General features: G+C 38.0%; 1 protein-coding gene and 1 long non-coding RNA gene across 2 annotated transcripts; both read left to right on the top strand.

The window, feature by feature from the left end:
• Positions 1-27914: 27914 nt before the first annotated feature.
• On the top strand, positions 27915-29644 carry LOC134676949 (uncharacterized). Its single transcript, XR_010099971.1, has 3 exons — positions 27915-27978; positions 28332-28398; positions 29523-29644. It is a non-coding gene; the product is annotated as an uncharacterized LOC134676949 (long non-coding RNA).
• Positions 29645-30025: 381 nt separating this feature from the next.
• LOC134676754 (uncharacterized) lies at positions 30026-34599 on the top strand. The gene is made up of 4 exons (XM_063535139.1): positions 30026-30038; positions 30947-31271; positions 32487-32532; positions 34477-34599. The coding sequence occupies exons 1-4, from the start codon at positions 30026-30028 to the stop codon at positions 34597-34599; spliced, it is 507 nt and encodes a 168-aa protein (XP_063391209.1).
• Positions 34600-72089: the final 37490 nt, after the last annotated feature.

The raw sequence follows: 72089 nt of genomic DNA, 5'->3' as shown, positions 1-72089 counted from the left end.
AACTGTCAGGTTAAGGTGAGGCCGACCAAGACATAGGTCAACAGGCTTATTTTAGCTATTATTATCCGTTTGTTTCATTCTATTTTTCGTTGAGGTAAATTGTAGCTCTCACGTGGTACCACAAAATTGGTCGGACACAGCAACCTGCCAACAAAGGATTTGGCCGACCACTTTTTTTTTACTGTCCTCAAAGGCAGCTATCGTACCATACAAGTTTCATACGATTTTTCGATAAAAATTTTTTGATGATTTTTTTATAAATCTGGTCGGACTGCAAAAACTGCCAGGTTAAGGTGAGGCCGACCAAGACATACGTCGACAGGCTTATTTTAGCTATTATAATCCGTTTGTTTCATTCTATTTTTCGATGAGGTAAATTGTAGCTCTCACGTGACCCAATAAATCTGGTCGGACTGCAAAAACTGCCAGGCTAAGGTGAGGCCGACCACTTTTTTTTTACTGTCCTCAAGGTCAGGTATCCCCTCATACAAGTTTCATTCTATTTTTCGATGAGGTTTTTTTTGATGAATTTTTGTCCAACGTTTTTGCCATTTGTACAAAATCTGCCAGGTTAAGCCTAGGCCGACCAAGTGCGTTGGAATCTACTAAATGTCAGGTACCTCTACAGGGTAGGTATATTCTATTTTTTGATGAGGTTTGTTTCATGCAGCCGGCTCCCGGACGCTTATTGCTGCTTTTGACAATCTGCGGAGGAAAAATGACAAAGAGCATACACTATCGCATGGGCAATGTGCGCGGGCTCGGTTGCGGGCTGCATTCATTTGATTTATTTGTCATTTATGCGTCATTCATACATCATTGCGATTCTGTCAACGATCGGAAAAAAAGCGTCAAGTCCCGAGCTTTCCCGACGGAGATCCTTAATCTAGCCGTCGTGTGCACATGCTATAGCCGCTATAGGGTTATCACCACAGTTAAAAAGTTGAAAATTTGGTATTTTTATTTTTTACACAATTAACGATTCTTACCATTACCAATCTGCTCTGTATCACTTAAACGACCTAATACTTCCGGGAAGGACCTTCGTGTCCTTCCACGCTGTATATTGTTTATCGTTTAGGTATTTATTTGATTAAAATCTTGTGAAAATTTGAATTATGCGTCTCGAATGTCTCTATAGGCATCGAGTCATATACCACTAGGCCACCAAGACCCACATATTAAAACATGAAGTAGCGAAAGGCACAGACCAACTAATGCGGGGTTCTTACCACTAAGCTACCAAGGTTCACGTATTGAAACATGCAGTAACCAAACGCACATACTAGGCCGCGTAGCCCAGATCAAAGAATATAATACTCACTAGGAGAAGAACGATAACTCCATACAAAAAAATGTCCCCAAACGTTTATACGTTTATACTAGTAGCGCCGCGTTGTGTACCAAGAACTAAAGTTGACAACCGGTTTAGCCTGGCGGGTATTGGTAGGTAGTAATTCTGTTGATAAACATATTTGTTGTCTTCATATCACGAAATATATGAAAAATGCAAATATTACCCCTTGTTTTTGGTATTAATAATGAATTGCATGACTTTTCTAATGTTAATAATTAATCTGACATGTTATTTCTAATATTTTTTATGTTATAATTTTATGTTAGTGCGACTATACTTTAAATTTTGCATGCTACACCAAGCAGGGTATGGTTGAACTAATTAATATGTTATTGTACACCTTTGTAAACCCATATTCAGCAAATAAATAAATACAAATTAAATACAATACAAATTATCAATTGATTTAAATAAAAGGCATAATTATGTTTATAACATTGTATAATTTTATTTATTAAAAATATGTTTTACATATAGAAATATACACTGAAAATTAAACACTGACAACTTAATAAAAAAATTGACATTAATAAAGCGCATTCACAAAGTTTCCAGTGTAATACAAATAACATTAGGGATGCCTACCTATTACACTTTACACACAGATACACTACACTTTACACACGGCATTTTACACAGATTTCCAACTTGTATTCATACATTTCTTCACGGTTAATTAATACGCTTTCCAGATGCATTATGACTTGGTTCCTTCTGAACCCACTAAAACTGTGAATTTCACTCTGGCTGCTTCAACAGCCGTTGCTCCGCATTTAGCACATTTTCTATGTGCATTGCTGTAATCCATGTAGGTACAGACTTACAGTCTTAAGTGGTAGTACCGCTACGTTGTATTTATTATTTAAAGATTTAATAAATAAAATTTTCGTTATGAACTTTAACCACAGCAGTTGGACAGAGTCACATATATTTTTTTATTATGGTGGGTAGACGTACCTACCCTCCATATATTTTATGGACATTGATAAAGACAGTTGGAAGCAAATATTCAATTTTAAAACTGAATCGCGTATAATTAAGTTTTAAGCGTTTTAAGTCCCGTTTTATGATTAATAATGTATAAAATTCGTGATAATTTAAATCAGAGTTGGGAGCAATGTTGCTGTAGAAAAATGTTTTTATTTTTATTACTCGCAACTTTTTCTCGGAAGCCAACGCACACATAGAAGCTTCAGGCGCACACATGCGCAATTGTTTGGGGACATAACTTTCTTAGGAAGTGAACAGGCCTTGGCCCAGATGCCAATCGCTTACGCTCCGTAGCGATCGAAACGCAACTGTCACTGTCGCACTAATAAATATGGATAGAGAGACATAATGCTTTTCGTTGTCGAAGCGATAAAGATTGAAACTTTGGCTAGGCCGGCAGCTAATGCGGGGTTAGTCTACAACTGTTCTTACCACTAAGCTACCAAGTTTCGCGTATTAAAACATGCAGTAACAAAACGCACAGACACCTCGCCGGCTAATGCTGGTTTTTAATCTGCCGCGGGCCCATTGTTACGGTGCGGACAGACGGCAGATTCCCTCACACTAGATAGAGGATTTATATACAAATTAAAGGTGCATCCACACCGCAGTTAACTTTTGTGGAGTAATATTGTGCAATTGTAACTTACTGTAGATAATATCAATTTCAGCTATGTAGAACGCTAAAATTGCTTTTTTAATGGGCTTGATCTTTCTCACTAGGCTTGAAGAGAGTTTGAGGTCAATAAATCATTTTAGATAATTCATACTATACTCTAGATTACCTAGATAGGTACCTACCTACATTATGAATCAGGGGAAGATACCTTTTTGCATTTCAGTTCAAAAAGTTAACTGCGGTGTTGTATTGCGGTGCATACAATTAAAAAAAACCGGGCAAGTGCGAGTCCGACTCGCGCACGAAGGGTTCCGTACTATAATGTACCGGATGATGTGGTCTCTAAGGCCCAATTGCACCATCCCACTAACCTGAGGTTAAGCGGATAAACCGTTAACTTAGTGTCATATTGTATGGGTAACCATGGCAACTCCAGGCGTAACCGGCTAACCCCGGGTTAGTGGAATGGTGCAAGTGGGCCTAAATCGTTTAATAATGCTTTAATTTGGGTTAAAAAATATTTTGAAAGAAGACAGAAAGAATGCGTGATCCACTGGAGGGTTATCAACGAGACGGACGGACGGCCCTTTGTTATTGTATGTATATATAAAAACCGCTAGGGATCTTGGGAGCGTTGCGAAAAATGAGTCTAGGAATGCATTCTGGAAAAGTCTGAAAACACTCGTCAGTTTTGCAGTTGATTTGGCTTTAACGTTCAAAATATCCTGTACAAAAATGCTAAAAATAACATGTTTTAATAACAATAGTAATGGCCGACTTTCAACTGACACGAGTCATACCGGGTGTGGCATGTAACACGAGCAAAAATTAAACTGTAGGGTCTACTCCTCAAACTAACCAACATTTGTTCAATAACTTTTAAAATTTACTTGTTTGTTGATTTTTAGAACACTTTAAAGTTTATTAAGCATTGCGAATTTTGACGTGAAACGTAGGTAAACGTCTTTAAAAACCCGTAGAGGGGCTCGGATCAAAAACCGATGTAACGAAAAAGTGTTATAGCGCGGCGGCTTATATCTCCGAAACTATAATACCTATAAACATAGTTTTGATACAAATGTGTAGAAGAAAGTAGCCATTACTCGGAACAGCACGTGTCGCTGACATAGATGGCGCTGATTCTGCGCTAGACACGACGTATTCGGAGCAAAAATGACCCCTATTTTCAGTGTTCATTTAGTAATGACTCATCAGCCCATTAACCGATTTCGGTAAAATTCATGTCATTTGATAGATCTTACTTTATTTTAATGAAATATGAGTAAAATAAAGTACGTGGAATTATAATAAGCTGTTAAAAAATAAAAATGTGACAGTTTTTACAGAATTTTTATCACTGCTCTTGTTTGAGGCCACCGTGTGCGAAAAAAGGGCGCAAAACTGACAAAATATATCTGAAATAGTAAGATAAAGCAATAACGGTTCTTTTAATACCACATTCACCGTAGTAATACATGCTTATCTCCTCAAATAATGCATTAGAACCTATGGCGGCGCGGCGGCGCGAGTTACTTTGATAGAATACGTATAACGTATGAAGGCTGCTTGACAATCCCGAGTTCCTAATGCTAGTAAGTATATAGTAATCTTAGTTAGGTACTTTCTGATGTAATGGGTAAAACATAATTTAGAAAAGGTCACTTCTGTGGACAATTGGTACTATAAAAGGTAACGACTGTGGTTCATATATATCCCGTTTTTCTCATTTGAGTCTCAAGTATTGAATGAAATATTCTGCCTGTAAAGGTGCTGCGCAAAAAATTGCTTTTAGGTTCCCTTAAATGCGATGGCTACAGGAAAAACACGAACGAGTTTACTATAAAACGTGTATTACCCGTATAAAATATCTATTCTCGTAATTTTTGTGTGTTATTTACAAAAAAATTGTACCTAATCGTTACATTCATTACTCCAAAATGAAATGATCATTTAATTATTTAAATAGGTGTGACGCTGTAATTAATTATTTTAAAATTACCCATCAAATGCTGTATTCAAGTTCATCTAGATACAGTGAATCATTATGACCCCAAATAATCTTTACAGATAAAATTTAGGTATTACTCAAATATGTGCGACTTCGGTATTCAAACACAAAGCAATAGTACAAGAGTCTAACTAAATGCGAAGGTCGAAGGCTGCGCTCTCGAAGGCAAGAAGCGTCAAGGATGTCAGTGCTTTAACACAGAACAATATTTCAACTGTCTCCTTCGCATTTGGACACTTGTACTATTGTTTTGTGTTATAGTACTTAAACCCTGGACGCTTCGGGCCTTCGGCCCTACGCGGAGCTCGGCCTTCGGCCTTCGCATTTAGACACTTGTACTATTGTTCTGTGTTAAAGCACTAACATTCTGGACGCTTCGGGCCTTCGGCCCTACGCGGAGCTCGGCCTTCGGCCTTCGCATTTAGACACTTTTACTATTTTTCTGTGCTAAAGCACTGACATCTTGGACGCTTCGGGCCTTCGGCCCTACGCGGAGCTCGGCCTTCGGCCTTCGCATTTAGACACTTGTACTATTGTTCTGTGTTATAGCACTTAAATCCTGGACGCTTCGGGCCTTCGGCTCTACGCGGAGCTCGGCCTTCGGCCTTCACATTTAGACACTTGTACTATTGTTTTGTGTTAAAGCACTAACATTCTGGACGCTTCGGGCCTTCGGGCCTACGCGGAGCTCGGCCTTCGGCCTTCGCATTTAGACACTTGTAATATTGTTATGTGTTATAGCACTGACATCTTGGACGCTTCGGGCCTTCGGCCCTACGCGGAGCTCGGCCTTCGGCCTTCGCATTTAGACACTTGTACTATTGTTCTGTGTTAAAGCACTAACATTCTGGACGCTTCGGGCCTTCGGCCCTAAGCGGAGCTCGGCCTTCGGCCTTCGCATTTAGACACTTTTACTATTGTTCTGTGTTATAGCACTTAAATCCTGGACGCTTCGGGCCTTCGGCCCTACGCAGAGCTCGGCCTTCGGCCTTCGCATTTAGACACTTGTACTATTGTTCTGTATTAAAGCACTGACATCTTGGACGCTTCGGGCCTTCGGCCCTACGCGGAGTTCGGCCTTCGGCCTTCGCATTTAGACACTTTTTCTATTGTTCTGTGTTATAGCACTTAAATCCTGGACGCTTAGGGCCTTCGGCCCTACGCGGAGCTCGGCCTTCGGCCTTCGCATTTAGACACTTTTACTATTGTTCTGTGTTATAGCACTTAAATCCTGGACGCTTCGGACCTTCGGCCCTACGCGGAGCTCGGCCTTCGGCCTTTTAGACACTTGTAATATTGTTATGTGTTTAAGCACTGACATCTTGGACGCTTAAGGCCTTAGGCCCTACGCGGAGCTCGGCCTTCGGCCTTCGCATTTAGACACTTTTACTATTGTTCTGTGTTATAGCACTTAAATCCTGGACGTTTCGGGCCTTCGGCCCTACGCGGAGCTCGGCCTTCGGCCTTCGCATTTAGACACTTGTACTATTGTTCTGTGTTAAAGCACTAACATTCTGGACGCTTCGGGCCTTCGGCCCTACGCGGAGCTCGGCCTTCGGCCTTCGCATTTAGACACTTTTACTATTGTTCTGTGTTATAGCACTTATATCCTGGAAGCTTCGGGCCTTCGGCCCTACGCGGAGCTCGGCCTTCGGCCTTCGCATTTAGACACTTGTACTATTGTTCTGTGTTAAAGCACTAATATTCTGGACGCTTCGGGCCTTCGGCCCTACGCGGAGCTCGGCCTTCTGCCTTCGCATTTAGACTTGTAATATTGTTATGTGTTTAAGCACTGACATCTTGGACGCTTCGGGCCTTCGGCCCTACGTGGAGCTCGGCCTTCGGCCTTCGCATTTAGACACTTTTACTATTGTTCTATGTTATAGCACTTAAATCCTGGACGCTTCGGGCCTTCGGCCCTACGCGGAGCTCGGCCTTCGGCCTTCGCATTTAGACACTTTTACTATTGTTCTGTGTTATAGCACTTAAATCCTGGACGCTTCGGGCCTTCGGCCCTAAGCGGAGCTCGGCCTTCGGCCTTCGCATTTAGACACTTTTACTATTGTTCTGTGTTATAGCACTTAAATCCTGGACGCTTCGGGCCTTCGGCCCTACGCAGAGCTCGGCCTTCGGCCTTCGCATTTAGACACTTGTACTATTGTTCTGTATTAAAGCACTGACATCTTGGAGTTCGGCCTTCGGCCTTCGCATTTAGACACTTTTTCTATTGTTCTGTGTTATAGCACTTAAATCCTGGACGCTTAGGGCCTTCGGCCCTACGCGGAGCTCGGCCTTCGGCCTTCGCATTTAGACACTTTTACTATTGTTCTGTGTTATAGCACTTAAATCCTGGACGCTTCGGACCTTCGGCCCTACGCGGAGCTCGGCCTTCGGCCTTCGCATTTAGACACTTGTAATATTGTTATGTGTTTAAGTACTGACATCTTGGACGCTTCAGGCCTTAGGCCCTACGCGGAGCTCGGCCTTCGGCCTTCGCATTTAGACACTTTTACTATTGTTCTGTGTTATAGCACTTAAATCCTGGACGTTTCGGGCCTTCGGCCCTACGCGGAGCTCAGCCTTCGGCCTTCGCATTTAGACACTTGTACTATTGTTCTGTGTTAAAGCACTAACATTCTGGACGCTTCGGGCCTTCGGCCCTACGCGGAGCTCGGCCTTCGGCCTTCGCATTTAGACACTTTTACTATTGTTCTGTGTTATAGCACTTATATCCTGGAAGCTTCGGGCCTTCGGCCCTACGCGGAGCTCGGCCTTCGGCCTTCGCATTTAGACACTTGTACTATTGTTCTGTGTTAAAGCACTAACATTCTGGACGCTTCGGGCCTTCGGCCCTACGCGGAGCTCGGCCTTCTGCCTTCGCATTTAGACTTGTAATATTGTTATGTGTTTAAGCACTGACATCTTGGACGCTTCGGGCCTTCGGCCCTACGTGGAGCTCGGCCTTCGGCCTTCGCATTTAGACACTTTTACTATTGTTCTGTGTTATAGCACTTAAATCCTGGACGCTTCGGGCCTTCGGCCCTACGCGGAGCTCGGCCTTCGGCCTTCGCATTTAGACACTTTTACTATTGTTCTGTGTTATATAGCACTTAAATCCTGGACGCTTCGGGCCTTCGGCCCTACGCGGAGCTCGGCCTTCGGCCTTCGCATTTAGACACTTGTACTATTGTTCTATGTTAAAGCACTTAAATCCTGGACGCTTCGGGCCTTCGGCCCTACGCGGAGCTCGGCCTTCGGCCTTCGCATTGGCGGTCCATACCACGTTTCACGTCAGCCATAGCGGCTGTGTCCCTGATACAGCCTCTCTCATTTTTTTTATGTTTAAGGCATGACAAGCAACGTCAATCACAAATGATATGACATGGCGATGGCGTCCATTGAAGATAATATTTATTTTGTATGAATAATAGGAAGTCTAAATACTTCATAATTTTTAAAAGTTGTTGAACAAAAGTGTCACCGTTTGAGGAGTACAATCTATGTTTTAATTATTTCCTCGTGTTACAGGCCACACCCGGTATAAAAATGTAACAACATGAGTAGGTTCATGCAAAATTGTTGTTTATACAGGGTGGCCAAAAAATAAGTGCTTTCCCGTTGCCAGGAAGGTTTTGGGATTATACTGAGCAAATTTTACTATGGGACCAACACCGGAATCGCGAAAATAATTCGCTGTTGCATGCATTTTGGCTGATCCATTTTTTATGGGAGGGTACATTTCTTTTTCGCAATTTCAAGGCTGGTCCCATAGTAAAAGTTGCTCAGTATAATCCCAAAACCTCCCTGGCAACGGGAATGCAGTTATTTTTTGGCCACCCTGTATATAAATCACCACTAAATAGGCTAAAGCCTTTAAGAAAGCTATTTACTTGACAATTATTTGTCAGTTAATTACTAATTCGCGAAACGATACGGTCACAAACGTTGTCACAGATAATTCACCAATTTTGAACCTTAATACAACGGTTTAAGGTCTAACGATAATCAGTTGTGTTGCTGGTACCAAGAAAATGAATAAATTGAGTGCCCAGTAATTATGACACAGTGTAGCTTAAAACAGTACGGGCCTTTTGGAGACAAAAATTATCCAAAAAATTTTGCCAAAATTAAGACGAAACAGGAGCTGAGTTTTAAATATTTTAGGTAAATATACCCGTCTCGCTAACGGAAGCGGCTCCTAAAACTAGTGCGATATGAACAAGGTGAAAAATCCTGCGTAAAAATCTCAAAACTCGAGGTTTCGTACTCGACTGTTTCCTCCTCCAAAACTTAACCAATCGTAACCAAATTTGGAAATCTAAATGATTATGAAATTATCTGTGTCTGACCGTTTTGCTTTTTTGGCTAATTGATAAAAGTTTTGAATACTACGCCTCTCATTGCGGCATAGTAAATGAAGGCCATTTTGGCCATTTTTGAAGCGCTCTACCGCCTTAAAAAAAATATATCAAAAAAGCAAAACGGTCCAACACAGATATTGACAATATTAATCTATGTTGAAAAAAATCATTGCTCTAGCATTAAATTAAAACCTACGGAGGAAACAGTCGAGTACGTTTGTATGGAGAAATGACCACTCCTGTTGGCTCTTAAACACGATCACTCCGAATCAGGGTCCGAATATCGGTATATTTTTCATACAATATTAACCGGTATTCAATTTCGGTATCTCGGTTATTAATGTATATTTTTGCACTTACTTTAGCTAATCTGATCAGTAAATATCCTTAACTAATTGCATTAAAGCATTTTTTTTCTAAATAATTTTATTACAATCTAATTTAAATATGTAGGAGGGAGGTAGAAACAGGGAGAGGACCTCTGGTGCTCGCGCGGGTTCGTACCTGGTGCAAAGGCTGGCCATCGCTATTCAACGTGGTAACGCGGCAAGTATCATGGGCACCTTTGCACCCGGTACAGCCCGCGGAGGTCTTTTAGATGAAAATATTTTAATATTTAGATATATTTAAGTTACTTTTGTATGATTATTTATATACCATTAACCTTTCGTATAAATAAATATATTATATTTTGACCCATTTAAAAATAAATGTGAATCCGCTGTTTTTTGTGTTACCTAGCGTATTAGTAAACACTTTAGCAAAATAAAGCGCATATAACTCAAGGCCGCCACCTGCGCTGTATTTATGCACGTAGCCGCCCACCGAGCCCTAACGACGCTCGTAGGGTTAATTATTAAACGGTTTTTATGTGAAGATGGAGAGGGTTAAGTGTGGTTTAATATACATTTTTTTGTGTAATGATTAGAGCTGGCCGCGTAGCCAAGATGCCAATCGCTCACGCTCCGAAGCGATCGAAACGCAACTGTCACTGTCGCACTAATATGGAAGAGTGATAGAGAGACATAAAGCTTTTCGTTGTCGAAGCGATAGCGATTGTAACCTTGGCTAGGCCGGCTGTAACGATTTTGATAGCACACGCTGTGCAATTGGTAGAGAATGCCTTCTGGCATTAAGTTCGCCTTTTGTAAAATTTTTACTGTTCAATAAAGTTTGAATAAAATAATAATAAGTGTCATTTATGCGTCATAATTTCATAGAAGTTTTTAAAATAACATCTTGCACAATCGTTGCAGAATTATCTTGGTCTGGCTCTAACACATTGTACGTCCTAAAGGTGCCCACTGACTAAACAGTCCGCCGGACGGTATCGGCCTGTCAGTTGTTCGGTACTGTCAAAATTTGGTTCTAACTGACAGACCGATACTGTCCGGTGGACTGTTAATCAGTGGGCCCCTTTAGTTTACAGTATTACAAATCGATTTTGAATACTACTAGTTTATCAATAGTGTTTTATGCAACCGTTGTATTAGAAGGTTAAAAAAACCGGCCAAGTGCGAGTCGGACTCGCGCACGAAGGGTTCCTTAACATTAAGCAGATTGTTGTATGGGAGCCTAACTTAAATATTTATTTTATTCTGTTTTTAGTATTTGTTGTTATAGCGGCACCAGAAATACATCACATCACCTGTGAAATTTTCAACTAATATGTACGAAACATCATTTGATATTGTTTTTCGGTGAAGGAAAACACCGTGAGGAAACCGGACTAACCCCAATAAGGTCTAGTTTCCCGTCCGGTGCGGGCAGTCGCTTTCTTAAAAACTAGTGCCTATGTCAACTCTTGGGATTAGTTGTCAAGCGGACCCCAGGCTCCCATGAGCCGTGGCAAAATGCCGGGATAACACGAGGAAGAAAGGTTGAATGGTTTTAAGGTTAATTTTAGTTATGCTCATAACTGACATACTCGTACAGTCGCCATCAGATATATAGGAGCGGCCAAGGTGTTCACAATATCTGAACACGCGCTCTAACCCCTTGACAATAGAGGCGTGTTCAGATATTTGTGAGCACCTTGGCCGCTCCGATATATGTGATGGCGACTGTACTAATACCTACCTAACCTAAAAATGAATTCTATTCACCTATAAACAGAATTCATTTTAGTATAAGGTTTCAATAACTGGCCACCTTGTTCTAAAATGAATTTTATTTATAGGTAAATAGAATTAATTTTTCTAAACTAAAAAACCGGACAAGTGCGAGTCGGACTCGCCCACCGAGGGTTCCGTACTTTTTGGTATTTGTTGTTATAGCGGCAACAGAAATACATGATCTGTGAAAATTTTAACTGCCTAGCTAGTTATCACGGTTCGTGAGATACAGCCTGGTGACAGACGGACGGACGGACGGACAGCGGAGTCTTAGTAATAGGGTTTTACCCTTTGGGTACGGAACCCTAAAATTGAATTAATTCTATTTACCTATAAATAAAATTCATTTTTGAATAAGGCGGCCAGTTACTAAAAGTGGCCAGTTACTGGCGAATTACCCTAAATTAACTTTGTCCGCAGGGTGAAGACTATCCTGAATACTTGTCACCAGATCTGTCAAGCATACTAGATCCGATCAAGGTTAACGAGGGCTACAGCAGCCACAACTTAAGAGGTTAGTACTAGGCCCATATATTTCTTAAACGGTATTAGACTAATATTATTAGTTCACGAACTGTCAATTTATTTATTTATTTATTTATTTATTATTAATATCACAAGAACGGTTACAGTAATACTTATACCAATTACACTTGCTACTACTTATACAAGTTATACAATTATATCAATAGAATTTAAAAAAAACTTAACCACATTATAACATCATTAAAAATTAAGTATACAATTATAACAATAAAATCTCACATTACAAGTTTTCCATTCATCATCTATTCATTCACTCTCACAATAAGCGAGGCACCTGGACATTAGTTTAGGCCACTTATCTATGAAAATATCCACTTGTGGATTCGTGCGCAGGAGCCCGTTGAGTGAGTTGATCATGTCGCACAGCGGCGAGTTGCGACGCGCAGCGGTTGCGCGCGGTCCTGTACCGTCCCACAGCTGTAGGTATGGTCGCCGGCGAGAGTTATTCGGAGGCACGACTATGCAGTTGAGAACATTGTGTAACTCCATGCTGTTAATTTTAAATCGTAAGGGTTACCATGACAACACACTGGGGCCCATTTCTCGAAAGATATTAGACTAATATTATTAGTCCACAAACTGTCAAGTAGTATTGGTTGCCATGGCAACACACTAATAATATTAGACTAATATCGGTCGAGAAATGGGCCCCTGCATGCACCTATTCCTATCCGTGCCCGGCGCGGCGGAGACAAATGGAAATACACAGTCAAATGTGATCTTATATCCTCACGTTTAGACAAGGACATAATTATACCTACAGATGAAATGTAGTGCATATTTGTTTGCCATCGTATTTTCTCGGAAACGTTCGTATTTGTCATGCTACTTCAGTCAACCTCAGTACTTTTTGTACCGTGACTGATTGAAATAGCAAAAATACGTGAAAAAACGAAGGAAAATAATTATGCACTACATCTGTAATTGGGTGAATCAACTTTTTCTTGTCACTAGTTGCCATGGTTACGGTCTCCTGGATCACTCCTAAAATACTAGTTTTTTCGTATTTAAATGAACCAAACATGAATTTGTTGGTAGTTATAAGGCCTTATTATGGGACACCTACTAAGCACGTTTGTAGAACATGGTACAGCAGTTCTTCCAACAAACTAAGCTGCTATTGTCTCCTGGCTGATGGGACAGAATAACAACAAGAAATAGTTGATCGACCCAATTGCTAGATTGTTTGTTTTGTTACAGATTTTTATAGGAAACTGTTAAAGACCGACATACAGATCAAAAACCTAAAGAAAGGCTTCGCAAACACCAAGCGGGGCAACATCGACTCAAGTGACCCCAACGCACGATTGAAGAGGTCCCTTAGAATTTTCTCGGGCCCTAAGAAACACAGTGAGACACCTTTAAAAAAAGGAAATTTTAATAACTATCCACTGGGTGACGATTCGAAAACTGCGATAGATATTTTGAAGAATAAAGGAAACTCTGGCGGGTCTGATTTGGAGAAAGAAAAAGTAAGTTACAAATAACTAGATAGGGTGCATTGGGGTAAATGCGAAGGCGGGGTAATTTAGAAACTGGCAAATATCTACTAAACTAGAAACACTTCATACTTTAGCAACGCTTACGCCGCTGCAACGCTTACATGGCATCTTGCGTACTGTTGCTACAGTAGAAAGTGTTTCTAGTTTTAGTAGATATTTGCCTGTTTCGAAATTACCCCGCCTTCGCATTTACCCCAATGCAGCCTATACAATTATACAGGGTGCTTCAGTGGCGGATTTGCAGTCTTTGCCGCCCTAAGCCCCTGGCCTTGTAGCCCCCTTCTCAGCTTTTGGAGCGGCGTTAATAATAGCGTAAGCGCCAATCGCTATAAGGTACCTTTTTCCGTGGAACGTCACATATCTTTACTATTTCATATCTAACAAATCTCTGACAGCCGTATTCGAACAATGAGATACGTCAAATACTAGATATTGAAACGGTATGGATTAGATATGTCAGTGTCAAACAAGTGTCAAAAGTGACGTTTTTGTTTGTAGAAATGTAAATTTTGACACTTGTTTGACACTGACATATCTAATCCATATCGTTTCAATATCTAGTATTTGACGTATCTCATTGTTCGAATACGGCTGTCAGAGATTTGTTAGATATGAAATAGTAAAGATATGTGACGTTCCACGGAAAAAGGTACCTTATAGCAATTGGCGCTTACGCTATTGTGTGCTATATAAATGTAAAATTTAACAGTCTCACATTAAGGAAGAAAAACTACACCATGAACGTGAAGCCAATGATAAAGAACATAATAATGTTCCCTTTAAATTATACAAAACTGAAGATTTGAAGACAGGGAAGGATAAAATTAAACGCTACAACAAGTATACGCATTGGCTGGAGACGTTATTAAGCAGGTATAATTTTAACAGTTTTGAATGATTCACGCTTAGGGGGGCTTAAATTACGTCATTTCAAATTAGGGGGGAAGGGGTCTGGACACCGGATGATGGTAGCATGACGTAGGAGGAAACGGGGTCATTCGAAGCATGATTTTTGGATGATTTTAGGGACGGGGGTCAAAAATCGTCAAAATTCGATGACGTAATTTATGGACAGCCCCTTAGTTTCACTAGACTTACGCAGCGTACTACGTAGGCGAACAACACGCGAACGCGAACCGAAGCGATGCGGCGCAGGGTGAATCAATCCTTTGATACCTATAGAAGTGTCCTACGTGGGCGATCTCGTTGCGAACGCGAACGCCTTGGGCCCGCCGCGCCGCGCCGCGTCGCGTTCGCGAGTTCTTCGCTTACGTACAGTTCGTTTTTTTTTAGCATTGGGAATAAGGTAAACAATCTTGATGTGTCTTTTAATTGAAAAACACATTTTAAATATAAGTTACTGCAAATACGTAACAATTATATAATATATTATATATTAGTAACAATTATAATCATTTATATTCTTCTGCTTTCAAAAGTAACAATTACTGATTATTAAAAAGCATTTTTCAATTAAAAGACATGTCAAGATCGCTTATCCTCTTTCAAGTTCTTTCTATAGTTCGTTTTTTTTAGCATTAGAAAGAACTTCGCAGAAGTAAGCTTGTGGTTCCAAATCCGGCACTTTTAGCGGTAATAATTTGAAGTAAATTATATGTATTGACCGTGCTACAATTAGATAATTCAATAATTATTAACAATTAAAGAGCCTGATAAAAACTGTACGCTTACTTCTGTGGAGTTCTTTCTTATGCTAAAAAAAACGAACTATAATGCTAAAAAAACGAAATATAAGAGGCGGCGCTATATCGACCGGGATATGGGTCGTGATTACCTTTTGTATTGTTTTCGAGCTAGCAATTACCACCACTAATTTTGTAAATAGTCAAAACAAAAAGAATAGATAGTATAGAGGGGTCCTGTCATTGTCAGTTTTGTAGTCACGGTACATTTACTGCCATCTATCGACACACGATTAAAACTTAAAATAAAATTGAAAATGTATAAATTAATCAAAATATGTTTACGGATAAATGATTCTTAATTTTTATTGTTCCATTCTGACCCATGTTCTTTCACTGATATGTGTTAAAATTGTTAAATACCAAACGGTGTCGTTAACGCCATCTAGCCGGAAATAGGCCAAAGGTAATGGCGCCATCTATTCGAGAATGACTTTTTCTTGACCGTCCGAGGCACGTTTTTTTCATAGACTTTATTTATCTTATACGGAGTTATATATATCTCTGGTCAAAATCTTTTATTTCATGTATATTTCTTAGAGAATCGCCCGCCACGCGGCATCGTCGATTACTCCAACATGATGATGATGATGACTTCGACTCGGGCGCAACAGAAGATTATGAAGAGCAAACCAAAGAGGCTGGGGAAAGAGAGAAAAGGACAGCCAGCGTCAAAACATTGGTCAGTTAGAGTTTGTCAAAAGACTGTCTCATTTCAATCATAGGCAGAGAGAATTATACTATCTTTGTCTTACACTAGTACTAGCACCCAAAAGAAAAGGACGAGTATAGTTTTCCTGGCCACGTAGCTAAGATGCCAATCGCTTACGCTCCGTAGCGATCGAAACGCAACTGTCACTGTCGCACTAATATGGAAGAGTGATAGAGAGACGTAAAGCTTTTCGTTGTCGAAGTGATAGCGATCGTAACCTTGGCTAGGCCGGCTGGTTCTTACTGACTGACAAAATTGGTTTGACGATCAAACAAACAAACAACATAACAAACAACAAACATTCAACACAAACAACAACAAACAAACACACACAAACAAACACAACAAACAAACACACACAAACAAACACAACAAACAAAGATTCATTGTATTGTTGTGTTTGTAACAAAGATTCATTGTGTAAATTCATTCTTACGTGTCTTATCATGTAAACAAACGTGACGTCAAAATGTCATTCCAACAATATGATTCATAGACAATCTAGACATCGTAATGTCACATATTTTTTAGGTGATCCGTTCGTTCAGCTGCGTTTATTGATGAAAATCTTATAAGAAACTATATAGTTAGTGGTTATTTGGTTGATTTCAATAATACTTTGTAAGTTTCTTTAAGTACATAAAAGTATTCTAAGTGATGTTTATTGTATAACTCCAGAGAAAAGTGTCGTAATGTCTTCGAGAAGTATTTGTTTACATGATAGGACAAGTAAGGACGAATACATTTAAGATGAGTAAAAACTTAAAAATCGTGCTTTGAATTCGATAGCTGATGGAGATGATGCTGTACAGTCATCTGCAATATATAATTTGTTACACAATTAAGGGATGATCCATTAATTACGTCACACGAATTTTTAGGTTTTTTGACCCCTCCCCCCTCTTTGTCACACTTGGTCACATTTTGCAAATCCCTCCCCACCTGGTGTGACGTCACATTTTAGGCAATTTTATTTTCAACGAAATCGGCAATACTAACTCGGCGTTATTTTTTTTATAAAAACATATATTTGGCAAAAGAAATATTAACAATTTTATAACACAAAACCAATTAGGAACGAAAATTACCTACTTCCAAAACCTCATTATTTAAATGTACAGCGAATAAAAAAATGTAAATTAATTTTCGGTTACTGATGAAAGTGATGAATAGTGATGAAGTTAAAATGACGTCACAATGTTTGTGACTTCCCCCTCCCCCAGGTAACAACATGTCACATTTTCTTGACCTCCTCTCACCCCCTAAAGGTGTGACGTAATTAATGGATGACCCCTAAGGCTGCAAAAATATCTGACACGATCTTATTCGTAGAACCATAACAGTTGTCATTCATTTTTGCGGCCTACGAAAAGTGCCTAACATACTATTGCAGGTACAGTCGCCATCAGATATATCGGAGCGGCCAAGGTGCTCACAAATATCTGAACACGCCTTTATTGTCAAGGCGTTAGAGTGCGTGATGGCGACTGTACATACTCGTACATTATGCGGTACAGCTCCGTACATTATACGGTAACTTTGGTTGTCAAAAGTTCACGATTTAATAATTCAGTGCCCATAACAGATATGGCGCAGTTTTCGATATTAAACTTTCGTGAGACATATTTTAAATTGTTTGTACGACAACGGTTTCACTCACTTGAATTTTTAGTCGCTATTGGCGACATGTTGACTCGAGCCTGAGGAAGGACCCCCGACGGGCCCGAAACATGTCGCCAATAGCGACTAAAAATTCTTGAAACTGTTGTCGTATAAACTATGGCGCAGTTTCTTTTCTTTCCTTAATTTTTCTTAAATTTGATATTTCTAATACAATTCATAATAACCCCTGATTAGTACCTGTATTTATGATTTATTTATTTTGTTATTTAATATCTTTTTTAATAAATATAGTGACCCCTGATTAGTACCCTAGAATCAAAATATTTTATTGGTAGGTAATAATAATGAACTAGTAATGAAATAAGATAGAAGATATAATATGCTCGAGGTTGAGATAACCGTGTCCCTGTGGACATTCAAAATTCGCCCAGCGATGCCATATTCACCAAAAAACTTAAAAATGCTCATTGAATTAGGGGAGACCGAGGTGAGTTGTGACAGAGGAGAGTTGTGACATTGTAGATTTTTTGGAATCTATTAACTAAAAACTAGGTCGCAATAGCGCGCGTTTGTTAGTTCAAGTTGCGAGCTAACAAACGCATACTGTTGCGAGCTCAATAGCAGTTATTAGATTCCAAAAAATCGACAATGTCACAACTCTCTTCTGTCACAACTCACCTCGGTCTCCCCTAGCATGCTAGCCATAGCATAAATATAGTATAGCATGATGCTATAGTATAAACGAGTTTCTTCAAAGGGATCGTTGCACTCACATATAAATTATCTACATACATATAATATGCCTACTCCATGTATAGTGTAAATAGTCATAAATTATATTGTATAAAATAGTTTTCTAGTTTTAAGATATTGACGTGTAAATTTTACTTTGTGTTTATAAATAAATCATCTAAATCTGAATCTGAAATAAAATAATAATAATACTGTGCAGGATTATTGTTTCCAGGAGATATACGTGGAATCATATACAAGTGTTGTTCCCGAAAGAAGAAAGACTAAATTAAAAACTTCGACAACTACTCCTTTGAAATCCACAACACCTAGCTATAGTGAAGAAATCAACTACTTAATTGACGCAGCTATCAAAATGAAATCAGGTAAGATAAATGACATGAAGCATAGAGAAAGTAAACCAATAAAAGAAGATATAGAAGAAGCCAATGGTAATTATAATGAATTAGTAGCAATGGCTCAAGCATACAGCGATTACGGTGTCCTGGATAGTAAGAAAGATATAATTGGAAACAATATTGCACCAGGGAATACAAATTCAATGCAGTCGGACAAATCACACAAAACAGTAGAATGGTTTGACAACGTTGGTGCGTATAATTTAAAAGAAGAATATATACTTGTGTAATTCTTTTGACAAGCTGTTTCTTTTTTTAAGATAATCAACATGGTCTATGGACAAAGTTAAAAAGTAACGGCGCTTCAAAAGCGAAAACAGATACATTATCAAAAAAGCTCGACCGCAACACGTTCTCGAAATTTTTTCACACAATAAAGAAGACAGAAACTACAAAATCGTCTAATTTAAACAAAATCATTAACTCAACAATTTCAACTATTACTTTTCGGTTGAAATCTAACCCGAAAACGAATCAACAGCACAAAGAACGTAATGTAATGTTTTCTGGCCACAGACGATCATTAAAATCTATAGAAACTGGTGAATCAAATGATGAACTCGCAATTTCTACCAGTGATATTGGACCAAATGTTAACAATTCAGATCAACTACCATATATTGAAAAGGATAACGTGAAATATATAAGTGATATCAGAGACAGCGAACATGAACCTAATAATGCGACCAATAAAGCTAATGAGACCATAGACTCTATTGCCCATGAACAAAAAGCTAAAAAAATTAACGAAGGTACTTACAAACATAACAACAGTACATCATGGGGACTGGGCGAGGTATTTGGTACGCTTGCAGACCTTTGCATGTTTTTGGCTGGTTTCGATGCAAATCGGGACGATAGTGGTTACAGGTAAAGTTAAAGACAAAATAATAGTTATTTGTTTTACAAGGGGGCAAAGTTGTTGTTTAACCGCTCGTGCTAATATTTATACCCGAGCAAGCGAAAGATTCCAAAATTGAACCACGAGCGTAGCGAGTGGTTCGAAAAATGGAATCTTGAGCGTAGCGAGGGTTTCAAAGCACGAGGGTTAAACAAAATTTGCCCCCGAGAGAAACACAAAATTTTTCACCACACCAACCTGAAGCAAATACATATTAAATGTACAATATTAAACAAAATCAAACCAAATCAAATCTAAATGAATGTTATTAAATATTTATCATCCAAAATCATCATTTTAAAGTCATTTCTACCAGCAAACATAAGAAACCAACTCAAAATTTGCATTTGATTACTTTGTCTCACATGTGAATAAAATGCAACTTTGCTATCAGTTTTTGAAGTGCAAAGTAAGCCTTTCCGAGCTGGTGTGGTGAAAAAGTAATTTGTAGTAAGGGGTCATCCATTAAGTACGTCACACGTTTAGGGGGTGGGAGGAGGTCATGAAAATGTGACATGTTGTTACATGGGGGAGGGGGAAGTCACAAACATTGTGACGTCATTTTAACTTCATCACTCAGTAACCGAAAATTAATTTATATTTTTTTATTCGCTGTACATTTAAATAATGAGGTTTTGGAAGTAGGTAATTTTCGTTCCTAATTGGTTTTGTGTTATAAAATTGTTAATATTTCTTTTACCAAATATATTTATTTTATAAAAAAAAATAACGCCGAGTTAGTATTGCCGATTTCGTTGAAAATAAAATTGCCTAAAATGTGACGTCACACCAGGTGGGGAGGGATTTGCAAAATGTCACCAAGTGTGACAAGGAGGCGGGAGGGGTCAAAAAACCTAGAAATTCGTGTGACGTAATTAATGGATGATCCCTAAGTAGTATTTATTACGACCGGTCTGGCCTAGTGGGTACTGTGGGTAGTGAGTGTAGTGACCCTGCCCTTTGAAGCCGACGGTCCCGGGTTCGAACAGTAAGGGCATTTATTTGTGTGATGAACACAAATATTTGTTCCTGAGTCATGGGTCTTTTCTATGTATACAGGGTGTTTGGTACATCGTTTGCCAAATTAAAACGGCAGATAGGTTAAGTCATTTGCTTTCTTCTCAGTCCTAGACATTTTTAATTTGGCGCACATTTTTTTTTCACTTCTATGCCAGTTTTTCGTAAATTTCTGATTTTTACTTGCGTAGTAGTAAAAGAAACCATGGCCAATTTTGTTTTTCTAGGCATGAGAAGATAGCAAATGACTCAAGCTATCTGTCGTTTTAATTTGGCAAACGATGTACCAAACAACCTGTATAAGTATGTATGCTGTCGCTTAGCAGCCATAGTACAAGCTTTTCTTAGTTTGGGCCTGGGTTGATTTGTGTAAGATGTCCCAGTTCTATATTTATTTATTATTTATTTAAAATCTGTAATGATTTTCTCTTCCGCACCAATTGTAAGTTTATGTTTGGCCCACCGGTTGACTGGTAGAGAATGCCTTATGACATTAAATCCGCCATTTGTACTTTCTTGTATTGTGCAATAAAGGATTAAATAAATAAAATGATAAAAGTAATCAATGCCTTACATATCTCTGCTAAAATGGTATTTTTGAGCCCCGTCTCAAACCTCCTTTAGTGTGTCTGTGGCACCGTAGAGCTCTTAAACGGCTGAACCAATTTGGATGCGGTTTTTTTATTGTATTTATTTAAAAGCAGTTTTTCTAGCGGTTGTTCTTAAACATACTCTATCCAAATCGGTTTATCCGTTTGTGTAATTGGATTTTTATAAATTTAATCTTATGTCCTTGTAGGTTTCTTTATGATTTTGTGACAATGCTGAATCCGAATTATTCGAGAAACAAGACTTTGCCAGAAAAAGGAATGAATGATACTAGATCTATTGAAAATTCCATTGATTCAAAGAGAGTGGAGAATATAGGCTACAGGTCTAGAGCTCTATTGTCTTTCGAAGAACCGGTAGAAAATGTCACATCCACGACTTATGCAAAAGATGTTAACGAATCGTACGTAGTAACAAGTAAGAAATATGGGGCATTATCTACGAAAAGGGACCTTATTGTCGATGGCACTTACGCCGCACAAAGTCGCGCGACATTGTATTTATATCGTAGCATCTTTGGAGACGCCATGTCTAAAATTTTCGGTACAAAATAGTCTGCTGTTTTTTGCGGGGGAGGGGCACATCAAATGTATAGTACGTCATGTCATATAAACGTCAGTCCATACATATGGTTGACATGTGGTTGACCATTGGCCGCCTATTTTCGACAGAGGGGAACGCCTGTTAATGGCGGCTCCATTGTTAATTACTCCGAGCGTAGCATCGATAATAATGGCGTAAGAGCCATCGACAATAAGGTCCCTTTTCATAGATAACGTCATATATTTAATGAGATGGTTTTATGAGATTTAATATAGTCGGGCAAATATATTTGTTAGTAAAGTCGGGATAGTTTCAAAAGCAGGGTAATTATTGAATTGCAAATGCCTATCTATAAAAAAACCGGGCGAGTGCGAGTTGGACTCGCGCACGAAGGGTTCCGTACCATAATGCAAAAAAAAAACGGGAAAAAAGCAAAAAAAAACGGTCACCCATCCAAGTACTGACCACGCCCGACGTTGCTTAACTTTGGTCAAAAATCACGTTTGTTGTATGGGAGTCCCATTTAAATCTTTATTTTATTCTGTTTTTAGTATTTTTTGTTATAGCGGCAACAGAAATACATCATCTGTGAAAATTTCAACTGTCTAGATATCACGGTTCGTGAGATACAGCCTGGTGACAGATGGACGGACGGACGGACGGACGGACAGCGAAGTCTTAGTAATAGGGTCCCGTTTTACCCTTTGGGTATGGAACCCTAAAAAACTACACTGAGAGAAAAATCATCACCAGGAATTAAAAAACAGTTCTGTACTGGGGGAAAAAATGAAGTTTTAGTAATAATTATGGACGTTTCACTATTTCTGTAAAGTTTATTTATTTCTACAAACAGCTCAGTAATCCCAAATATAATTTCAACAAACAGTTAATAGAAATTGCAAGAACTAATAGAAATTGCAAAAGTCAAATATTTTTATTTTTATTTATTACTTGATAGGACCTTTATACATTTGTACATATCGGCCCTATAAAGCCGCTTCTTATATCTTCAGAAATAAGTGTACATAAGTGGACATTTAAAATAAAAATAATTAGAATTTATTTGTTAAGGATAGCTTCAGCCAATCTATATACCAATTGTGCAGTGTCCGATATTGGGTCACTAAGAATGTGTATGAAGGCACCGATGTCATATGGCATTAGATTGGCCGAAGTTATGAGCGCCTCCCTAAGGGCGCGATTTCTACTACACTCTACAAGTATGTGATAGACATCTTCTACTGATCCACAGATATCGCAGTTAGGAGAGTCAATTTGTTCCTATTAGTTAGACTCTCCTTGTCCCCGAATTAAGTTTATTTTTGTAATTCTAAGTGTGTTTTTGTGGTACTTTTATGTATGTATTTTATGTATTTTATTCGATAATATTATTTATGTATTTTATGAGTTGACAATACGTTAGTTTACTTTTTCTAAATATTACTGTACATCCCGTAAGTTTGTCTATCTGACCTGACTGGAGTTTTCCTCTCATCTAATCGAAGGTTAGCTGGAAGAGATCCCTTATAGGGATAAGTTCGCCTTTGTACTTCCATTACTGTAATTTATTTTTGTAAACCTGTGTTGTGTACAATAAAGTGATTACTACTACTACTACTACTACTACTTTTCTCTCAGTGTAGACAAATACGAGTCGGACACGCCCACCGAGGGTTCCGCACTTTTTAGTATTGGAACCCTAAACAGCAATAAGTATTTGCCATTTACAAAATTACCCCGCTTCCGAAGTTATTATAATTTATTTGTATTGCTACTAACAGTTTCAGTGTTTATCTTATTGAATAAGATAGTAGTTTGTAGTTGTGGACTATGCTCACACTGCCCCACTACCCAAACCGAAAAAAAGCTATAGCCTCTAGCCGCCCATACGTCAAACCTTGCCAAACAAAATGAAATTTTATTTTGTCAACACAAAGTTCAAATTAGAATGGAACAGGAGACCTTTTATAGGTCTCTGGGCGGCTAGAGGATAGAAAAAGAAAACATTACGTATTTCACAGTTTTGTATAAGATTTTAATTAAAAACATAGAAACATCATCATCATCATCTCAGCCATAAGACATCCACTGCTGAACATAGGCCTCCCCCTTGCACCTCCATACGTGCCGGATGGGGGGTGAATCGCCACGCTTGGCAGGCGGGTTGGCGATCGCAGTCGAGTACACCGAATTTGAGGGACGCTGCTGCCCGTCCACCGGTGGTCTTGGACGTAGTTTAAGGACATACCCGGGTCCATACACTTAACATACACAAAACACAGAATATTACATTTAAAATAATATTTATTGGAACGAAACACTCGAAACTCATTACCCCCCCCCCCTTTACCGGGTTGGTAAGGGCATTTTCACTTAAAAGTGTACCATTTCCTTTCTTTCTAAAATTCATTAACTTTAGGGTAATTTCTACTCAAAATTACGAGGACTTTTGATTTAAAAAGAAAAAAGACGTGTCCCAAAAAAATCAGTTTTGTGACGCATTTTCACATACATTTTGTATGGACCGTCACAAAACTGACACCCAAAATTTTTATGAAAAACTGGGGACACTTTTTTTCTCATTCAATAGTACTCATATATGATTCCGAGTCCTAATCTAATTGAATAAGATAGTAGTTTGTAGTTGTGGACAATGTGGACTATGCTCACACTGCCCCACTACGCAAACCGAAAAAAGCTATAGAAAAAGAAAACATTACGTATTTCACAGATTTGTAGAAAATTTTAACTAAAAACATAGAATATTACATTTAAAATAATATTTATTGGAACGAAACACTCGAAACTCATTGTACCCCCCCTTTACCGAGTTGGTAAGGGCATTTTCACTTAAAAGTGTACCATTTCCATTCTTTCTAAAATTTATCAACTTTAGGGTTATTCCTACTCAAAATCACGAGGACTATTGATGTAAAAAGAAAAAAGATGTGTCCCAAAAAAATCAGTTTTGTGACGCATTTTCACATACATTTTGTATGGACCGTCACAAAACTGACACCCAAAATTTGTATGAAAAACTGGGGACACATTTTTTCTCATTCAATAGTACTCATGATTCCGAGTCCTAAATAACCCAACTAACATTAGGCGCTAAATTTAAGGGTTAGAAGAGATTTATATAAGCGCCTATTTACTCTTTAGGTGTTGTTAGTACTCTAAAAATAGGAGTTATAGCCGGCTATAACCCCGTTTTAACCCCGGATTGGGCACAAATTTTATCACCATAATATTTATAACAGTGCTACAGTAGGGTTAGCGGTTAAAAAAAGAGACATAAGAGCGGTATAGTGGAGCTACAATAGTTTTAATTAATTCTTTAGGAGCTAGATGGGTTGCATATAGGTGACTACAAACTGTTGTAGTAGAAGAGCGCTAAAGTAGTGTTGTAATAGCGTTGATTACGTACTTAGGATTTAAAAGGGTGCCAAATAAGCGAATACTAACTATTTGAGTAGTAGTGTAGGGCCATATAGATGATACTTTCAGCTTTAGATGGTATATTAGCATTTAAAGTCAATATTTGTAACACTCAAGAAGGTAATTGCACATATTTTCCTTAGCCCTATCTGCTTTGGTTGCAGATGTTTCCATTTTGTATTATTATTCGTAAGCTTGCTCTGTGACAGCTTGAAGTGAAATGTAATGGCGGATAATTAAAAGCAAATAATTATTTCAGTTCACTGATGCAGGAGTTATCTGCGGATTTATGATGGCGAAATTAATTACACTGTCAAAAACTATATGTATTACTAACAAAATTTTAATGGGCCTCTGATCCTTTGCATATTTATCTGAATATAATATTTTTTTATTTGTGGTCCACCGTATTTAATTATCGAAAAATTACTCAATATACGTGAAGTCCGGTTTTAAATATAACAATACTAACATTAAGTCAATATTGAGTAAAAGTATCGATTTTTATGAAGTATTTACGTTCTAATGAATAGTTTTTGTTTTGCTTATTGATTCATCGGTCATCTTAACATGGCGCTATAGGCTTAGGTTCTAAGTAAGACTCTAATAACAGTATAAGATGTACTAAGGTATTGAATAACGCTCGTCTGCGACTACATGATCGATAACGGTAACTCATAACTTCTCTTTTCGACTGTAAGTGATACAAGAGAGTTAAGTAGCGATTATGATACACGGAGCTATAAAAGACTTTTTATCGCCTGTTTAGAACCTTAAGTGAAAATTGCAGCTACTTATTACTCATATAGATATTAAGGTGGTAGAATTCACTTTGAGCTATAACACTAGCGGCTTAAGATGCATTGTAGCGGCCAAAACGGCTACTGTGGATCTTAAAGCTATACATGGACCTCTTAAAGACCCTGATGTCACCAGAGCCTGTAAGCTTAGAATATATAACTATTCTACAGCCGTTCTATGTCTTTAGGTGATAAAATAAGTGCTAAGTGTCGCTTAATTGTTTGTTGGGAACCCATTAGTTGATGGTTTAAAAAAATTCTAATTTGGGACCACAGGATATTGATATTTGTAGGTACAAAGTTTTTTCTTTCCAATAAATATTATTCTTATTCTAAAACCCCGTCAAAAGGAACATATTTAATTTAGTCTGTGACTAACCAATCCTCTATGCAATGTTATTATTTGCTATTATTTCATTTTAATGACTGGTTTTATCGATTTATTTATTTTAACACCATACTCAAGACCGTCAAGCTTAATCGATTTTGTTTGCTTAAACTCAGTGTTGCCAGAATATTACTGGAATTAATGAAAAACTCATATATATAACTATAGTTTGTCAAAAGACTGTCTCATTTCAAACAAAGACAGAGAGAATCATACTATCTTTGTCGTACACTAGTACTATCACCCAAAAGAAAAGGATGAGTATAGTTTTTATTGTTCTTATTTACGGACAATTTGGTTTGACCAACTTTATTGTATCGCAAACATGTTTTGTCAGTATCAGTAGAATAATACCTAGCTAGTTGTATGTTTGTTCGTCTCCAAGCGTATTTGTTGCGCCATTTAGAGCCACTTGCACCATCCTAATAACCCGGGGTTAACCGGTTAAACCTGGAGTTACCATGGTTACCAGTACAATTTGACACTGAGTTAACGGTTTAACCGGTTAACCCCAGGTTTTTGCGATGGTGCAAGTGGCGCTCAGGGTCCTAGCTAAATTGGTTGTTCAATAGGTACTTACACTATACACCGTGTTTTTATTGAATTCCGTTAATTTCGGGGTATGGTTAAGTACGTTTAAGAGAACTAAATGGCATAGTTAATTCTCAAAAAAAAAAAACATTTTTTTGCTTTTTTTGTAAAAAAATATAAGTTTAAAAAGTAATTAAATGTAGCATATAGCGTTGTTGTAACACGGGCATTACATTTAACTCAACCAAACAATTGAAATCTGTGACATCAATGTTATGTCGAACATCGATCGACCGAGATTTTACTTAAGTTTAGTAGCAAATGTATGAACTCATTCTAAACACCAATCAATATGTAAACCGACCCTAAGGCAAGTGTACACGCTTGTAGAGGCGTTATAGGCAAAAAATAGATTATTGATTATCTCCGAAATGGAGTTAATTAGAATATCGGTATCTTTGAGAAAGTTACTTGATTTAAGCCCAGGAATGCACCCTTGAAATTAACGGAAATCAAAAAAAAACACGGTGTAGAATTCCCAACTTGGTTGCCCGAGGGCCCCGCGAAGTGCGTGTTGTTGTTTTATTGTTGGTGCAGTTGTTTTTGTGTAGTACCTAGTTTGTTTTCCAAAGGCAAAAGAAATGAAGTTGTAATTTTGCTAGGACGAAAAGATCCGCATTCGAGCACTTCATTTTTCGCAGCTCGGCCTTCGGCCTCTCGTGCTTGGCAAATCGTATGGGACGCTCCGAGCCTTACCTGCCTGGGCCCTACGCGGAGCTCGGCCTTTGGCCTTCGCTGGGTGCGCGAAATTCAAATTTTCTATGAGATTACTTACTCTTCGCGCCCACGTTTCTTATTAAGGCCGCGGAAATGACTTTGGATTCGAAATCCGCAAAGGACTTTCATATTTTTCTTAAAAGTTACGGGTTTATTTCATTGGCAACCCACAAAATTCCACAAATACCTATATAAGCTAAATACGATGTTTGCTAGCCATAGTTTCCAAGTACCGATTTAGCTGAAAACAGTTGGTAAAAGATGAAATACCTGCAGGTTTTTATTTTGGTAAGATTGTTTTTATTTTTAGTACACTTTAAAGTTCATTCTAAGATACAATACATTTTTGATTGTAATTATTATATTTGAAGTTTCTATTATTACAGTCAGCAGCAGAAGCCGCTAAGCGCGCTAGGTGTTCAAAATGATCTTGACACGCTCTTATTCTCTTGACAATAACGTCGCTTCAAGTTCATTTGGAATACCTCGCCCGCTTAACATCCTATGCTGCTTATTTTGTATAACACTAAATAATAACACTAATTGCTTTTGTAAGTAAGTATTGCTTTTGTAGGTATACTTTTACATGAACTATAAAACTTGTATTGAAAAATAAATGAACTAAACTATACTTATTTCAGGGGCTCCTTTTAATTCTAAGCATTGACTATAGTGAGTGCCTTCTGCCTCCACCGAAGTATGACCCACGTAAGTTATTTTAACAATTTTTTTTATAATCAGAGAGCTATGGAGCGCAGCATATTAGGTGTAAAATTAAGGGATCGAGTCCGAAACACCACGCTGCGCTCTAAGACTCGAATAATGGACGTAGCTCGGAAAGCGGCCAAGTTAAAATGGGACTGGGCTGGTCATGTCTGCCGAATGCCGGACGACTTGTGGGCCAAGTTAACCACAGAGTGGGAGCCCCACGAGTCTAACCGGGGAGCCAACAGGTCTCGTCGGCGATGGCGGGATAACTTGGACTCCTTCTTGAGAGGCTGGCCAGATATTGCACTAAATAGAGACGAGTGGAGGAAGAGGGGGGAGGCCTTCGCCCAGCAGTGGGCTTTGAATAATAAATAATAGAATAATAAAACGCTGCTAGACGTTCTTTCGCAATTTCGGGGTTGGTCTCATAGTAAAAGCTGCTCAGTATAATCCCAAAACCTCCCCACCCACTGTTACAATTATTATTTTTGGGTAGCTTTTAAATTAAAAGATGGTAAGGGAAAAAAAACAACAATATAGTTACTACGTTTATTGTGACCAAAAGGAGAATAAATACCCGGTGCCTTAAGGGCCTTACGTACGTTATAATAAAAATAGGTAAAGCTAGCTCTTACAAAAGATTTTTAACTTAAGCTATTAGGTATCGGAGAGCAAATATGGGTTTAGCGGCTACCTACCCTTACGATTGAACACTTTGAGAATGCACTACGGGAATGCAGTTATTTATTTAGCCACACTTTCTCGGCGATCGTGGCCCACAAAAATGGACACGCCGGAAGATCAGCGCCGACGCTCGGGTCAGCATTATGCTGAAGCGAGCCCATTTCTTGGTAAACAATATGTAATTATGTCATCATCATCATCATCATCATCTCAGCCATAAGACGTCCACTGCTGAACATAGGCCTCCCCCTTATGGGGGGTGAATGCCATAACGCCACGCTTGGCAGGCGGGTTGGCGATCGCAGTCGAGTACACCGAATTTGAGGGACGCGAGGGGGATGTAATTATGTATGTCTATATAACCTTATTATGTTACTTTTGTACTTATGTTATACTAGTTTGTCACGAAAAATAAATGTTTTACGATTTATTATTTTCAGAGGACTTGGCGGGCTGTATACCAGGGTCCTACGTACAGAGCCGTCACTACCACATAGCCTGTCTGTGCGTGAGTCCCGGGGTTGCCGACGAGAATAAATGCATCGATACCTATTCAGTATAGTCTCCTAAGACCCAGAGTCATTTTTGCAGTCTTGAATTTAGAACCTTCTTGATTCCATTGTATAGTTCAAAATTCGATTTTAATATGTTCTTTTTAAAGAAACTCAGGACGTAGGAGGATAGGCTAAGAGAATTTGAAGTAGAGAGTTACTATCATGGTAGCTACAGGTAATTTACTGCCATCTTCCGACAGAAGATTAAAACTGGTTGAACGCCGTTTGACTTTGATCCTTATTCTTTCAGAGTCATTTTTGCAGTCTTGAATTTAGAACCTTCTTGATTCCATTGTATAGTTCAAAATTCGATTTTAATATGTTCTTTTTAAAGAAACTCAGGACGTAGGAGGATAGGCTAAGAGAATTTGAAGTAGAGAGTTACTATCATGGTAGCTACAGGTAATTTACTGCCATCTTCCGACAGAAGATTAAAACTGTTTGAACGCCGTTTGACTTTGATCCTTATTCTTTCACTGATTTGAGTTAACTTGTTAAATAATAATATTAACGCCATCTACTAAACTAAAGCATAGGCTGAAGGTTATGGCGCCATCGCTCGAAAACATTGCACCATACCTTTGGCGTATAGTCGAGTAGATGGCGTCAATATTAATATTTAATAAATAAACACATATCAGTGAAAGAAAGGATCAAAGTCAAATGGCGTTCTAACAGTTTTATGTTCTGTCGAAAGATGGCAGTAAATTTACAGTGTTTATAATTTTTTCTACAATTCTTGACCTTCATAAAGTGTCCTGTTAGAATCTAATTTGAATAAAAATATTGCCTTAATAAGTACGGCTACCTTTTGTTACAAATAACATTTTTATCCTGTATAATTTTTCATTTGGTAATAAATAATATTATGATTTCCTTTATTGAAAAATAAATGAGCTATATAATCATACTAATTTTTATTTCTTTTACTATTTAAGCCATTGGTATATATCTAAGGGCGTCACGGGCACTAAGAATGGTGCTACATAGTTCAGGGGAAACGCGACTAAAATAAATATAGTCGCACCAATAAAAAGTCTGCAGCGGATTTGATAGCCCACGCAGTGTAAGTGTTATTTATACGTCATAATTTCATAGAAGTTTGACCTTTAAAATGACACTTGCACTGCGTGGGCTATCAAAATCGCTGCAGACTTTTTACGGTCTAACTATAGGTTATCTTTTCTACCATTGCCTTTAATTTTAACAATTTCAACTTTAGTTAGTAAGACTTTGAGGTTGTACTTTCGCCATTTAAAAGTTTAATCTTCAATAAGTGTAGAAAAAAAATATTATTTATCATATTGCAGATAAACATGCAAACGCAACTGTAGAAAATAACAATATATCAAACACATCCAACATTGAAGGCAAAAACAAAGAATCCAACAGGACTGTTGTAAAAAGGAGTGCTGACGGCGGCAGTATATTTTGGAATGACATGTATGACGATGAGTATGATAACAAAGACCCTATGGAGGATGATATGACGGATAAATCCGCCATTAAACTTGATGATCTTATGGGTAAAGATCACTGGATAGGTTCCAAGGTCAAGATGCTAGCTAAACGTATAAAAGATAGAAGAAATCGTATGAAGGAAAAGAAAAAGTATCGGAATGTTAAAAATGCAAGGTATCAACAAATATCAGAGACTTTTTCACTTTTTGGGATTTAAGACGAAACAGGAGCAGAGTTTTAAATATTTTAGGTAAATATACCCGTCCCGCTAACGGAAGCTGCTCGTAAAACTAGTGCGATAAGGACAAGGCGAAAAATCCTGCGTAAAAATGTCAAAAATCGAGGTTTCGTACTCGACTGTTTCCTCCTCCAAAACTTAACCAATCGTAACCAAATTTGGAAATCTAAATGATTATGATTTTATCTGTGTCGGACCGTTTTGCTTTTTTGGCTAATTGATATCAGTTTTGAATACAACGCCTCTCATTGCGGTATAGTCAATGAGGCCATTTTGGCCATTTTTGAAGGGCTCTAGCGCCTTAAAAACAAAAATATCAAAAAAAGCAAAACGGTCCGACACAGACAATGATAATATTAATCTGTGTTGAAAAAATCATTGCTCTAGCATCAAAACACACAAAGAAAACAGTCGAGTTTGTATGGAGAAATGACCACTCCTGTTGGCTTAAAGGCCTTCTTAGTGCAGCTTCAAAATTTCCATTTTTATCGCCTATCACTATGCGCGTCCCTTTCGCACTTACATATTTGTTAGAACGTGACAGGCATGGTGACAAGCGATAAAAACGCGACCGTGCTACGGGGGCTGTACGGATATGATGGTCGTTCTTGTCTACGTGACAGCGTGATAAAACGGTGTCCGTCGCTTTCTATCCCACGGTGTTAAACAGTGACAGTTATTTTATCACGTGGATAAAGATGGATAAAGCTATCCATAATACGCTGGCTGGCTTGCGTTGTCTGTCAGTATAAGTTTTTTCTTTATATTTAGATGTTCTTAGAACTGTATATTATCTTTTATATTTCTGTCTTAAAATTTCAAGTAATTTTTTTTTTTACCAATTGAACATATTATATTTAATGAAAATAATATAATCTTAATTACCTTATAAAATAAAATAACTAAAACTAACAAAATAAATAAAAATCCCTAAAACCTACCTTTTAAGCCCAGGCCCCTCGGCAAGATGCCCATCGCGCAGGCAGCATTCCCGCGCTGTAATCCTGGATGGAAATCCTTATCCTTAGTATTTATATATACCCACAACACAAGCCGTATTAGCTTACTGTGGGACTAGGTTGATCTGTGTAAAAAAAATCCTATGAATATAACAATATTGTATAATACTAACAGATCTGTTGCAATTTCAGAAACAAAACTAACACTCATGTCAAGAGATCTGTTCCAGTACTTAAAGTGAGTAATTTATGTCAAAAGTGTGATTTCATTACTGTAGTTGCGGAAAACATTTTAGTTTTGCCGTCATCCTCCTCCTTGCATTTTTTCTCTTCATCACTGAGGGTCGTGGCCACTTCTAGGGAACAGTCGCAGAATCTAACTTTAAATTAGATTGTATTGGGTTATTCAGTCGGTTTTGGCGGAACCCCTGTCTAAAACTGCAAAATTCGTATACCATTTATACTTGGTCAAGCAGATCTTGTCAGTAGAAAAAGGCGGCAAATTTGAAAAATGTAGGCGCGAAGGGATATAGCGTCTCATTGAAAATTTGGATTTCGCGCCTTTTTCTACTGACAAGATTTGCTTGACCATCTATATTTGATAACTAGTAACACTTATTGAAACTCATGTAATGTAGAGGCCCAACGGAGCCGACATGTCTCATTTGATAAAGGTTCCTTTAAAATACGTAGATTAAAAATGTTTTATTGTAGTGTCTATTAATATTTTTTCTTCTATGGTTAATGTATTATCCTTCAATAAGTTGACGTCAAAAAATTACGCCTATATTGTGAAACCTCCCAACTACTTATAGTTCAGTACTGCAAATATGGTCCACAAATTCAATAAGTAATTAAGTATCTTGAGTTGAAACTCTAGGTCCATGGGGTCCCAGCGCGCATAAGTTGTATGCAGAAATCGCGAAACGTCTGGTTGACGTAACCGGTGACCGAAGAGCTGGCGGCTACCTCGCACAACGTATCAGCATTGCGATACAGCGGGGAAATGCCGCCAGTATCCTTGGTACAATGCCTCAGGGGCCTATTTTAGATTTAAGCTAGATATTAATTTCGTTTAGTAGTACCACTGTATATATATTGTATGTAAATAAATGATTTAACCTCTATTAAGTATCTATACTATATCGTAGGGTGACAAGCAAGTCACTAATACCACCACAAGTTCATAGCCATATTGAACCATATTAGTACTAAAAGGTTGATTTTTGTTTAATTTTTTTTTTAGTAATGAATGACTTTTGCTTGCCACCTGACGATATGTTCTTTTTTAATTTTTTTAGTACCTAATGAATGACTTTTGTTTGCCACCTAACGATATGTTCTTTGCTTAACTTCAAACTCGGGTTAATCCATCTGTCAGATTATGCGATTTTAGTATTAAGAAAACGTAATAGGGTAGATATTTGCTGAGAGGGTCCAATGGATTTACCCGAGTTTGAAGTTAAGCGACACATTTGTAAAACTATTTTGCCTAGGTACAACGTAAAAAAATCAAATAAATGTCACACCGACGGAGATATTAGAGTTTAATTTGGACCATAGTTGGGAGAATTTGGACTATACTCGTAGTTGGCAGGTTTTACAAGCAAAACTGAACTGTGTTAGTAAATCAACGGGTGACAAGCAAAAGTCACTAACTAATAACACCATTGAAATTATTGGACAATAAACCGTGTTACAAGTGTAATAAAGTGCATTGTTACTTTAATTTTTTGATAGTACTTAGTGACTTTTGCTTGTCGCCCGACGAAATAGTGATCAAAGTCTATGATATCATGATGGAGTGTGTTCGGAACGAAGACAAAAGTCACTAAGAAGAAGTGATCTTTTGCTCCAAGGCATTAATATTAAGGCCCCAGTACACAATGGGCCATCGCCGGCCACTGCAAGGGACGAATATCTGAACACGCTTCTATTGTCAAGGCGTTAGAGTGTGTGTTCAGATATTGTGAACACCTTGGCCGCTCCGATATATCTGATGGCTACTGTACAGTATGGTGATGGTGGGCATCCGAAGACGAAAAGAATGAACTGTTTAGCTTTTAATTGTTTTGTAAGAACATTTCTTGATGTGTATTATTGAGCGGCATCGTCTTTTAGACTAAGCTCGTTAAATAAAGATATAAAAAAGAACTTAAATTAATTAATATTCTAGAAGAAGGACCCCGGCAAGCGTATGTTTGAGGAACTGACGGCAAACATGAAGAGAGTGTGCAATGAAGCTGCGCAGGCCATACATGAAACTACCAATAGAGAAGGTGACTATCAACAGCATTCTATATAAATCATTTATACAATACAATACAATACAATACAATACTCTTTATTGCACACCTCACATACACGTAGTTTACAATAAATGAACAATAACATAAACAAAGACAATACAGGTAACAACATTTATCATTTATGTAATAAATAAATTATGTACCAATTTGTAATTGATTTGCGTTCTTAAAATTTATTGGTAATTTACAGCAAGTAGGTAGAAGTTAAATCTTTTAATTATTAAACTATTACAGACTTATCGATAATAGATGTATCGATGTTTCATTTTCTCAAACACTCGTTTATGACACAACAACTTTTATGTCTGATTTGTAATAGCTCCTCTACATGATGGGCCAACGCCGGCCACTTCAAGGGACGCATTTATGCGTTAGAGGGAGCAAGTGATATTGCTATCTCATTCTAGTGCATAGCCGACGTTGGCCCATCGTGTAGAGGAGCCATAATAGGTGGAGCGCTGGAGTGGGAGGGTAGATACACCAACACAGTACACAGGTTACATGGATGTAATATTTCCAAACTTGTACATGTACTCTGATAATCCTCCCAATACTTGATATTCTAACTTTACCTATATATGTACCTATAATTATTTTACATGACAAATCGCTTATCGTGTGGAGGCGCAAGATCTACATTAAATGTGCTGATCACTCAATATAATAAATAATAATAAATTCATTTATTCGCGACCAACTTGGATCAATAATGTTAGTAACAATTTTATCTTAAGGCTAATGTTAGTCTATAATATACACAATTATTTACTTACTAGTTAACTAACTACTACAATATCATTTATTTCTAATAAATAAATAAATAAATAAGTACAGGCAAAATATGTACAGGCGTGTCAATATATGAGGGTCTGCCTATCGTAGATTATGAAGTTTTTGTTTTTCAGTGAGAGCCGATAACAGCGAGCAGGCATCTTCACTGATGCAGCAGGTAGTCGGTCTCATGTCGGAGCTGGTAGACGTGCAGGTCCGAGAGAAGACCTGCATCCGTAAGTAGTTTTATCATAGAGAAATAAGTCAAATAAGTAAGCTTATAGACCGACCGCTTAAATGAGTCCTCGCCTGCGCGGTACGGGGGCGACGGGGTATGACGACTGAGGGTGGCGGGGAAGGTGCGGGCGGGTGTACGCCTGCCGCCCGCACCTTCCCCGCCGGCGTTATTGTTAGTAAGTGGTCGGACTATAATTTGTTTAGTAAACCATAGAGTAACTTATACATACTAGGCCTTAAACAGTTTTTTGACAAGTTTTCACTATGACATTGATGCACCAAGGCGGTTTGTTTACAGGTGGCCTACCGCGAAACGCGGAAATCGGGATTCCTTTATCTGCCTCTCTATCGATCGAATAAGCAAGAGTGATAGAAAGGCAGAAATAGAACTTTCCATTGTCGTGTTTCGCGGTAGGCCATGTGATTGACGTGACGTGTGATGTGTCATTGATGATGTCAATGAGGTTTGTTTACTGTATGTGGTAATGGTGCCACCTACGCAGAGCTTTGCCTAATATTCCCTATTAATGGATGACCCCTTAATTTGCTATATATTATAATATTTATAATATATCCTCACATGAACTCGTGTATCAGAGCTACCGGAGGACCTACGCAGCTTCCTAGTTTGGTTGACATCGCCAAGCAGTGAAGAACACAACTATGCGGGCTCCCCTGTCGATAATGACGATGCCGGTGAGTTTTATAACACTTTAACGCGGTGTGTTCCCACTTGTCCCCGTCCTCGCCACCTATTCCCATCTGTCAACGATATGGCCGGCCGGACCAAATGCTTTAGGGTCAAACAGAAAACTGTGTTACGTCTTTCCTGTAGACATACACAAGAGATAAGGGCTATAAAGGTTAATTTTCTTATTTAACCCTTATCCACGTGAAAAGGTCCTCCTTTTATTTAGAGAACTATGATATAATCATTACTTACATGCCCACAAGCTGTTAACTATTTGCCCACAGGAGAGAAAAATGTACAGTTCGCGCAAACACGCTAGTTTTCTCTCCTGTGGGCAATAGTTAACAGCGTGTAGGCATGTAAGTAATGATTTTATCATAGTTCTCTAAATAAAACGAGGACCTTTTCACGTGGATAAGGGTTAACCCTTTATAAGGCAGAGGCGATATATCGACCACATACGCTCAATCAGAAATTCAACCATACTGTTTTAATAATAGGGCTCAAAATCGTTTGCATTAATTGAATATTCAACTTGCTTTTAAAATAGATTTTTGAAATGTAGGCTTCTGATAGCTGCAACAAATTCTGCGATAGCACGTCCCTGTCAACGGGCCTTATAAAGGGTTAAATAAGAAAATCAACCTTTATAGCCCTTAACTCTTGTGTATGTCTACAGGAAAGACGTAACACAGTTACCTGTTTGACCCTTTCATACTTCGGCCACCTCCAACGTCGCTCTCTGGATAGTCTGGAAAGAGTAATAATGACGGGCAAAATTGTAGGCACGAGACCTCAGAGAGCCTACCGCGAACCACGTTTGACGTGTTGCCTCACTGTCACACTTACGTACGTATTTACAAGTGCGACAGAGAGGCAATACTTCGAACGTGGTTCGCGGTAGGCCCTCAGGGCCCTCCTCCTATAGGCGGTGTGCTCAAATCACTGCACCTATGCAATTAATTAATTATGGAGGAACCTAGTCTTGAACCGACTGAAGAAGAGAGATTCCCAGGGACAAATTATAATATTAATAAAGTCCAGCGAGTACAGTCGCCATCAGATATATCGGAGCGGCCAAGTCGCTCACAAATATCTGAGCACGCCTTTATTGTCAAGGCGTTAGAGTGCGTGTTCAGACTTTGTGAACACCTTGGCCGCTCCGATATATCTGATGGCGACTGTACTAGACTTAGCTCACGAGATTACCGCCATGTGGGATGTTGTTCATGTTGACTCGACGATCATTGTTCCGATAGTCGTGTCAGTGAATGGTCTCACCCGAAGAGTCTCGACCAATGCCTAGAGAGACTCTCGTTGAGTGGTTGGATCAAGGGTCAGATGCAGAAGGCGGTAATTTTGGACACGGCGCGTATAGTCGGTTCACTCTGCGGCCCTGACCACCGACAGCTTGGGCCCTGCGCCGCTGCCGGCGGCACACTAGGTTAGGTTTTTTATAATGTGTCTATAATTATATGTTTTTTGTAATGTTTTGTGTTTTTATATTGAATTTTATAATCACTGTGGCCGCATAAACATCTACACACGAGTGACGTTCCACTGTTGAGGTGAGAGCTGTGGCTTGTGAATGAAAGCAGATTCAGGGATGTAATGAACATTTATTTAGAAAACCGTCTTCCTTTTATACAAGTTTGCAGTCATGAGACGAACATAATAGGCACATAAGAAAGAAAGAGATAGAATGTTACTGCGCTGGAAAAGGGTAGTTTAAATTATCACTATTTAGGTTTACCTTACGCTAAAAATAACAAACAGCTACATGAGAGAGACAGAGACAAAATATTGGTATAACTAAATGGGTAGTTAGGAATTACGCAATTTAGGTTTACCCTATACTAAAATTATGATTATTGTAGAAAGAGACAAAACATAAATAAATGCAAAAATATATGAAAAGGGTATTTGGGAACAAGCAGATTTCAGTTTACCCAAAACTTAAAACGTCACTCGCGTGTAGATGTTTATGCGGCCACAATCACATTGTAAAATCGTAATCTAACAGTCAAGGTAAATAAAGGACAAATATTAATAATACACCATTAATACCATTATACAAAGACTATGTGTTACAAAAAAAACCGGGCAAGTGCGAGTCGGACTCGCGCACGAAGGGTTCCGTACCATAATGCAAAAAAAGGCAAAAAAAAACGGTCACCCATCCAAGTACTAACCCGCCCGACGTTGCTTAATTTCGGTCAAAAATCACGTTTGTTGTATGGGAGCCCCACTTAAATCTTTATTTTATTCTGTTTTTAGTATTTGTTGCTATAGCGGCAACAGAAATGCATCATCTGTGAAAATTTCAACTGTCTAGCAGTGGCGGCGCGTCCATAAAAGCCAATTCCCACCGGCTTGCCTGTTTTTGGACGTTTTAGCAGAGTTGTAAAAGAAATATGAAAGCCAAATTAGCCCCGGCTTGCCTATGGATATGTTTGACGCGCCGCCACTGCTGTCTAGCTATCATGGTTCGTGAGATACAGCCTGGTGACAGACGGACGGACGGACAGCAGAGTCTTAGTAATAGGGCCCCGTTTTACCCTTTGGGTACGGAACCCTAAACACTAATTTTGATTTAAGATATTACGTCGAATCTGCGCAACTTCGATGATAGGTTGTCTTCCGACGCAAGGAGCGAGTGTTTGGGCACTATACACGATGTGGAAGACCTCATAATGCAATATGATGAGATGAGTGAGGAAGATAAGGTGAGACTTTCATCCCCCCTCTGAAATGGGTAACTGTTGAAACAAATTGTATCATGATTACCATCTACAAATGTACACAGTACTGCAATAAATCTTATTCTTAGCATATTCCTCGGGTTATCCCGGCCTTTGCCACGGCTCATGGGAGCCTGGGTCCACTTGGCAACTATAGACCGACCGCTTAAATGAGTCCTCGCCTGCGCGGTGCGGGGGCGACGGGGTATGACGACTACGGGTGGCGGAGAACGAAGCGGTACGGCGCCCGCCCCTTCCCCGCCACCCTTAGGGCCCCCCCACATCTGGCGTCTTTCGAGCGTCGGCGTCTGCAGGCGTCGGTCCAGCGATATGGAAAATGACGTCGCTGCGCAGTTGCGTCGACGCTGCGTCGACGTTGCGTCGACGTCGGCCATAGAATTGTAGACGCCGACGCTCGAAAGACGCCAGATGTGGGGGGGGCCTTAGTCGTCCTTCCCCGTCGCCCCCGCACCGCGCAAACGAGGACTCATTTAAGCGGTCGGTCTATAATCCCGAGAATAGGCACTGGTTTTTACGAAAGCGACTGCCATCTTCTTCCAACCCAGAGGGTAAGCTAGACCTTATTGGGATTTGTCTGGTTTCCTCACGATGTTCTTCAACAAAAAGCGACTGGTATCAAATAATATTTCGTTCATAAGTTCCGAAAACCTCATTGGTACGAGCCGGGGTTTGAACCTTCTGGACTGAAAGTCGCACGCTCTTACCGCTAGGCCACCAGCTTCCCATACGTTCGACTGTGAAATGTGAATTGTTTATTTTTCAGAGCAAAATGAGCGGTGTGAGGGAGTATCTAGAGCATCAGTTACACTATCTACACATGCAGTTGTCTAACTTCAACGAATATGGGGTTTGTAGAAACAATTGGAGTTTTTCTTGTTCAGCATTTCCGAGAGAAAATATTAGTTGCTGACTAAAGGGGCCCACAGATCGCCAGTTCGCCGGACGATATCATCCTGTCAGTTGTTCGGAGCTGTCAGATTTTGCTTTCAACTGACAGGCCGATATCGTCCGCCGGAATGGTAATTAGTGGGCCCCTTAAGAGCGACCGTAGTTGACAATACTAAATTCAAATTATAAATTGTTTAGTACTTAACTTCTGTTTTGTCTGTGACTTTTTTGATGAAAACAATTTTCTTCCTCGGGCCTCCAACCGTCTGAATACCAAATTCCATATATAAATCGCTTCTGCGTTTTAATCTTAAAATGGTACAGATGTAGTGCGTGTTTTTTTCCATCGTATTTTCTCGGAAAGGTTCGTATTTGTCATCCTAGTTCAATAGCAGTACCTTTTGTACCGAGACTTGAAATAGCAATTAAGACACGGGGCTGTCCATAAATTACCTCATCGATTTTTGAAAATTTTTGACCTCACCCTCCCCCCCCCCCTAAAATCATCCAAAAATCATGCTTCTTGCAATTTTAAATGACGTAATTTATGAATAGCCCCCACGTTCATAAGCTTCCATGAGAATACGATGAAAAATAATTATAATTTGAACCTTAAATCGGAATGCTAAAGTTGAAATTCTATTGGCAGATATGTAGTCGATAAATCGTATTATGCCTGGAAAAGGGTTAAAGCAACACGCCTTACTAGTGACCTTGAAAATTCTAATCCAATATATATTATTATCTTTTTTAGTCTTCAGGTACATACCAAGAACAGATCCGTAAGCGTCGACAACCAAAACGACCGAACAGACAACGAAAACGAAAATCACACAAGTTTCTACACTACTACGGCAAGAAACAAACTAAACACACAATTTTTGATGACGTTACTGATGATTATAGAAATATAAAAGGAAAAGATGCAAGAATTGAAAAGAATAACATAAAACACCATAGAAACAAAGGTAATGGGCTTTTAAAGAACATTGAAACTAAAGATGATAAACTAAATGAAAACAGGAATCTAAGAAGGGATGTTGAGAGTGATATGAAGAATTTAAATGATTATTTAAGCTCTTTGGTAAATAATAATGGTAGTTTCGTCAAATATAGTAAAGTGTCGGGTCGTGGGTCTACTTAAGATGTGACTGTGTTTAATATTGAACAACAAATGTGTGCATTATTTTAACTAGTTGTTTTACGTATTAATAATAAATATACTGATTTATTATGGGCGTTTTATACATATAACTGATATAACATTTTTGTCATTTCTTCCTTATCTATTGTCAAGTAGCAGTACTGATTAACCGCTACTCGATGCTAGATGTTGACTGTGAAAATAATAATCGTTTACGGGTACCAAAACTGATGTAAATTTATTTTAGAGTGAGCACTCTATTCTTACTATATTTCTCTATGCCCCGACGCAAAAAGAGCGGTGTTATATGTTTGACACCAATGTCTATTTGTCGCATCGTAGCTCTCCAATGGACCGATTTCGATGAGGTTTATGTGAAAGCGAGGTTCCTTGCGGTGGTTCTTAGCTATAAGTCTAATAAATCCATTGAGCAGTGTGAAGAGTATCAGCCCTTTTCCATATTGATAAGGCATTTTTGGCATAAAATGGATATTTTTGATATATAGCGTCAGGGATTTTTTTTGTAAATATCAGATTTTATTAAATTTGTAATAATTATTTATTAACAAATTTAAAAAGTAATATTATAGAATTTTACAGACTAGGTCGATAGGTAACCGGGTGAATGTGCCTAGCACGCTGCTGGCGTTGCCTCTTTGAACAGCCACCGAAATAATTATGTCTTCTTCTTCCTCCTCGCGTTATCCCGGCATTCTGCCACGGCTCATGGGAGCCTGGGGTCCGCTTGACAACTAATCCCATGATTTGACGAAAGCGACTACCATCTGACCTTCCAACCCAGAGGGTAAACTAGGCCTTATTGGGATTAGTCCGGTTTCCTCACGATGTTTTCCTTCACCGAAAAGCGGCTGGTAAATATCAAATGATATTTCGTACATAAGTTCCGAAAAACTCATTGGTACTAGCCGGGGTTTGAACCCGCGACCTCCAGATTGCAAGTCGCACGCTCTTACCGCTAGGCCACCAGCGCTTTTTTCCAGGTTCCACTGTATGCTGGACTATATATGCGCCGCTGCTTTTTTTTCAGAGGCGTTGACCTAACTTTGTTATTATTTTTTTTGCGTCAGCGCGCCTAAGGCTGGTCTCATGGCTACTGGTACAAAGTTAAAGTCGGTCTTTTTTTTTTATTCAATAGTTTTTTTTTCTTTTTTTTTTCTTGTAAAAAAAGCGCTGGTGGCCTAGCGGTGAGAGCGTGCGACTTGCAATCTGGAGGTCGCGGGTTCAAACCCCGGCTCGTACCAATGAGTTTTTCGGAACTTATGTACGAAATATCATTTGATATTTACCAGTCGTTTTTCGGTGAAGGAAAACATCGTGAGGAAACCGGACTAATTCCAATAAGGCCTAGTTTACCCTCTGGGTTGGAAGGTCAGATGGCAGTCGCTTTCGTAAAAACTAGTGCCTACGTCAAATCATGGGATTAGTTGTCAAGCGGACCCCAGGCTCTCATGAGCCGTGGCGAAATGCCGGGATAACGCGAGGAAGAAGAAGAAGAGTTTTTTTTTCTTGTCTTCTCTTTAATTTTCTATCAAGTATAATATAAATGCTAATAGATGTTTACGTGTCGCAGCTCATTCTGCTAAACGGTTGTATTCGGATGCGGCGGACGTGCCCCTTAACACGGTGCACTGTAGGGTGGACACCCTTTCAATTATATAGGAGACAACTTGCATGTTTTTGAAGTGAAAACTTCTTTAGCGGCGCTGTGCACTTTTTGTGATGGGGAAAAAATGTAAGACGTAAGGACACGTGACCTGATCGAAAAACTGTTGAAATGTCATTGAGTTTTCACTTTTGCCGGTGCAACCGGTTGTTTTTTTTTCATGAGACAATGAAACTACTACTACTTTGAAGAAATACTCGTATCTCGTTTGCCAATAAAAAAATTTGGTATTTATGTATGGGATGGATACAGAGTTACTTACTGCCTTTCAACTCTTTGTGTAGCAGTGTGAGATATGTACCAGATTTTTCAAAGTAGTGCGGATATTTATGTTTTGTACAATAATGAGTTTATACCTACATACAAACAATTTTTCATTAGATTCATCCGTTAAGTTAATTAACAAAATATAATACAATCTAAAACTGCATGTTGATTATATTTACATTAAAAAACCGGGCAAGTGCGAGTCGGACTCGCGCACGAAGGGTTCCGTACCATAATGCAAAAAAAATACAAAAAAAGCAAAAAAAAAACGGTCACCCATCCAAGTACTGACCACTCCCGACGTTGCTTAACTTTGGTCAAAAATCACGTTTGTTGTATGGGAGCCCCATTTAAATCTTTATTTTATACAGCCTGGTGACAGACGGACGGACGGACGGACAGCGAAGTCTTAGTAATAGGGTCCCGTTTTACCCTTTGGGTACGGAACCCTAAAAAGGTACTTACCTAATGCAAGTTTACCCTGTTTTTACGATGATCAAATGATGATGATAGGATTATCTGCATCAAAAGAAAACAAAAGCCAAAAAATATAGTCAAAGGAGGAAAATTGGGTGTATCAACCAATTTAATTTTTATTAAAATAGAAAATATGAAGACAACAAACTGTTATGAGTAAAACGTTGTATGAAATATGTTTCATCGCCTACGAATTTAAATTTCCAAAATCCTAATTCCATAAAGTCAGTCAAAAATATTCTGGTATAACCAAAAACTGTCTAAATAAAGTTGGTTCACACATTTCTAGAGCGTGATCAAGGTAAATAGAGTTAAACTAAGAAAACTATATAACTTATAACTACGAGTATATAACTTTTATAAGTCATAATTTCATAGAAGTTTGACGTTTAAAATAACACTTGCACTGCGTGAGCTATCAAGATCGCTGCAGACTTTTCTTGGTCTAACTCTAGATATTATGTTCGGGACTATCCCACAATTTACCTACGAACATGGTCACCCTACCCTAAGTTTACTGTTTGTTGACACGCCATGCTATTGTCACGTGCTTACGGCTTTTAAAAGCTTTATTGCATATGAGAAGCTTTTTATTTCGGGCTGTCTCTTGAAATTTATTAGTATGGTTACCCTAATGTTTCAGATGATACTGTGGGTGTAAAATGCATAATGGTTGATCTTATTTGATACAATTTATTAGATTTTTATGCTCTTGAATTGAATATTCTGTATTTATCAAATGGTGGGTATTTGTTTTAGTATAAGTAGGTGTATCATCTCAAAACTCAAAGTCGCTCAACGAGCTATGGAGAGGGCTGTGGTCAAATCAGAAATGAAGAGATCCGTAGACGAACTAAAGTCACCGACATAGCCCACCGGATTAGCAAGCTGAAGTGGCAATGGGCAGGCCACATTGCACGCAGAGAAGATGGCCGATGGGGTCGAAAAGTGGAGACCACGGACTAGCAAGCGCAGCGTAGGACGTCCACCCACAAGAGGGACAGACGACCTTGTTAAGGTCGCCGGAAGACGCTGGATGCGGGTCGCTTCCAACCGGCACGTATGGAGGTCCAAGGGGGAGGCCTATGTTCAGCAGTGGACGTCTTATGGCTGAGATGATGATGATGATGAGGTGTATCAAAAATGGTAAGTTGATTTCAAATACCTAATACAAAACAAATTCTGGCATAGGCAATGACTATCGGTTATGGTATATTAGGCCGAAAAATATAAAATACAACAAAGGTTAATTCGAACTGGCCACTTTTAGTAACTGGCCGCCCTAGTCTAATATGAATTCTATTCACCTATAAACAGAATTCATTTTAGGTTTCAATAACTGGCCACCTTATATTAAAATGAATTCTATTTACAGGTGAATTCATTTTTTGGTTTGGGGTGGCCGTGACTAAAAGTGGCCAGTTACTGCCGAATTACCCTAACTATTCATACTAATAACCCAACCAAATCTAAAATAGTTATTTGTACAACAAGAGATCAAAGTTTGATATTTCTTCGAGTGCTTATTTTGAGTCCCGTGCAAGCGAAAGATTCTATAATAGATTCACGAGCGTAGCGAGTGAATCTAATTTAGAATCTTGAGCGTAGTAAGGGATTCAAAAGCGCACGAGATGTAAATAACTTTGATCTCGTGTAGTACACAAAATTTTTCACCCTAAGCAGTGAGAACATACCTAGAGGGACAGAGATAATAGAACCCAAGTATATCAAACTTGTATTAGACCCCGCATGTTGAAATGACATTTGACTATAAAAGTCACTTGAATGACATTTTGTCTCACTCAGTGAGCAAAATGCGATTTTGCTCACTCATTCTGTCTCACTAAGTGAGCAAAATGCGATTTTGCTCACTGAGTGAGACAAAATGACTCAGTGAGCAAAATCGCATTTTGCTCACTGTTTTTAAGAAGCAAAGTACCCTTGTTCGAGCTGCTGAGGTGAAAATCATATTATAATTTAAATACCTAATGAATTTAGATTTATGCTGTCTTAAGTTATATCCACATCTGTTTTTAATTTTGGTAGTTTGTGCTAAGCGTTGTGGGGACATTTTTTAATATCACATTTTACCTATTATTTTAATGCATCATATAAATTTGATGACTGTACACAAAACTGTAACTATGTCCGACTGTACCGGACCTCAGACTAGTTAATAATACACTCGCCTGCATTTTATTACAACGGCCAGACGGATCTAATATTAATGCAACTCCATTGCATCCTGCATTTTATTGCACTGGGACTTACAAGGCGAAATAATTTGATTAGATGTTTGAGTTGACTTGATGGTAAGTGCATGGACATCGTAGGCTATGGACGCTTATATCTCCAGAGAATTTTTTTCAAAAAAGTCACACACACGCCAATATCATTGAGACAAGCTCGTATACAGTGTGTTTTCTGTAGCAGGAGAAATAAATTAAACTGAAGGCTGTACTCCTCAAACTGACCAACATTTGTTCAGCAACTTTTAAAAATAACTCATATTTTTATTACACTTTAAAGTTTATTCTAAGACGCAATGTATTGCAAATTTTGGCATGTTAAAAACGTGACAAGTAACGTCAAACACTGATGTCAGCGTACATTGAAGGCAATATTTATTTTGTATGAAAAAAAGGAAGTCTAAAGGATTTTTAAAAGTTGCTGAACTAATGTTGGTCAGTTTGAGGAGTACAGCCTTTAGTTTAATTTATTGCTCCTATTACAGGAAGCACCCTGTATATACCAAACCTTTATACTTTACTGACAAATATCGTGCTACTTATAATAAGCGTTGGTGATAGATTTCGGCAACCTTTAACCTATTATATGCTCATTGGGTTATTTCCGTTATTACCTACCGACTGGGTAAAAACCGGGCAAGTGCGAGTCGGACTCGCGCACAAAGGGTTCCGTACCATAATGCAAACAAAAGGCAAAAAAAAAAACGGACACCCATCCAAGCACTGACCCCGCCCGACGTTGCTTAACTTCGGTCAAAAATCACGTGTGTTGTATGGGAGCCCCAATTAAATCTTTATTTTATTCTGTTTTTTTAGTATTTTTTGTTATAGCGGCAACAGAAATACATCATCTGTGAAAATTTCAACTGTCTAGCTATCACGGTTCGTGAGATACAGCCTGGTGACAGACGGACGGACGGACGGACGGACGGACAGCAGAGTCTCAGTAATAGGGTCCCGTTTTACCCTTTGGGTACGGAACCCTAAAAATCATACCTACTTATTTATACATATATATGGGTAATATGCATGGGTTAATTAGTCTTGGCTTTCCCAGGAGTAGGGAAATTGAATGCGTTTAATCCTAACGCCCAAGATAAAAAATACACACACATACATAATAATATCTAAGGTTGCCCTATATAGGGTTAAAATGGATCTATCACGTTTACTTTATTTATACCAGACGTGGCTCTCTTCGCGATTTCGTCGCGTAGCTACAAGTACTCGTACAGGAGACCCACACCAATTTTGGTGTCTAGCAGTAATTGCCGCGCACCGCTACATATCGGACGCCTGCTCGCGCTTGCGCCACCTAGCGGTCATATCTGTCGTAATAGACGCGTTTTGTTAGAGATTGAACCTTCCGTACTTCCGTACCTTACCGTCCTTATATTCTGTGCCTTATACTAGTAATAGTTCGAAACATTTCCACAATTTCATTCTCAATACTAGTCAAAAACCAGACGGAATCCATTAAATAAAACAATACATATCAATTTAAAAGCACTCCTAACCGATACATTTGTCATACGGTCTAGTGACGTACTTAGAGCATTATCGATAGTAATTAGTGTTGTACGTTGCACACCTTATGATGGCGAGACTGCACTTTGCGGGGACTATTAGTAGGGCGGGGATGAGATAATGAGTTGTCGATAAATTTATCGATGTCTAATGGCATCGATAGATATTATTAGTGGTTTTATTTATGTTTGAAGAAAAGGCTTTTACAGTATTATCTGATGCTCCATCACGACACCCAGTGCTATAATAAGCACATTACGTAAGTACCTACGTCGGAAAGGGGCCATATTTACTGTAAAACGTTATACGATACACGTGCGAATAGGTAATTCGCAACGAGTGGCGAATTTTAAAACACGGCCGATGGGAGTGTTTTAAATCGACACGAGTTCCTATTTTTCGCACTTGTATTGTAAATAACTATTAAATAATTTCCATGTACCTAGATAATGATTGATGTTTGTAGCTAAATCAAAAAATACTCAGTACACAATTAACAGTATCTATGTCTTATGTTATTTATATTAATACTCGTACTAATTATTAAAGATGGATTCTCTCTCAGGAATAGTTTGAATTGTTTATATGAATTCTTTTAATCTAATAAAGAACTAAAGGTAAACCTCAAAACAAAAATAAAAACATATTAATTAAATTCTAATTCAAAATAGGGTACATCGCCAATTATTAGCCAGTTTTCAATTACTGGCCACCTATACTAAAATGAATTCTGTGTATAGGTGAATAGAACTCATTTTTGTAAGAGGCGGCCAGTTATTGAACGAGTGGGTTGTGGATAAATTTCAGTTACTGGCCATTTTCCTTATACTGAAAATGAGTTTTATTTATCTGTAAATAGAATTCATTTTTGGAATAGGTGGCCAGTAATTGAAAACTGGCTAATAATTGGATTTTCGTACCTTATATACTAAAATGAACTTTGTTCACCTATAAATAGAAATCAAATTAAGTGGCCAGTAATTGGGGGGTGGCTAGTAATTGGCGTTGTACCCTATGTCTCTTATTTTGTGACCAAAGAATTACAGACAGTGCCTTAGGGGTCATCCATTAATTACATCACACGTTTAGGGGAAGGGAGGGGGTCAAGTAAATGTGACATATTGTGACATGGGGGAGGGGGGAGACACAAACTTTGTGACGTCACTTTAACTTCATCAGTAACCGAAAATTTATTTAAATTATTTTATTCGCTGTACATTTAAATAACAAGTTTTTAAAACGATAATCGTTTTTATTTGTTTAATTTTCTTTCCTAAGCAGTTTTGGGTCATAAAATTACTAATATTTATATCGTCAAAAATATTTTGATAAAATATTAATAATACTTAGGTACTTACTTAATTCGATTTGGCGATTTCTTAGAAAAAATGTGACGTCACACTAGGGGGGAGGGGTTTGCCAAATGTGACCAAGTGTGACAAGGAGGGGGGGAGGGGTCAAAAAACCTAGAAATTCGTGTGACGTAATTAATGGATGACCCCTTATGAGACAAATTATAAACAGCATAATTAACCAAAAAACTTATAAACAAAACCCATTACCGAGTAAATATTCTATTTATCGATATCGATACAGTATTCATCGCCATTTCCCCTCCCTATTTGCGGCAATGCTATAATTTCGTACAAAATACAGCACTTACCGCGCGGTTACTTTCGATACTGCCCCTCTCTACAGCTACAGGGTGCTCTTTAATATTAACATCGGAATTTTTCAGCTATTTTATAAAGCCCCGTTTAGGTGGCTTAGGAACATGCTTGGACTCCTGTGTTTACAGATGTGTAGGGTAATTTGACAGTAACTGGCCACTGGTAGTAATTGGCCACCCTAAACTAAAAATGAATTATATTCAACTATAAACAGAATTCTTTTTAGTATAAGGCGGCTCTTGAAGGCTGGTCAGTTCTTCAAGCCTTATACCAAAATGAATTATATTTTTATAGGTGAATAGAATTCATTTTTAGTTTAGGGTGGCCAGTCATTGACCTGTGGCCAGTTACTGGCGAATTACCCTATGTATTACCAAAATTGATTACAACGTTTTTGAAAATTTCAAAAGTACACATCGTATCATGCCTTCATAGTTACTTAAAACAATCATTTTTTCCAGATATTTGAGAGATATTTGTTCCCGAGTCATGGTTGTTTTCTATGTATTTAAGTGTTTATATATTATGTATATAAATATATATCGTTGTCTGAGTACCCACAACACAAGCTTTCTTGTGCTTACCGTGGGGCTTAGTCAATTTGTGTAAAAATGTCCTATAATATTTATTTATTTAGTTACATCAGTCGAGCAAAAAATAGATTTATTATAAACCACAAAATTTAAACCAAACTCCCCCTGTATACACCGTAATGAGTAAGCACGTACACTCGCGATGTATATTTAAATTTGATACAGGTACAGTCGTATACACCTGTATACACAATATATACAGGGTGTACGTGAGACGAAAGCTAACCTGAGACGTCCGTAACGTCCGTTACATCGGATATATTTCAAGGGTTCGAATACTGGTTGATACTAGTTTGCTTCAGAAATGTTTGTATACAGGGTTCAACCAGTTTAGGGATGTTTTTGTGAAATATTTGTTTGAGACAGGGAGATCAGAATGTATTAAATGCAGGTGTGTTTTTTAAATGTTGTTTTTCTGTATTTGTCGGTATTGGAGGTGTTTTGATGTTTTTGGGCGAACTGATGTTCAGATTTAAGTCAAATATTATGATACATTTGAGTTGTTCGTAAAGTTCATAAGGCACAACTTAGTAGGTAATCCATACTATCCATTCTATATATATATATACTGTCTGTCTGTCTGTCTGTTACCCCTTCACGCTTAAACCGCTGAACGGATTTTGTTTAAATTTGGAATAGAAATAGTTGAAGTCCCGGGGAAGGACATAGGATAATTTTTATGTCAGAAGTCATCCCTAAAGAGGATGAAAAGGGGGGTGGAAATGAGAACATTAATGAAGTGCCTGTTAATTGGTGTAAACAATTAAGCATATTATGCTCGAATTGCTATTAGATTTTATCCCGGCGCTGTACTTACTCTAGCTTCTGGTACTAATTCCACGCAGACGATTTCGCGGGCAAAAGCTAGTATACAAAAAAAGCTTTATTCCATTCCTTACATTACATATTACCGACGTTTGACGGACGAATTACTGATTTATTATGTCAATTTTTAAATAAATATTATTGTAAATTTATTGTTAAATGTCTTTAAAATTGAGGTAAACTTAGTAATATAGCGTACATTAATAGCTTAGGAATATTTACAATAAATAATGTCAGATTATAATAGTTATTAGTGTTATTACCTATATTATAAATTATAAAAATACGACATGTACCATGCGTCAAATTATTGGGTTTCTACTTCTAGAATAAGTACTAAGATAAATCGAAGAAAAAAATCTAAGAATAGGTATGTATTTTTTACTTATAAAGAAAAAAACCGGCCAAGTGCGATTCAGACTCGAGTTTCTAGGGTTCCGTACATAAGTCCGACTCACGCTTGACTGCACATTTGTAATAGGTTTTCCTGTCATCTATAGGTAAAGAACTATTTTGTGTATTTTTTTTAAATTTTAGACCCAGTAGTTTCGGACATAAAAAGGGGGGGGCGGGGTGGTAATTTTTTGAATATTTTATTAAATAACTTCGAACCTATGTATTTAAATATTATAAAAAAAACATGTCCATGTTTGGGTCACTAATTTACATATGTGTACCAAATTTCAACTTAATTGGTCCAGTAGTTTCCGAAAAAATAGGCTGTGACAGACGGACAGACAGACAGACAAACGCACGAGTGATCCTATAAGGGTTCCGTTTTTTCCTTTTGAGGTACGGAACCCTAAAAAGAGATAAAACACCTCTAAAAAGTCTACGCAACATAAATAGCATGCACATTTTACGTCTGAATATCTCAAAAAATATTTCGGTCTCTAGTGTCTGATAATATTGCTAAGTCTTGCTTAGAAGCAAATTCTACACATTTTGTTTAACCAAATCATTTTAAAAACAAAGAGAAGGCAGTCTAAAAACCTTTAAAACAAGTTCATATTTTTCTAAAAAAGATACGAGACATCATTTTTTTAGAATTTTTCGTATTTTTTGTCTAGAATTTGCTAAAAAAAAACTAAAACCGCTATAAATATTTTACAGAAAGGTGCGGGTCAAATTGTTGGCTACAAGGTCATGTCACATCCGTCAAGGTAATTGGACAATATAGCGGGCATTACCCATATATTTACGACGCCCAACGCGTGTAAATATTTAAGGAGTTGGCAACGGCTTTATGGTCTGGGGTCTGCGGTAGGGAAAGAATAAAATTCCGTAAAAGGGGAATGTTTGTTGTGGTGAAAGTGAAAATTAGCTTAAAGATATGTAGAAATAAGTTTTTGGTAAAAAAAAATACATTTTTTCAAGCTTCTGTCGGTGATTGTACTTTTCTTTGAACAAGCAACTACCTAATAGGTACTCGTTGAAATAATTAATAGGTTATTTGACTACGAGTCAAATAAGTTTCTTTTTAGGGTTCCGTACCCAAAGGGTAAAACGGGACCCTATTATTAAGACTTCGCTGTCCGTCCGTCCGTCCGTCTGTCACCAGGCTGTATCTCACGAACCGTGGTAGCTAGACAGTTGAAATTTTCACAGATGATGTATTTCTGTTGCCGCTATAACAACAAATACTAAAAACAGAATAAAATAAAGATTTAAATGGGGCTCCCATACAACAAACGTGCTTTTTGACCAAAGTTAAGCAACGTCGGGAGGGGTCAGTACTTGGATGGGCGACCCTTTTTTTTTTGCTTTATTTTTTTTTTTTTGCTTTATGGTACGGAACCCTTCGTGCGCGAGTCAGACTCGCACTTGCCCGGTTTTTTCAAACTGTCAAAACGATTTTGCTACTTCAGTCAGACTGTGAAAAGTCTGCAGCGATTTTGATAGCCCACACAGTGCAAGTGTCATTTTAAACGTCAAGCTTGCATGAAATTATGACGTATAAATAACACTTACACTGCGTGGGCTATCAAATCCGCTGCAGAGTTTTCTTGGTGCGACTATATGGAATTTATTAATAACTTAAAGGCAATCGGCCGCCCGTACTCCTAGCGAGGACCGATTGACCCTCACCAAAAAGCATTACGTCAAAAAAAAAAAATATGGAATTTATATGAAACACTAGCATGTGAATGTGACGTCACAGATCGCAATCAAATTACCTACTCTTTATAGTTTTATACGGGTTTTAAAATAGAAATTGTGTTTAAAAATAACTGCTGTCTACGTTTCTCTATTAATCTTCAAGTGCTTTATTTCATGCATGATGTAAAATAACTTATTTTAAATACAATCAAATACCCTATTAGGTTACGTTTTTTTATCACAGAGTTCCCATGGTACCATAATATTCTAACTCGTAGGTATGTAAATTGTGATGTTTCAGCTCAGTTGAAGAATGGGGAGTGGGGGCCCGATTCGGATTTTGAAATAGACATCTATTAGATATCTTTTAGACATCACCAAGATACGATAACGATATGTTTAAGATCTAACATGTCAAATTTGACAGTTAGTTTGCAAGATGTAACCCCCAGATTATGCGGGTTTTTAGAAAAAATGTACAGTCCCCTGCAATAATATGTTACTCTTCGAAGGCCGCAAAATTATGTGACACACGCTCTTATGGCTCTACAAATAAGTCCGTGTCAGATATTTTTGCGGCCTTCATTGTGTAACATATTATTACAGGTGACTGTACCATTTACTTTTGAAAAACCATTGGGTTATTTAGACTCAGAATCACGAGTGCTATTGAATGGGACGAAGAAAAAAAGTGTCCCCAGTTTTTCATACAAATTTAGCGTGTCAGTTTTGTAACGGTCCAATCGGTCCATACAAAATGTATGTGAGAATGCGTTACAAACCTGTAATTTTTTTGGGACACATTTTTTTGGGTTTAAAGAATTTTATTTTCTCATAAGGATTGTACAATTCACTTACATTAGAATTATAAGTAAGTTAACATTGTTCGGGGACAGAATAAATAATAGTACTAGGTACAGAAGACTCACTCTCTAACAAAACGCGTCTGTTACGATCAGCACAGATATGGCCGCTAGGTGGCGACAGCGCCACGCGCGGCTATGACTTTCCCCAAAATTGGGGTGGAACGGATGTACTTTTAGCTACCTGTAGCAAAGCCACGAAATCGCGGAGTGTGCCACGCCTGGTTCGGGGTGAGCGTACATGCGTACTTACATTCACACAACACAACAGAGTTAAATTAATTAAAAACATACACTTAACTAAAAACATAAAAACATACACATAGCACCTTTAGTGGGATGAATCTTTTCTTATTTTTTAAAATCGATAGACCTCGTGATTCTGAGAAGAAAATAACCCAAAAGTCGATGAATTTTCGAAAAAAAGTAAATGGTGGTTCACTTTAAAGTGGATAGGGTACATTTTTTATTTTTATGTATTTATTCTATACTAAAATCTTACATTTAATTAAACAGAAAAGTGCCGTGAAACCCTATCGGGTTTGTACCCACACGACATTCGTGGAGACATTTTACATTAAACATTGTTGTGATATATAGGATAATTAAAAGTTATATAAAATTACTCAATTTGTCGGAATAAATAAATACAGTAGACACATCCACCTCAACCGTGTATGCTCTTGTTTCGATTACCCTTTACGCACATTTCCTTCGGTATTTCTTTTTTTGAAATCATAATGAATCTCTAGGTCTGGGTCTCTGTTGTTTCCCAAAACAAATGAAGTCACGATATGTATTGTTTGTAGAGATGCACCGGATATTCGGTTACTATCCGGTATCTGGTCTATCCGGCCAATATTTTAATATCCAGCCGAATACGATAGTGACCTACTATTGCTTTATATCCGAGTAAACAAATTGGATCTAAGAAACAGTCACGGTCATAATTGTTCCCGTTTATTATTTTAAAACAATTTATACATTCCACTCACTTACTCGCGCACTCATTTCGAACCCAGAAATGAGTCCGCGCGATCGTTAACTGCGAAACAGGTCTAAACCTGCACAATGCGCACCTGAAGAACCGAAATGTAGGTATAGTTCCGAAGGCAGAATATTCGGCGGCCGGATACCGGATATTCGGCCGACCGAATATCCGGTATCCGGCCAAACAACTATCCGTTGCATCTCTAATTGTTTGTCCGCAATTTCGTTAGTCATAATTTGTTTGGTTTAGGAACGCGTAATTTTTCAGGATTGCCATAAAACAAACCTAACCTAAACAATCTGTATAATAACCTTACGAAAATCCTGAAAAGTTAACTGGGTTCAGTTGTTTTCAGTTTTAGACTATAGTCGCACCAATAAAAGTCTGCAGTGGATTTGATAGCCCGCGCAGTGTAAGTGTTATGTATACGTCATAATTTCATACAAGTTTGACGTTTAAAATGACACTTGCACTGCGGGGGCTATTAAAATCGCTGCAGACTTTTTACGGTCTATACCTAGGTACTGATAATATGACAAACAAAACCAATTATGTTATGACTTAAACTAAAACTTTATGTCAAACAAAGGGAGGTCTATCCCTAATTTTTATATCTGTGCATTATTTCTTAATATTTCTATTTCCTCCATATTTTCTTTACCCGTAACACCTTTTAAAACTAAAACCCGAAATAAAACAATCACAACCGACAAGACATTTTATTTACGACCAAACTTCTCAACTTTGCCCCATGTGCGGGCAAAGTTATCAAATTGAAGATTAGTGCCCTAATTATTTTATATTGCCTTTTTATTTAGTCTGGGGACCGGAGTTTGGAAGTTTTAGAGGAGTTTTATTTGATTATGGACGATTTTGTGGTTCTTTTGTTTTTCATTACAATTTTATTATAAACTAGCAACCCGCCCCGGCTTCGCCCGTGTTACTTCAACCTTGCTCAAGAATCACTCTATTGACAGGTGAAAACCGCATGAAACGCCGCCGAAAAGTAGTTTTTGAATTTATTGTGAACATACAAACACACAGACAGATGCGGCGGGGAATTTTTTTTGTATAATTTTAAAATACATAGGTTCGAAGTAATTTAAGAAAATAGCCAAAAAATTACCATTATTATATTACCCCTTATCTCCGAAATTACTGGGTCTAAAATTTTGAAAAAAATACACTAAATAGTTCTTTACCTATAGATGACAGGAAAACCTATTAGAAATGTGCAGTCAAGCGTGAGTCGGACTTATGTACGGAACCCTAGAAACGCGAGTCCGACTCGCACTTGGCCGGTTTTTTGTGTAATGGTACGAAACCCTTCGCGCGCGTTGTTGTAACTGTAAATATCGGACACTTCTCATTATGAAAATAATTCAAATTATATCTTAATAAGTTCATTACATTTTATTGTAGACCTTTTAGAATTTTTTTTACTTATTTAAAATGCATTTCTTCCTGTAAAGCAGGCCACTGACGAGTCTTCCAAATGGATGCCGTTACAATGGATTCATCCAAATGGACGGCATCCTAATATTAAACATTGTACGTTTTTGACATTCACGGACCGATTTTGCTTTGCAGCCACGCTATTTGGACTGTTGGAAAGCTCGTCAGTGGCCACCTTAAAATTTCATGAGTTAGTGCTCGCGGTCCACCAGCATAATATGTTGCACCACGAAGCCCGCAAAAATATCTAACATGATTTTATTTGTAGTCAAATCAAATCAAATCAAATCAAAATATACTTTATTCATGTAGGCCTAGCAACAAGCTCTTATGAATCGTAATTAATCTTAATCTAATCTAATTAGTGCAATAAAACGAGTAAAATTCTTCATAAACTTAAAAGACTCGAGTTTCTACGGACACTATTATATTCATAATCAAAGAAAATAAATAGAGCAAAGGTTGTCTGGAAGAGATTCCAACGAAACCCGAAACCCAAACGAAGCGGGTAGTCCCAAACGGAGATGGCGGGATGACCTGGATAGCTTCCTGGACAACTGGCCGGAGGATACACCAAATCGGGAGTCGAGGAAATTAAGGGGAGAGGCCTTTGCCCAGCAGTGGGACACTCAAAGTTGCCCCAGAGTTGCCTACATAGGCTAGCATAGTCTAATAAAACATGGTCTTCTCTTCCCAGAGTGACACAAGCCTACGTCACAATAACATGGCCGCTATATATAGCGCTATCGCATGTTATCATATAGCGCTGTCGCATGATGACGTAGGCTTGTGTCAGTCAGGTGACCTAGAAAACACGGGAAGAGAGTACCAGGCGGAGTATACTATTATTATACCATGTAGGCTAGTAAAAAAATGTTCAGACATCACTTACTTTTAAAAAACCGAGCAAGTGCGAGTCGGACTCGCGCATGAAGGGTTCCGTACCATAATGCAAAAAAAGGCAAAAAAAAACGGTGACCCATCCAAGTACCTACTGACCCCACCCGACGTTGCTTAACTTCGGTCAAAAATCACGTTTGTTGTATGGGAGCCCCACTTAAATCTTTATTTATTCTGTTTTTAGTATTTGTTGCTATAGCGGCAACAGAAATGCATCATCTGTGAAAATTTCAACTGTCTAGCTATCACGGTTCGTGAGATACAGCCTGGTGACAGACGGACGGACGGACAGCAGAGTCTTAGTAATAGGTCCCCGTTTTACCCTTTGGGTACGGGACCCTAAAAACTACTAAGAGCGCTGGTGGCCTAGCGGTAAGAGCGTGCGACTTTCAATCTGGAGATCGCGGGTTCGATCCCCGGCTCGTACCAATGAGTTTTTCGGAACTTATGTACGAAATATCATTTGATATTTACCAGTCGCTTTTCGGTGAAGGAAAACATCGTGAGGAAACCGGACTAATCCCAATAAGGCCTAGTTTACCCTCTGGGTTGGAAGGTCAGATGGCAGTCGCTTTCGTAAAGACTAGTGCCTACGCCAATTCTTGGGATTAGTTGCCAAGCGGACCCCAGGCTTCCATGAGCCGTGACAAAATGGACAACGCGAGGAAGATGACTTACTTTTAAAAACAACTAGAGTAATTCAATATAAACTAACCTCTCAAACTGTAATAGAACTCTCCTCTTTTCCTCTGGTTAGTTTTCCACGTTATGTACTTCCGTATATAAGCTATCTTGTCTATGTAGACACGCCTACCTAAAAGGGCGGAGCGTGGAGTGGGCGTGGCGCACTTTTTGTGGAGGTAAGAAATGTGAATGCGGCATTGCGTTTTATTCACAGAAAACCACCTTAGGCTCACTTGCACCATTCCACTAACCCGGGGTTAACCGGTTAAACCTAGAGTTGCCATGGTTACCAGTACAATTTGACACTGAGTTAACGGTTTAACCGCTTAACCCCGGGTTAGTGAGATGGTGCAAGTGGGCCTTATTTACATTAATATCCACTTTATTCACAAAAACAGGGGTTGGTCTGTGTGTGTGTGGTTTTATTAGAGGTAGAGGAGCACTTCACGGGCTTTCCCGTAGAAAAGCATTTTATTTCCTGTGTTGCGACTTTTTTTTTCGGCATTTAAAGCAGGCGATTATTTTTCTGTGCATATTTTCGACTATTTCTCATAGAAAAGGAAACTCTTATAACTGCAAATCTTCAGAAAATTCGCTTAAGGGACAAACGGTAGACAATTTCATAGAATGGTTATTTATACGTCTTAATTTCATAAAAGTTCGACGCTTAAAAAAAACACTTGCTGTGCTATCAAAATCCATAATAGAAGATCGACGTTTAAAATTACATTTGCACTGTGTGTGCTATCAAAATCGTTGCAGATTTATTTTGTTACGAGTAGATTCAGATGACTGTTGAAAGGAAAGTCAAGTGTAAAAATGTGAGTGCCCACATCATACTCAAAAATATGTCCCATAGCTCTTAAGTCGGTGAATAAAGAACCACCCATATTTTTACACATGACTGTACTTAAATTGTACTAATACCTAATTTAATTCTATACTTGGTCAAGCAGATCTTGTCAGTAGAAAAAGGCGGCTCAAAAATGTAGGCGCGAAGGGATATCGTCTCATAGATAATTTGAATCTCGCGCCTTTTACTACTGACAAGATTTGCTTGACCATCTATAATAAACAATAATGGATGTGGTTGCGTTGATTTATCACCTAATTATTTCAGTTTTGATTCTGCGACATCAGCTTGGCTTGAAATTATCATAACATCGCTTCTACCCGTAAATGGGAATTTTCACTTAAAAGTGTACCATTTACTTTTTTTTGAAAAATCCATCAACTTTTGGGTTATTTAGACTCAGAATCACGAATGAGATATAGAAAAGTGTCCCCAGTTTTTCATACAAATTTTGGGTGTCAGTTTTGTAACGGTCCATACAACATGTATGTGAAAATGCGTTACAAAACGGTCATTTTTTGGGACACATGTTATTTCTTTTTAAATCGATAGTCCTCGTGATTCTTTTGGGTTATTTCTAGAAATAACCCAAAAGTTGATGGTTTTTCGAAAAAAAGTAAATGGTTCCTATTTTTCTGAAAAAATACGTCGTGAAATCCTCTTACAATTATTTTCTTGGCCCAATGCGGATTGGGAACTTCACATATACCTTTGAATTTCATCGTGGATGTATGCAGGTTTCCTCACGATATTTTCCTTCACCTAAAAGCTAGTGATGAAAGATATTGCGTACATAAGTTCCGAATAACTCATTGATACGAGCCAGGATTTGAACCCGCGACCTCCGGATTGAAAGTCGGACGTCAGATCCACTCGGCTACCACCGCTTACAGATGTAGTGCATAATTATTAATTATTTACCTATTTTCGTATTTTCACCTTTCGGCGAAATACCTTTGCGGAAACTTACGAACGTGTCTTGCCATTTCTGTCGCTCTCGGTACAAAAAGTACTGATATTGAGTGAAGTAGCATGACAAATACGAACGTTTCCGAGGAAATACTGTGCAAAACAATAGGGTACCTATTTGATTGTATTTAAAATAAATAATTTTACACCATGCATGATATAAGCACCAGAAGATTAATAGAGAAACGTAGACATCAGTTAGTTTTAGACACAAATTCTATTTTAAAGCCCGTATAAAACTATAAAGAGTAGGTAAGTTGATTGTGACGTCACATGCTAGTGTTTCATATAAATTCCATAGTAGCAAAATCGTTTTGACAATTCGAAAAAAGAAACCGATTTGACTAGTAGTCAAATACCCTATTATGCACTACATCTGTAGTTTTATAGAACTTGCCACATCCATGAGCACACTTGCTGTGCTCAGGCTTTCTACTCCCTCTGGGCGTGTCCGCACGGCGCTGAAAAATCAATGCGCTACCATGAATGTTTCATACTGGCTTCGATCGATAGCCTCCAGACACTTCCTAGTATTTGTAACTTATGTTCTGGATGTTTTACTATACTACCGTTATGAACCATACGTAGCCACCGCCATACAATCGATGTCACGCTTTCATTTTAAGGCTAAGCGCAAAAAACAGCAAGGTTCAGTTCAAGCCTCCTCGGCGCTCAATAACAGGGTATTTTACTGTATTTAAAATATATATATTTTTATACCATGCGCGAAATAAAGCACAAAAAGATAGAAAAACGTAGACAGCAGTTACATTTCAACACAATTTCTATTTTTAAACCCGTATAAAATTATAAGAATATGTATTTTGATTGTGACATCACATGCTAGTGTTTCATATAAATTCCATAGTATCAAAATCGTGTTGACAGTTCGAAAAAAGAAACTGATTTGACTAGTAGTCAAATACCCTATCCTAATGATTTTGGTTTCACAATCTGTACCGGTATAACTAACTAATATATAATATAACTAACCGGTAAAACCGGTACAGGTATAACCTGAATTAAATAATATTTACTGGAAAATCATTTATTTACATAATACATTTACAGAGGTACAAATACTAAACTAAATTAAAAATAGCTTAAATCTAGAATAGGCCCTTGGGGCATTGTACTTGTACTGTCAACTGTAAAAACATGGGTGTAGCCAAATTATTCAAAAATATATCCATAGTTCTTAATTCGCTGACATAAGAGCTATGGGACAAATTTTTGAGATGATTTGTGCACCTATATTTCTACAGTTGACTGTACCAAGGATGCTGGCGGCATTTCCTCGTTTCCTAACCTCGTCGTCGAGGAAGCCGCCAGCTCTTCGGTCACCAGTTACGTCCTTCGCGACCGCTGCGAAAAAAATATAATAATCAAAAGTTACCGGTACTGTCTTACGTCATATATCATAAATTCATAATACTTTTCTTAAACTTTATTCATCTTATACGAAGTTACATGTCTTTGATAATACTCATAATTTTGACACAGTTTAAGAGCCCATCAACGTGCACACTAGCGCCACTGCTAAATAATCGTGATTATTTTAATTTAACGAAAAATATTTAAAAAAAGGCGGCCTGTTCCTAATGTATTAGTACATTAGGAAGAGGCCGCCTTTTTTTTTGTATTAGTACCTTTAGAATACATCAAACTAGTTTTTATGTTGCTGGATTCGTCAATCTATGCATCCGAAGATAAAACGGCCGTTTTTGTTTTGAGTTCATAACGGAGTAACGGTCCAACCAAAAATTGTGTTAAAATGCGTTACAAAACTGACATTGTTTTTGGGACACATTTTTTTCTTTTTAAGTCATTAGTCCTCGTGATTCTTAGTAGAAATAACCTAAAAGTTGATAGATTTTCGAAAAAAAAGTTAATGAAACTTTTCAAAGAAAATGCCCATAATATTAGATGAAAATTATTGAGCATTAGACTTTTCGGTCGGCCAACATCTATTGTCAAGAAGCAGTACTGATAATTCCGCTACTCGATGATAGATGTCGACTACGAAAATAATAGTAGTTTTAATACTAAAACTGATGTAGGAGTGAGCACTCTATTTATTTTGTTCTCTCTAAATAGGCGTTAAATATTACCCTAAACAAAATCTCAGACAAAAAGCCTTACAAATTAAAAACTGCTCTGTATGCTAACTGCTTAGCGAATTTAACGATCAGTTAACTTTAACGGCACAGTAAAACTGTTAGTTTTCTGGCTGAATTGTTAAAACTACACTCGAAATACCAAATCGTCTTAACCGCCAATAAAGTATCTTTATATTCAATTTTGCTCCTAAATCCGTTGAGATAAGAATCAAATGTATACATATTAATGCTCCTGAGTACGTTTAAGACGTTTTGGAGTAATAAAATGGCCGTCTGGGAGTGTATTCGAGTTAGTGAATTTTTGTATTACGCCCTGTGTTTTATGTTAACACGAATTGAAGTGATATTAAAAGTTTATTACTCCTGAGGCCGAAATGACGGTAGTTTTCAGGGATCTGCCGTCAAGAGTTGCCTAAATATTACAAGTAAACGGTATTTTGGAAGACTGAATTCAATGATATATTTAACTCGACCACACACAAAACTATGACACATCAATTATTATGTACTTTCCTAACATCGAGTGCCTAATTGCGCTTAATAGCAAATGTATGAACTCATACTAAACACTAATCAAGTTGTAAAAAGGGCTAAGGCAAGTGTACACACTCGTTAGGGCCTTATCAAATAAAAAAAATATTGATATATTTATATTTTACAATCGAGATAATGAAAAAACCAGTGTATTTGAAAATATAACTTAATTCAAACTTAGAAATACCGTTGAAAACGACAGAGTTCAAAAAACACGGTGTATACGGTGGCTAAAAAATTACTGCATTCCTGTGGCCAGGGAGGTTTTGGGAATATACTGAGCAACGTTTACTATGGGACCACCCGGAATCGTGAGAATTAATTTGGCTGTTTCAAACATTTTTTTCAATTCAATTCTATGGGAGGGTACTTTTTTCGGCAACGGGAATGCAGTTGGAGGTAGACCAAGAAAAGTCTGCAGAGATTTTGATAGCCCACGCAGTGCATGTGTTATTTTAAACGTCAAACTGCTATGAAATTATGACGTATAAAATAACACTTTCACAGCGTGGGGTATCAAAATCGCTACAGACTTTTCTTAATCTAACTCTATTTTTTAGCCATCCTATCGGGTGTGGACTGTAATATGAGCAAAAAATTTAACTGTAGGCTGTACTCCTCATACTGATCAAAAGTTCGGCTACTTTTAAAAATAACTTGTGGTTTGATTTTTAATACATTTAAAAGTTTATTCTAAGACGCAATATATTGCGAATTTTGTTATGTTTAAGGCTTGACAAGTAACGTCAATCACAATGATAATGGCGTGGCGATGGCGTCCATTGAAGATAATATTTCTTTTGTATGAAAAATAGGGAGTCTAAATACTTCATAATTTTTAAAAGATGTTGAACAAAAGTATCACCGTTTGAGGAGTACAGTCACCTGCAATAATATTTTACTCTTCGAAGGCCGCAAAAATATGTGACACGCTCTTATGGGTCTAGAAATAAGATCGTGTCAGATATTTTTGTGGCCTTCTTTGTGTAACATATTATTGCAGGTGACTGTACAATCTATGTTTTAATTATTTGCTCATGTTACAGGCCACACCCGGTATAGTGCTCATAGGATAAAATAAATCTCGTATTAAACATGTAATCCTCTTTCCATGAACAGAGAAACAAAGCCTCAAACAAAGGGATTACGGTAAGAAGCAACAAGTATGTATATATAACTAAATATATATAATTGTTTGTTTGCAGAGCGCGCGGCGCCGCGTGCTCATTTCAATATGGAGGGTGACGCGAGCGGTTAGTGTGGATACGGCTTTAACCCTTAATTAATAAAATAAAATTGTCTTCTTCTTATCGTGTGAAGGTTTAGAGCCCATCAACGTGCACACTAGCGCCACTGCTAAATAATCGTGATTATTTAAATTTAACGACAGGTATTTAAAAAAGGAGCCGTATTGTATTTTGTATTTAAGTACCTTTTGAATACATTAAACTATTTTAAATGTTGGTGAATTCGTCGATCTATGCGTCCAAAGTTAAAACAGCCGTTATTGTTTTGAGTTCATTGATCGACGATCCAGCAACATAAATTAACATAATATAGTTAGACCGTAAAAAGTCTGCAGCGATTTTGATAGCCCACGCAGTGCAAGTGTCATTTTAAACGTCAATCTTCTATGAAATTATGACGTATAAATAACACTTACACTGCGGGGGCTAACAAATCCGCTGCAGACTTTTATTGGTGCGACTTTAGTACACAACATAGCAGCAGCAACTAGTTTGATGTATTCAAAAGGTACTTAAATCAAAATAAAGAACGTAGCGACCCCCTTTTAAAATATCTTTAGTTAAATTTAGATAATCACTATTATTTAGCAGTGTGGGAGTGCTGTGAGGTGATGTCAGGAACATTAAATAACGACCGTATTGTGTTGAATAGGTATAATGTTCATGTTACATATAATTATCTTATCGTATACACGTGTAGTTTCCCGGCTTTTTCTCTGTCTGTCAACACGACAGCTAGTGTTGCCTTGGTTATATTATAAGGGTGGCTTCCCACGAATGTAGGTGGTCGCCACAGCAGTGGCGCTAGTGTGCATGTTGAGGGGCTCTTAAAAATACAGTCTTATCCACTCAACTCCATTATTTGTCCAAACTCCAAGGAGCTGTATAAAATACCAATTATCCTTGGCTCGCGGACTCCGTTATGCAGATTTCCGCTTTATGATAAAAACTGTGCACAATTGTAATAAAATTAAAGAACAGTAATACTTGTATTTGCATGGGCGGGCGCAGATGGGGTCGTTTCTTCAAAACAGAAATTATTTATCTAGTTTATAAATTATTATGGTCTTATTTGTCTTATTTAAAATATATTTAGGTTCTTTTAGTCATAAACAAACATCCGTCATCATCATCATCATCATCTCAGCCATAAGACGTCCACTGCTGAACGTAGGCCTCCCTCTTGGACCTCCATACGTGCCGGATGGGGGGTGAATGCCATAATCGCCACGCTTGGCAGGCGGGTTGGCGATCGCAGTCGAGTACACCGAATTTGAGGGACGCTGCTGCCCGTCCACCGGTGGTTTTGGACGTAGTTTTAGGACATACCCGGGTCCACATCCGTACAAATGTATAATACTATAACTCTCGCGTTTTGTACACATTTTTCAATTACACAAACGGATCTACCGCGATATTATTTCATTGTTTTTACCGTAAATTCCGACGTTTCAGCTGAGTTGCACCAGCTGTGGTCACGGAAATATTGAAACAATTAAATTATACCGCGGTAGACCTATTTGTGTAATATAAAAAAATACGGCAAAGTATGGATAATTAGTATTTTGTATGGAGACGGCTGCTATATGTCGGCACCGCTATCCTAGGAAAACAGAGCTATAGTAAGAAAAATATTATTAAAAATAATTGGTGTCGTATTGTTGGGCTATCTTGGAATAAATAAGAATACCTATTTTTAAAGGTGTAAAATACCTTATTGCGTCAAAACGAGTTGCACCTCGATGCACGCTAACGGTTATTGAAAAGCGGTAATATGGCGAATGCGTGCTGTATCCCAGATCTAGACGGGTTTCCAATGTCTCACGGTTGGTTGGGTAATTGGTATATGGGTATGGGTGTCGCAAGACGGGCGAGGATGTGGTGGGCCCAGACGGAGATGGCGGCATGATCTGGACGCATTGGCACTTTACTTTCTTCAGTCTTCGGAGTTTGACGTGTTCTCTACTAAGTACTATATCAATCTCAGCCGATTTTTCATACAAAAAATATCTTCAATGACATAAAATGACATATTCTTGCGGCCTTCGAAGAGTAACATATTATTGCAGGTGACTGTACATACCTAATAAGATCAATTTTACCATATCTCCTACTTATGAAAATATTTTGAAAGTGGAATGGAACCGCACCAAATTAGCCAGACTAACATGCATCATAGATAATCTATAAAATTATACATATCATCGAAATTGCTTCTTTATTCATAACATAAAAATCATGCCATAACTAGATTTTAAATCGTTTTTTGACGTGATAACGTCTTATAAATCGATGAACACCGGTAGCATGCCCGAAAAAGTGTCACGTTGTGGACAAATCTCCATGGTAACGTTACGTAATGTAATGGTAATGTTTTCTTATGACGTTATCATGCAAAATTTACGTCCGTAAACCGACTTTACAGACAACCATATTTTTTTTCGATTTGTTTTATTAGGTACGATGGTAGGTACATTTATTTTATTCTCATTTTTGTGTTCTGTACAAAAAAAAATAGGTACTATAATTTAATGTCGGTCTGTCATGCATAGCTAGAAGAGTTATACCTAGGTACCAAGAAAAGTTTGTTTATATTATTTATTATTTCCTTCTAGACAGGCAGCTGATGCTGGTACGTCTAAATCATAATTCACTTAGCACGATTTCACTGTTTAGATTTACAACGATTTGATAGCACACGCGGTCCAAGCGTTATTTAAACGACTTCTATGATATTATGACGTATAAATAACACACTGCGTATGCTATCAAGATCTTTGTAGACTTATCTTGGTCTAATTCTAATATGCACCATTGAATTTTGATTGTTTAATTATTATAGTAGACATACAACTACACAACTACATCGAAACTTAACCCTTCACCTACTGCATTAACCTGAAAACTGTCCACTTCAATTTCCGTCGCCGCCGGCCGTTATCTCGCCCGTTCGAAATTTGAATCCGGCTGCCCGGAAATGCGGTGTCGCACGCTTCCTGCTTCCGGTTTTAGGACGCCATGTTTTTTGCGTTTACATTGAAAAACGGACGTTTTGACGTTTGAAGTTGATACAAATGGGATTTGGTAGAAAACTTGGTGTTAATCCTTTATTGATGAAACGTTATACATACAGGGACTCGATGATTTATTATAACTCAAGATATGTTGAAGGCGTTGTTCTGCCGCCAGAGTGCAGCACTACCGCTTATAGTAAACCATAGAATAACTTATACATACTGTGCTTTAAACTGTTTTAGATAAGTATTAGTTGCCTGTTGAAAAACAGTCAGCGATAAAAATTAAATAGTTATTTGCCAAAAAAACTGTTTGCATAGTACTTAGGTGTTCTCAGAAAAATTATACAATTTACTTTTTTTTCGAAAAAGCATCAATTATTGGGTTATTTAGACTCAGAATCACGAGTAGCTACTATCGAATAAGACAAAAAAAATTGTCCCCACCAGTTGATACAAATTTTGGGCGTCAGTTTTGTAACGGTCCATACAAAATGTACCTATGTGAAAATGCGTTAGAAAATTTTAATTTTTTTTGGGACACATGGTAGTCCTCGTGATTTTGAGTAGAAGAAAACCAAAAATACCTAAGTTTTTCAAAAAAAAGTAAATGGTATAACACTTTAAACTCTCGCGCTTTGCACACATATTTAATTACACAAAAACGTCGAACTGAAACGTCGGAAATTAAGGTAAAAACAATGAAATTACATATATCGCGGTAGACCCGTTTGAGTAAATAAATAAAGTAAATTGATATATGGGGGTTTTCAGAAAAAAAAATGTACTTTTCTGAAAACCCCCTTATATCAAAATGTAGTAGGACAAAGTCGCGGGCAACACCTAGCTATATTCAATAGCAGCATGCAATAAGTGTCGAGACAAGTTTAATCTTGCCGGAGCCGGCGCCGGAACTGAACCCGGTAACTTGTTGTGCCTGCACACACACTGCGGACTTCGGACATTTTTAGTAGCTATGTCTATAAATGAGGAAAATATTTTCAAACGGCCTTATAATAAGGCCTTTTAGAAATAATTTCTCTCTGAACACCATACAAAAATAAGCCATTTTCAAAACACACTCCTAAAATAACAAAAATCGTACCGTAGATTATGCCTGCCTACTATATACTAATCCCACATAGGCAAAAGTGGGATATTGCTTATTTCACAAAGACGGTTTTTTTTTTCCAAAAAAGCAAATATATTATGAGAAATTTAATTAGGTACCTTTGTATACATAATCCTGGTGGTGCATATATATAAAAAACCGGGCAAGTGCGAGTCGGACTCGCGCACGAAGGGTTCCGTACCATAACGCAAAAAAAAACAGTAAGAATACAAGTACTGACCACTCCCGACGTTGCTTAACTTTGGTCAAAAATCACGTTTGTTGTATGGGAGCCCCATTTAAATCTTTATTTTATTCTGTTTTTAGTATTTGTTGTTATAGCGGCAACAGAAATACACCATCTGTGAAAATTTCAACTGTCTAGCTATCACGGTTCGTAAGATACAGCCTGGTGACAGACGGACGGACGGACGGACAGCGAAGTCTTAGTAATAGGGTCCCGTTTTACCCTTTGGGTACGGAACACTAAAAACGAAATCCATTCCGGTTTTACATAAAAACCGGATCTGATGCCATAAAATTTAAAAATAGGCCTATTCATGTTCAAAAGTCTCAACTCCAAAGTATACAGAGTTATAGCCGCGGCAAAACATCGCAAAACTCAATTTAAACAAGCATTGTGTTCACAGACACCATTGTCTAACCTTTCTGTTCTTCACTTACCTGAGTTAATAGTTTACTCCGATCTGATATATGATTCAGTTATGGTACTAAGCTACACACACGACGCGATTCGGGAAATGAATTAGAGATTCACTAGATACAGGCGTGGCTCACTCCGCGATTTCGTCCCTTTGGGGCTGTCCATAAATTACGTCATCGATTTTTGACGATTTTTGAACCCCCGCCCTATAATCATCCAAAAATCATGCTTCAAATGACCCCATTTCCTCCTACTTCATTCTACCGTCATCCGATATCCAGACCCCCCCCCCCTAATTTGAAATGACGTAATTTATGAATAGCCCCTTTGCTAAAAGTGCATCCGTTCGACCCCAATTTTGGGGTTCGCCATAAGCCGCGCGTGGCGCTGTCGCCACCTAGCGGCCATATCTGTGCTGATCGTAACAGACGCGTTTTGTTAGAGAGTGACTCATCTGTACCTAGTACTATTATTTATTCTGTGCTAGATATGAAATAGTAAAGATATGTGACGTTCCAAGGCAAAAGGTATTATATTTTAATAATTTGAATTTTAATAATTTAAATTTAATTTTATTATGACTTAAGTGTTAATTTAATTTAAGGAATTGGTGATAATTAATTATTTATTATTAGTTATTTTTGTAATTATTATGTATATGGACTGTTTGTCTGAAATAAACGTTACATTACATTACATTATGACGGCTAGCGCCGCGGGAAATGAATTAGAGATTCACTAGATATGAGTAAAGATATGTGACATTCCAAGGCAAAAGGTACTTTATGGCGTCTGGCATTTACGTTGCATAGCGCCGCAATAATATTGGAGCGGCGTTAATAATAGCGTAAGCGCCAACCACCATAAGGTACCTTTACCCGAGGGAGTCACATATCTAGTTAATCTCTAATTCATATCCCGAATTGCACCGTAAGCTACACGCAGTGACGAGAACAATACGATTATTAATTTCATACAGATACAGAATATATGTAGACGAAGCTCTCAATAGGGTATTTGACTGTATTTAAAATAAATTATTTCACACCATGCATGAAATGCTCGAGTGGAGACCACGGACTAGCAAACGCAGCGTAGGACGTCCACCCACAAGATGGACGGACGACCATGTTAAAGCCGCCGGAAGACGCTGGATGCGGGTGGCTTCCAACCGGTACGAATGGAGGTCCAAGGGGGAGGCCTATGTTCAGCAGTGGACGTCTTATGGCTGAGATGATGCATGAAATAAAGCACCAGAATATTAATAGAGAAACGTAGACAGCAGTTATTTTTAGACACAATTACTATTTTAAAACCCGTATAAAACTATAAAGAGTAGGTAATTTGATTGTGACGTCACATGTTAGTGTTTCATATAAATTCCATTGTAGCTTCGTTTTGACCGGTCGTCAAATCAATGTCATAGTGAAAACCTGTTTTGAGGCCTAGTATGTATCTTTACTCTATGGTTTACTATGTGCACTAGTGCTGCACTCTAGCGGCAGAACATTGCAGTAATACTTCCTATTAACCTTTTGGACGCCAATGACCGATATATCCGCATCGCAGGTTCAACGCCAAAGACTGATTAATCGGTCACAGAGCAACATAGACCTACGTGCATATGCATAAAGTTCAATTTCAGTTTTGACACTTCGGTGACGTGGCGGCCGAGTGACAGCTTTCGTGTTTGACACGGCGTCGAAAAGGCGAGTAATATTTTTTTATCGTCATGTCACAAGCTGTAATAAAATTATTTATTTATTGATAAAAACAAAGAAAGGAATAAACAAACATAATAAAACTTACAAAACTAAAGATAAAAAATTGAAACACGTCGAATTTGCCTAAAGATAACTAAGTATATTGTTAAACACATGTAAAACGACTTTAAATGGGTCACAATCTCCCCTCGGTTAGAATCAAAAACTCAGGAAGTGGGGAGATAGCGACGGCGTTACTACAGGATCTCGATCGAGATTCAACTCGAAATCGCTTTACGTACAATACTCGGACCAGCCAGCGTAACTAACATGCCAATCGCTTACGCTCCATAGCAATCGATATGCAACTGCCACTGTCGCACTATAGTTCGTTTTTTTTGGCATTAGAAAAAAGGTAAACAATCTTGACGTGTCTTTTTATTGAAAAATACCTTTAAATAAGTCACATAATATGTATGTAAGAATTATGAATCTAATACGATCATTTATATTATTTCATAAGTACCTACTTAATAATAGTTACTGATTTCTAAAAAGCGTTTTTCAATTAAAAAACATGTCAAGATCGCTTACCTTCTTTTTAAAGCTAAAAAAACAATCTATAAAGGAGTTAAATATTTCGATTTATGGAAGAGGGGCCCACTGATTAACAGTCCGCCGGACGGTATCGGCCTGTCAGTTAGAACAAAATATTGACAGTTCCGAAGAACTGACAGGCCGATACCGTCCGGCGGACTGTTAATCAGGGCCCCTGGGCCCCTTAAATGGAAGTTCGGGTCTTTGAAAGAAAGGGCATAGCATTTTATAGCCTGACAACAGTTTATTTAACCCTGAGATAGTGTCGCTGCAAACAGCTTACTTATGGCAATAATGTGCGTACGTCATGTATAGTTGGGGTAGTGGGCATTGGCTTCATGTTGATATTCGTATAATGTCAAAAATATTGCTTACAGAGAATTCGGTTCTTTCAATTTACCTATTCGTCAAAATCTGATTCTAAATATTCAATATTTAATATATTCTTCGTTTTCTGGCTCTGACGAAGTCTGATTTTCATCAGATGTTGTGTCGCTTCCAGGACCACTAACCTCGATTATAAAACGTTCAGTCTCTAATTCGATTATAGGACCTTTATTCCTATAATCATCTTCAATTTTTTTAACATAATCACAGCAATTGCTCCAATTTACTTCCTACACGATACGATAACCAGTTCAATACAACCGCACTATAAAACGTCAATACCGGTCATGTCAACAACTAACTTTAAAACATTGTTTAATGGAATGCTATGTAATCCTTCGTCTTTTTTAAGCTGTAAGTATTTGATTGCATTCACTACAATTTTTTTCACATCTTTGGAATATATTTTTGTAATTTTTGTAATAAAACCGTTTATATTTGGATATATTCGTAGATATTTTCTATTTGTATACATCGGTGACATTCGATGACATCCCACGTTCGTTGTCAAAGAGTACTTGTTGCCAGTAAAAGAAATTAGTACCATTGAAAATCCGCAAAATGGCGAGGGTCAAATAAACTGTTGTCAGGCTTTACATTGTGTTACCATTTCGCCTTATCGTTCGAGTTATCGAGGTTCCACTGTAGCAAACAAAATGGTCGCATCGGAAGCGCGCGAACCATTGTCACCGATATTCGTCTGTCTGTCTGTCCGCCCTCATCTGACAGTATTGTTTCACCAGTGACATATGTGGAAGTTTAAATTGACATGTCAAGATGGAAGCCAATGTAAGATGGAGATAAGGAGGCCTTTGTACGTAAGATGTGTTTTGTATTCATGTTGAAATAATGCAAAATTCTGCGTAGAGGGCGTCACTATGCAAATCACATGGCCTACCGTGAAACTCATGCTACTTCAGTCAACCTCAATACTTTATGTGCCGATAGACTGAAATAGCAAGACACGTTACGTTCACACGTCTCCGTGAAAATACTATAGAAAATAATTGAAGGGATGTTTACAAAAAAACCGGGCAAGTGCGAGTCGGACTCGCGCACGAGGGGTTCCGTACCATAATGCAAAAAAAGGCAAAAAAAAAACGGTCACCCATCCAAGTACTGACCCCGTCGACGTTGCTTAACTTCGGTCAAAACTCACGTATGTTGTATGGGAGCCCCACTTAAATCTTTATTTTATTCTGTCTTTAGTATTTGTTGTTATAGCGGCAACAGAAATACATCATCTGTGAAAATTTCAACTGTCTAGCTATCACGGTTCGTGAGATACAGCCTGGTGACAGATGGATGGACGGACAGACGGACGGACAGCAAAGTCTTAGTAATATGGTCCCGTTTTACCCTTTGGGTACGGAACCCTAAAAACCTAATAAACCTAAGTTCTTAAAAAAAGTGTCAACCGCTCTAAGCAGTTATGTTGTTTTTGTAAACATACCTTTAATTATGCATTACATCTGTACCTGGACATTTCTAATATAATATAATATTGTA

Source organism: Cydia fagiglandana, chromosome 25 (assembly GCF_963556715.1).
Source record: "Cydia fagiglandana chromosome 25, ilCydFagi1.1, whole genome shotgun sequence".
NCBI classification, from domain to species: domain Eukaryota; kingdom Metazoa; phylum Arthropoda; class Insecta; order Lepidoptera; family Tortricidae; genus Cydia; species Cydia fagiglandana.
Note: the sequence above shows the minus strand (reverse complement) of the source record. Positions and strands in the feature narration are given on the sequence as shown.

Bases quoted from the DNA above. Each gene is read 5' to 3' on its own strand.
- LOC134676754 (XM_063535139.1), top strand. The intron at 31,272-32,486 runs GTATCAACAAAT...TTGCAATTTCAG, and splicing joins CGGAATGTTAAAAATGCAAG to AAACAAAACTAACACTCATG. The intron at 32,533-34,476 runs GTGAGTAATTTA...TTCTAGAAGAAG, and splicing joins GATCTGTTCCAGTACTTAAA to GACCCCGGCAAGCGTATGTT.